This window comes from Zeus faber, assembly GCF_960531495.2.
Source record: "Zeus faber genome assembly, chromosome: 1".
In the NCBI taxonomy this organism is placed as follows: domain Eukaryota; kingdom Metazoa; phylum Chordata; class Actinopteri; order Zeiformes; family Zeidae; genus Zeus; species Zeus faber.
Window position 1 is genome coordinate 55,575,183 of NC_137193.1, and position 66,818 is coordinate 55,642,000.

The 66,818-nt window shown below is 42.9% G+C and overlaps 3 protein-coding genes across 5 annotated transcripts; all 3 read left to right on the forward strand.

Annotated features, from left to right (window-relative positions):
- Positions 1-9,256: 9,256 nt before the first annotated feature.
- LOC307239979 (claudin-18-like) lies at positions 9,257-12,877 on the forward strand (the record flags this gene model as incomplete). The annotated part of the gene is made up of 5 exons (XM_080013555.1): positions 9,257-9,476; positions 11,297-11,461; positions 11,546-11,684; positions 11,772-11,882; positions 12,736-12,877. The coding sequence occupies 5 exons, from the start codon at positions 9,257-9,259 to the stop codon at positions 12,875-12,877; spliced, it is 777 nt and encodes a 258-aa protein (XP_079869681.1).
- Positions 12,878-15,237: 2,360 nt separating this feature from the next.
- On the forward strand, positions 15,238-48,414 carry hs2st1b (heparan sulfate 2-O-sulfotransferase 1b). 3 transcript variants are annotated; one of them, XR_013844360.1, is made up of 8 exons: positions 15,238-15,398; positions 22,362-22,591; positions 25,804-25,889; positions 27,667-27,805; positions 27,915-28,012; positions 28,112-28,269; positions 29,197-30,194; positions 30,431-31,644. XR_013844360.1 is itself a non-coding variant. In XM_080008145.1 (8 exons), the coding sequence occupies exons 1-7, from the start codon at positions 15,278-15,280 to the stop codon at positions 29,421-29,423; spliced, it is 1,059 nt and encodes a 352-aa protein (XP_079864271.1). In that variant the 5' UTR covers positions 15,238-15,277; the 3' UTR covers position 29,424; positions 48,340-48,414. The 3 variants fall into 3 exon arrangements, 2 of the variants coding, with proteins under 2 accessions (XP_079864271.1, XP_079864270.1); XM_080008145.1 differs by lacking the exon at positions 30,431-31,644 and adding an exon at positions 48,340-48,414 and having other exon boundaries at positions 29,197-29,424; XM_080008144.1 differs by having other exon boundaries at positions 29,197-31,644.
- A 1,217-nt stretch (positions 48,415-49,631) lies between these two features.
- Positions 49,632-60,285, forward strand: lmo4b (LIM domain only 4b). Its single transcript, XM_080005255.1, has 5 exons — positions 49,632-49,975; positions 51,508-51,748; positions 56,052-56,148; positions 56,747-56,902; positions 59,372-60,285. Exons 2-5 carry the CDS (start codon positions 51,513-51,515, stop codon positions 59,378-59,380), a joined length of 498 nt encoding a protein of 165 aa, XP_079861381.1. The 5' UTR covers positions 49,632-49,975; positions 51,508-51,512; the 3' UTR covers positions 59,381-60,285.
- The last annotated feature ends 6,533 nt before the right edge of the window (positions 60,286-66,818 follow it).

Consider the following 66,818-nt stretch of genomic DNA (forward strand, 5'->3'; position numbering starts at 1 on the left):
TGAAACTGGGTGGAGAAGTGGTTGCCCGCGGCAACAGTCATTATTAACAGATAGCCGCCATCATTCAGAAATAATTGACCCCTGACTGCAGCTTTTGACCAATCAAAATCAAGTTTTCCACAGAGCCACAAAGTGCTGAATCATATCACTCAAATAGAGGAGGATGGCGGAGGAAACCATATTGTAAAGTTATGTCTGAACGACGAGCGCTGATTGCTGCTAAGGACCAATCAGCATTGAGTAAAGAGCTGCTTAATAATTGTTTATTATCACTACGACCTTATGCACACTCACGTCACTGAATATGCTGCTCGCACTCATTGTAAACATTGAAAATACTGTACAGTATGTGACAGATCGCACCTACCTTAAATGTTGCCTTACTTTTTTCTTCCTTTTCCATTTACTCTACCTGCTTTACTGTCACTGACAACTGGAATGAAGTTCCATGAGTGTGTAAGAATACTTGGCCAGCAAAGCCTGATTCTGATATTAATTAATTTAAAAAAAGATAACTTGTGAGCATTAAATGTGGACCTTTGTTGAGGTAAGGATTATAGCCCCCCCCCCCCCAAGAGGAAAAAGCTGAACCCAAATCGAGGTCATTCCAAGAACTCTCCTTGAAAATTCAGGTAACTCCACTTTGAGTCCATTCTTTTTAAACCGCTTTTAAGTTCTGCTTTCTATCGTGGTACGGAGCGCAGTGCTTCAGAACGCAGCAGGAGATCACACAAACTGTTCATCTCGCCTTCAAATTGTGAGAGGAAGTGGTAGGAATACGCTCCCTCCCTCCTCAACATCCGACATTAAAAACTCAAGTGCGCGGCACTCACCATTCAACGGAACGGGGTTTATGTGAAGCCGGAAAAATTCTTCAACCTGAGAGCGACGGGAAAGTGATGAAGGTGAAGCTGGCCGTTGCTGGAGAAAAGTGCGTAATATAAACTCGAAAATAATAAAAACCACCCTTGACAAATTACAGCAGAAATGTCACTTTACACTTCGGTAGATTTTTTTAGAGCCACAGATGGAGGCTGAATTAAATGAGCGTTCGTCTAGTTCGTCTTAGTCTATCAATACTGTCAAAGGTGAAATTATATTAAAAAAAAATAAAAATATTAGCAGTAAAATCTCTTCAGTTTACATTTTTTGTCAACGTGTTATATTAACCATCTTCTTTTTTTACTATTCAATAGTTAATAAAGTCAATAAAGTCCCTGAATGGAGTTGAGAAACCTCTGGATATAAGATGGAGGTTTATGAACCATCCAGGCGTGGCTCTTTTTGTTCTTTTTAACTGGCGTAGCTTTGCATGATGCCTATTGGTCATTTTGAGCCGGGGAGTGATGACTTAATACACTGGCTTTGCGATGCTCCTATTGTTTCAGCGTTTTTCAAAACTCCCTTTTCCTCAGTGTGTTCACTCGGTTCCTGTTTTGGAGCTAGTCCTTGCCTGTCAAAACTTTTCGCCCTTCGTCGTTGCCGCGGCACCTTCCAAATTCCACCTGTGGTGTGGGGACGGTGTGGTATGAGCAGCCGCACCTCTCCTGGGTCCAGGTAATTGGGGACCAGGATCAGTGTGGCTGTACACCTGTTGCTCTTTGATTGGTCTACCAAACGGCAGGTAAAACCCCCCCATCCCCCCCCCCCCCACACACACACACACACACCCACACACACACACACACACACACACGAACACCACCAATTCACGCCCCCAAAAAGAGAGAATTACGAATTGAATAGAGCATGAGCATCGTCCCCGTCATCGTCCTCGCACTCACGTCCCACCGTCTGAGAAACGTCTTCTTACTGTCCATTGTGACGGCGCTAACCGTAGGCGAGAATAAAAGTAATTGGAAAGTGACGAGAGCCAAAGCTCCAATTAACGCTCCCGCCAAACTCTTCATTCTGTGTAATCGGCAATAATGGCTCGGTGTTTGGGGGGAGCGCTCGGCCACTCTCGTTCAGCGCTCACCTCCTGACACGTGCTGTTAAACCTCGCTTGAAATCCCCGCTCCGCGGTAATCTCCATTCCAGCGGCTTCTCCTCCTCCCGCATCTCCGACGCCGGCTCCAGTGTCTCGGCGTCGCCTTCAGTCAGACCAAGCGCCCGGGCAGATGCGGGGTGTAATTGACTACTGACAACTCTGCGACGGGATTCTTAATTATTACTCGAGGGCATGGCGGCCGGCTGGCCCTGCTCAACATGCTAACTGAATCATTTTCCTCTTTTTCGCAGGTTTTTATATTCGCCGTATTCCGGTGGAAGACCTCAAGACGTTACATTTGGGGGGGAAAGAAAAGAAAAGACTGTGGGCTGTGGCTACCCCCAATTTGATAAGATTTGAGCTCTCGGACCCCAATCTGAGAAGATTTTTATTGTTAGATATGATTTAAGCCAAACCTCCATACATTATTGTACTGTAGTGAGGGGGCTAATGGTGAAACTAGGATCAAAAAGGTCATGAATCATTCTCTGATGGGGCTAATGTCTGGTCAATGAAATAATCGGAAGTTAAGCTATTAACCCTTTTGCTGGGGATCTCCTGGAACCTCCTACAGGAATCCTGGAAGGTCCCCGGACCCCGGTTGAAAACCGCTACACTGATGCAGTGGCAGCGCAACCTGAATTTGACGGTGCCAGGGCGACAATACGCGGCAGTTGTTCTTTCAAGAAGAATAAAGAGGGAAAGAAAAATTCAACCTAATTATTCTGATACAAGCGCCGCGACTTCTTAAAATTCTCTTCATTAATTTGATACCCAAGGAATCAAAATGAAACCCCCACCCCCCGGACATGAGACGACATGGCCCCCTTTGTTTGCCCGGTCCGCGTCGTGTCAACACTTCCTCTGCCTCTGTGGCGATAAGGCGACGGGCCATCTCCTCTGGAGCTCCAGAGGCTCCTAATTCCTCTGGTCGGCGCTCTGCCTCCACCAGGGCCTGCTCGCAGTGATAGAGCACAGTGACGAGGCCGAGCGGCACTTTGTGCCGCCGTCTCCATCTTTTGTGCGGGTGGATACGGAAGAGGGCGTGAGACAATTGGAAAAAATGGCACTAATGTGCTTAAAGAATCTTGTGTCTTTAATCAAAGCACACACACATGCGGCACAAAGGGAGACAGAGCAAAACCAATTCTCCGCCGAGCGAGTTGTTCCTCTTTTCCTGGCGGCGCTCTTCCTCTCTCTATCGCTCTCTCTCTAGTGCGCTCTCTCGCTCTCTCGCTCTCTCGCTCTCTCTCGGCTCTGTGCTGGAAATTAGGATCAGGTTTGCTTTGGTTTGGTTTTCGAAACTGTCCTTCCCACAGAATGCGTTGCCTCATCTACTGAAAGTAAGTAAATAAGTAAAAGTGATTTGGGTCTAAGACGAGAGCAGAAAAAGTGTGACTTTGTGTTTCCTTGCTTAAACCCCTTTGTTTGAGCCACAATGTACCAGTGTACCAACGACAGGAGCAGTTCTTTTACGCTGTACCAAATGTAACATTTTTGTACAAATGGTTCCTTTTTACCTGAAGTTTAATATTATGCTGCAACAAACAGCTGCTGCGTGGCCCCACTGACATTAAACTTGGGTTTGGACGCCCTGTTATTACCACCTAGCAGTTAAAAGATCAAGACAACGATTGGAAAGATTGCTGCTCATCCTACCGGTTATTTGATGATGAAATTGATGTGGATGAACCCGAAATGGGGGCACATATATACATATATAACCAGAATCTTTTCCACTATGTTACATATATATATATATATATATATATATATATACTGTACACAGCATATATACATATACCTAGAAGGAAGGTGGAGGGGGTTGGTGCTTCATGACCGCTCCTCTTGCCCTTAGTGTAACATTCAAGGAAAAGAGTGTCCTTTTGTTATCACCCCCCACCACCCCAACCCATCCCCGTCCCCGTCCCTGGCAATTATCACCAACTCCACTTCCCCTGCCCTCCGGAGCCCGTGGAACTGAGCGGCCGGAGTGGGGAGAATAGCGACATTTATAATTTTTTTTCTTCTCTTTCCATAGATTAATTTTCTAGGAAGGCCCTGTCACCGCCGTACAGGGAAGCGGGACAGAGAGGAATAGAGTGTAAAAAGAGGGTGGGGGGGATGGATGGCGGGGGCGGGGGGGTTGAGGGATGGAGGGGATGGGGGTGGCGAGAGAGATTGGGGCTACGGTGCACAAGCCTTCTCGCTTTCTCTTTTTTCTTTTTTCTTTTCCTTGACAGATCATTTTCCGTGCGGGGGTATCAGGGGGTCTGGCCCATAATTGGCATGCAGATTGCGGCTGATGGCGTCCCGCGACGGAAGAAAAGAGCTGGCTAGTTAGAATAATGAGCCCGGCCCCTGCCTGATGGATGGATGGGGCGCGAGAGGGAGGTCACACCAAATGTTTCACACACAATTCCTAAACCACCACAACCCCCCCAACCCACCCACCACACACACACACACACACGCACACACCACCACCATCACCACCAATACGTTTCATATTTCCCACAAAGCCCTGATGTTTCATTATTTCCTCCCCTCTTTCTTTCTCTGTCTCTCTCTCTCTCTCTCTCTCTCTCCCTCTCTCTCCCTCCGACCGTCTAGATTCCAGACCAATGGAAGAGTGTGTTCTCTATTCTTTTTTCCCCTTTCTTCACCTCCATTCTTTACAGCACCATTCTTCGGTTTATTTTGGGTATTTTGAGGTGAAGAGAGGAGTGATGGTGGCAGGGTTGGGGCGGCTGGGAGCCTCCAGGACGTCACAGCTCATTAGGAGCCCGACGTCCTTCAGAGACGCCGGCGTTTTTTAATCACAGAACAGGAGTTAATTATCGGCCTCTCGGTGGAGATGGCGTTTTACAGCACTCTGCCAGCAAGTGAGAGTCCCAAACTGTATAGCAGAGGAAGTTGATCAAATTGGATAATAATAATAATAACAAGAAGAAGAAGAAGAAGAAGAAGAAGAAGAAGAAATAGAAGAAGAAGAAGAAGAAGAAGAAGAAGAAGAAGAAGAAGAAGAAGAAGAAGAAGAAGAAGAAGAAGAAGAAGAAGAAGAAGAATAGAAATAATAAAAAATCTTTTGATATCTCTAATGTTTTGTTTTTTTTGTTTTTTTTCATTTACTGAAGAGATAGAGACAGAGAACTGGGAACTTTTGTGAGCAGTTCAGTATCGTCTGTGTTTACAGTCAATGGAAACACCATGAACAGCTAAGCACATTAAGAGCACCGTTTCAGCGGCAAAGACCCATAAAGAGTCCAATAAAGTGGAATTATGTGAAACAGAATGGATTACCAGAGGTTGCAGTTTTATTGTAAATTGATTTCTGTTGTTATTTATTCTCCTAATGCAAACTGTTAATACAATTAATTCATATAATATTTTAAATTAGTATTGGGAGACCTATGGTTTTAACACCAATATTACAATACGAGACGAGATGTCGTCGGGGTTCGTAATATCACAATGTAGTCAATTGTCTTCACATTCTCTTGGTCTTGAAGGCCACATCACAGTGAGGTAATGCAGTTTTCTCAACTTTATAAACCGTGATGACCTGATAGGTTATAATATCCACATTACTAATAATGGTTTGTCAAATATTTCTTGTGTTCAAGTATGAAAGGTCATCCCTAAAATATCATCAAGTTATCAAGATTGAGGTATTTGATAAAAGAATATTGTGATATTGGAATTTCGCCCAGCCCTATTTTACAAGCAATATTGTATCTCTCATAGAGTACACATGCATTGGCAGCGTATGTATAAAAAAAAACAATAGGAATGCAATAGTAAGTAGAAAAACATCAATAAATACTTTTATGCAGGCCCAGTTCTCCACTGCTTTGATTGGGGGGGAAGTAAGAGGTAGTGATTGGTTTATTCACATGTTGGCGACGGTAAGAGAGTGACTGAGAAAGTTTCCCTGTGACGCACAGGGCTTCTTTTTTTTTTTTTTGCATCATTCAAATAAAAACATTTACAATAAAATAAACAGTTTTCATTTGTTTTGTTTGGAGAAACGGGGAAGGGGGACGCGCAGCGAAGCAAAGATCGCTTTGATCACACAGCGGAGCGGAGATCGCTTCTCAACTTTCGATTGGGCGGGCAAAACGCACATTTGGCTGAGTGATTGAAATGACTTTGAATGTGAACCTGAGATTTGTGGAACTTTCCACACGGGACGAAGGGGAAAAGCGAGAAAGGAAACGTCAGAGTTTCGTCAAGTTTTTCCCTCACCGCTCTCCCCTTCTCGGCGGTGTCCCCCGCCGGCCTAATGGCACTTGCAACCCCATCAGCGGCAAACAGAAGGGAACAAATTCACAGTTTCATCCTCATTCTTCGCGGCGCGCCGAGCCGCTGTGTACGGTACACAGCAGATCAAAGCCTTAATTGAAAAATAATTATAGGTACTTAATCACAGAAAGCAGCGGGCTAATTGAAGTGAAAACAAGGAGGCGAGCGCAGGGCCCTCGGAATGGCGGCAGAAAGAGGATATTGTAAAAAGCCTCTTCCTCAATCCCCATTGTTTCCAGATTAAACAGGAGAGAGCTATTAGCCGAGTTAATTGGCTCTCTAATTTAGATCTGGCTCCGCTCAAAGCATAACGGATGCCGGCCTGTCCGACTCTGATGTGCGCACTCTGTCACGCCGTCCTGCCGCTCTCTGATTGGTTAATTGCTCGGGGATTTTTGAAGTTTTCCCCCATTCCTCAAACGCCGCTGCTTTGTGAGACAGACATCCCCTCTTCCTCGCTCTCTCCCTCCACCTCTCTCTCGCTCTCTCCCTCTCCTTCTCCCTCTCTGGCTGTCAAGGTGCTAGCACACTCAGATTAATGGTTCGAAGGTTTTCGGAGGTGTGAGAAATAGAATCACTCACTTTTTATGTTCCAACTCTTGCTGTGTGTTACAGTGGCCATTCCTCTTTCCTTCTCAACACACCGGGAATGTATAACCTGCATGTCCGGTCGCTTTCTAAATCTTTTTTTTTTTATACAGATTAAAATCCTAATTGTCCTCTTCCTGACCTGTTTGCGTTTTTGTTTTTTGGGGGTTTTTTTCTCATAAAAAGTTCCCTAGGCCCTGGGAGGAAAAACAGCAGATTCATTGAAGGCCTTGTTTTGTAAAAAAAAAAATCCTTATCACACTCTCACCAAATTTGTGTCCAGCTGTGACGCGAGGCGGCGTTGCGTGCTCTGATTCTGCCCTCTAGTGGAAGGTATTTGCCGTTACGCCCAAACCCTGAACAACCAGGCCGCGTGAGAGGGCGCATGTCACGTCCGATGGAGGAAGGGGGTTAAATGCTCCATTTTCGCACCATTTTCCGAAGAAGAAGCCTTTCATCATTTCCGAGCAGCTCGTATTAGTGATTCGCATCATAGCCGTGAGCAGTAATGGAGCCTTTGGCGGGAGTTTCAAAAATCTCCTCTAAAATCTCTAAAATCATTTAAACTTTATGAAAACAGACCATTATGCTATTTATGCTATGCTAAGCTGTTTTGGATTTTCACACTTTCAACTTTTCCTTTAAAACTATGTTTCTTTCTCGAAATACTACCATCCCTGTTACTACCGGTCGTCAAAAGTGTAAAAACTAAATATTCTAATGTTGTTCTATTTCTTATTGTTATGAAGTTGAACATATGAAAATCAACTGTATAGGTCTAAGTGTAAGGCAATTGTGTGGTATAGTTATTAGTCCTGTATGTTGAGATTGGGTTTTTAACATTGCACTCATAACAACCGCTGCCACTGAGTGATTCTCAGATGTTTTTTTGACTCTTGGCTTGGATACAAGTTGGTTTGTGAAATACAAAGTCATATTCATCAGCGCTGCTGCACTTTGTAATTAAGCAGCCACAGCCCAGTTTCGACTTGATACGGGCGTCTCGCAACGTACTGTATCAGTCTCAGGCAAATTGGTTTCAGCGCATTACAATCCTATCAGTATTTACTTTTCTTGCGCTGGCCGATGGAGGGAGAGATACAGCAGGTCCACTTTGTCAACAGCAGCTCGCTGTACACACAGCACAAGCCAAGGAAACGAAACAAGACTCCATCCAGGAGGGTTGTTTATACTGCTCCATATAATTTGAAAGCTGATGTAATTGTTAACATTTTTTCATAGCATAGTTTTATGTTATCGTCATAAGCTGTGTTTCAAAACTTAAAACAATTGGGCGCATTTACACAGTATGGCACTTTTCTAGACATATGCCCCAAAGCACATGCTTTACGTTCATCTATTGATGGCAGCCTCACTTGTGCAAGGTGCACTACAGCTCAATGACAGCAGTTAGGGGGTTATGTACACCTCCTGAGCTTCAAATGTGAATGCACACCATACGTACAGGGTTAGGCCTAAATTCTTGTAACAGATCCAAATGCATGACCTTTTGGGACCATCTATCCATCCACATCTTCAGTAGTTTCATTATGAAAAAATTGATCTGTACTTTAATCTTTAAGGGTCTCCCTCACTGGCAATATGGTCAAATCCTACCTTGTATGTTAGGATAGGAAAGGATATGACAACAATAATCCTATAAACCTAACCATAACCCTAACCCTTACTAAAAAAAAGATATTAAAAAAAATTGATACATCAAATGTTTCCTTTAATCACAAATTTTGTCTGTTATGATTCTATACACTATAAATAAATACAACTTCTATAGATTCATAGATACATTCATGCCGCATGAAATCCAGGGTTCGATCTACTTCACTAAAAGGTTTTGGAACTATTTGTGAAGAGGTGTGAAGACTTAATATATTGGACTGGTAATGACTTTTTATAAAGCGGATTTTTAGAGCAAGAGAAACGTTTGTACCAAAACAAGGCCTCCAGTTCCGTCCGTGTGTTTTTCTCTATTTATTCCCTAGAAAACCGTGAAATCTGCTTGTTTCCGCATTTGCATGTTTCTTGCAGAAAGGAAAAACATTGGTCATCAATCCAGTAAGGAGATCACGTGCGTTCTATATTAACAGCTTCTGTTTTTTGTTTTTTTTCTTCGCCCGTCCGGTCAAAATGAACACTGCAGTGACATTAAATCGCTCCACCCAGCAACTGATGACTGGACCTTCTGCAAACACAGAAAGTCCTTGGTCGCTGGTGCCGACGTCCTCCCTGACCTCAAATCTCACCGTTTCATCAAACTCAAAGATTCAGCAGCCTGCCAGGTGGGACCAGTGCTGAGGAGACCCAGGGCTTCCATTTTTTTTTCGCACTTTCGTTCATTTCCCACTGAGATCCATCATGGCGGCCACTCTGTGCCAGGTGATGGGCTTCATCCTGGGCATCATAGGGATGGCGGGGATGATCGCGGCCACGGGGATGGACCAGTGGGCCACGCAGGACCTCTTTGACAACCCCGTCACCTCCGTGTACTCGTACTCCGGCCTGTGGAGGTCCTGCGTCCGCCAGAGCTCCGGCTTCACCGAGTGCCGGCCATATTTCACCATCCTGGGCCTGCCAGGTAAAAGCCATTGTATTTTATTTTATTTTATTTATTTCATCGAGGTCCGTCTGAGGGGTGGTAGAGTGGAAAGAACGAGCAGATTTGACTTCTTTAAGGGAGGGCAGATGGAGACAGGTTGAATTTCTTGGAGAAAATAAGCAAAGAGGTTGCATCAAACTCGGAATCTGTTAATTCCTTCCTTCCTTCCTAAAAGCTTAATAGCCTGAAAAAAAGATAATTACCTAACATAAATAATAAAATAGCAAAATTAACAAAAACAGCCAAATATACCAAAAATTGCCAAAAAGATAAATATCCAAATATATAAGATATACGCAATGCACAAGTGTGATTCTATTCCCAGAAAGTATAGATATAAGTATATGAATTATAAACAATTACTATGTAATTACTATATTATTACAGTGAAATTCAATAAACAATGAAACTGTAATTTGTTGTGTTCCATTAAGGTGTAGACAGTATTTCGTGTTTATTTATAATGAACCATGATGATTCCATCATATTATGAGATCATAGTCAATATGAAATAGTTTTTTCTATTTCCCAAGTATGCTGATGAGCAAATTAGTCGAAAGGAGAGGTTGTGACCCCCTTCATGACTAACAAGAGGAAATGTGTATTACAGAAAAATGCCCGCCATTTCCCGAAACTGGGACAAAGACTTGTGCCTGCGAATTGAAGTCAAACATCTGATAAGGGGTGTTCCTTCGATGAGGAGTACATGTTGATAAGCAGCAGGAAACAAACGGCCATTTCACATCTCACTGAGACTGCCTTTGAGCCAGGCATCCAAGATGGCCACCTCGTTGACACAGCTGATAGGGTTCATGGTGTCGGCATTGGGGCAGTTTTTGATTTCCGCCGCCACTGTCATGGACGTGTGGAGTTTAGAAGACCGCTCCACCTCGGTTGTGACCAACATTTACACGTATTCGGGGCTGTGGAGGTCGTGTGTAGGGACTGAGTACGGCACCACTCAGTGCAGGCCGTACTTCACCATCCTGGGACTGCCAGGTAAGACGGAGCCCAGCGTTTCCTAAAAATGGGATATTGTGGTTCACCGGCTCCCTCAGGACTTAAGGAATAAGGAATACACCATTGAAGACAACGCATTTAATATCATATTTTCCTCCCAGTGAATAGTAAAGTTGGCAATACCAATATTAAACGTTGGTGATACCGCCATATAGATAATTTCACAATATTTTTGGGACGACAGTTGGTGCTTTCATAAGCTATTTATTTACACACAAGAAACAATCATTAGTCATGTGTATATTCTGACCAAGCAGGTATATTGCATTGATTAGAAAAGCTACAACAGCTCATTTGCGATAGTTATAACCAAAATCCCAGACGATATCTGGTCTCACATGACAAAATCGAAATTATACACAAGCTCATCTTAACAGGCCTGTCCTACTTAAAAACAGCAAATGCACCACAGCTCGCCTAACATTTTCAAATTTAAGTTACCTAATAGCAAACAAAGGAATTGTTAATTTAGTTTAATTTAATTTAATTTAATTTAATTTAATTTAATTTAATTTAATTTAATTTAATTTAATTTAATTTAATTTAATTTAATTTTATCTCAAGAGAGTACTGCATTTCAAAACCAAATCACCTGCCATCAACAGTGTTGGTAAAAATAAAAACGGATTTCTTCCCTTTCGTTTTAAAAAAACCCAAAAAGAACATAAAGAGCAACCACCTCAAACGCTGAAGATGTCTATGCTTCATTGACGGCGCCTTAATATAATTGGCCCCGCCCATAACCCCCAAAATTGAATGGGATGGACTGTGCCTTCCAGCTCTGCTTCAGGCCGTGCGAGCCCTGATGATCGTGGGCATCGTCCTGGGAGCCATCGGCTGCATGATCGCCATCTTTGCGCTGAAGTGCCTGAAGATGGGAAGCATGGAGGACAGCATCAAAGCCACCATGTCGCTGGTGTCTGGGATCCTTGTCCTCCTGGCCGGTACAGTACATTTCAGAATCTCCAAAAGCAGCTCAATAACTCCACAGCCGGTTTGAAATATAATGTTCTCATTTAACCCTTCAGGTATCTGCGGCACCGCCGGGGTGTCGGCCTTTGCCAACCTGATCGTGCAGAGCTTCCGCTTCAACTCGTTCGCAGAGGGAGGCTTCAGTATGTTTGGAGGAGGGAGTTTAGGCGGATTGTCGGGCTCTCTTCTTCCACAGTAAGCTGAAATAGAAAGAAATGGATGAAAGATTGATGAATCAATTTTCATAACATCGACTGTAACAACAGCGACCTGTGTTTCCAGGTACACCTTCGGCCCCGCACTCTTTGTGGGCTGGATAGGAGCAGCCATCCTGGTGGTGGGGGGAGTTCTGATGTGTCTGGCCTGCAGGGGCATGGTTCCAGAGAGACAAGGGTATGTTTTAAGTTTCAATCATAATAATAATAATAATCATAATAATCATAGTATTTTATGATATGATTTGTTGCTGTTGTTGTTGTTCTTTTTCTTCTTCTTCTTCTTCTTCCTCTTCTTCTTCTTCTTCTTCTTCTTCTTCTTCTTCTTCTTCTTCTTCTTCTTCTTCTTCTTATTATTATTATTATTATATGGATTATTATTATGATTACTATGATAAGAATAATCATAATAATCATAGTATTTTGTGATATGGTATATTATTATGATTGTTATTATTTGTATTATTATTATTATTATTATTATTATTAATAATAATAATAATAATAATAATAATAATAATAATAACAACAACGATAATAATGATAAAATAATAAAATAATAACAATAATAATAATAATAATAATAATTATTATTATTATAATTATAATTATAATTATAATAATAATAATAATTACTGTATCTGTTTCATTATTTATTCAGTTCATTTCTCAAATTTAGTGCATGTAAATGCACATCAACATTTCAGTAAATATGCCAGAATTAATGGAAAAATGATTTCCTATTTCTAAGTCCTCATGAAGCCAACTCGTTATCTTTTCTTTCACACATACTTTTAAGATATTTACCTCTTCACTGAGTAATTTACGATGGAGAAGGAATTTTGTCATGTTTGAAGTGTGAGCCTGATTTGAAGAAGGAGAAGGATGTCATGACCCAAATACAATTTTTTTAGAGGCCAATGGACATATAGCAGTAATTTCAATCTTCCATTCTTTTGATCTTACAATTTCTTTCTTTCTTACTTTCACACATTTCCAGTTCCAAACTAACGTGCATCTGTCTCCCCCAGCTATGATGGGATGTCCTACAAGGCTCCCTCTCACCCCACCATCTACAGGTCTGAGGGCAGGCCGCCACAGGGATACCACAACTCCTACAAGGTCCACAGCGTGGAGGGGAGACAGTCCAACCAGAGATTCGACTATGTGTAGAGAAGCTTGAATTACACTTTTAAAAACAATCCTAAGGTTTTTCTATTAATTAACTATTTTATATTCCAATACTTTGTGATTACATTTGATCGTCCTCTGTTTTTACCATGTTCCTTTTTGGTTGTTTGTTACTCGGGCTGAGCAGTTGTTTAATGACATGTACATTGTGAGCAATATTATCCGTCAGAATAAAGAGCTTTCTGTGTAAACACACCTGTCTCTAGTATCAGTGCATCATTGTTACATACTCGGCTATTTATATTAAAGAAACAGCACCTTTGCCAAGTGCATAAAGACAAATAACTTACTGACCTGACTTATCTGGATTCCTGACCCGCTGCCCCCACAGCAAAACCATTCTTATATTTTGATTCATGTTTTATCTTATTTTACATTTTTGAACCCCCCTTTTTGTTTTTGTTACAACATTTAAAAAACTGAAGATCACTCATTATGGTGGTTGATTTCATAGACTATTGTGGCACATGCCCTTTTGTCAACAGGGTAGTTAATGTATAACCACATGACAGTGTATTACAGGCAGATAAAGTGTGCGATGGGTTGCGGGAGGCCCTCAGCCAAAGCCTGCCTGGCTCACCTTCATTTTAAATTAAATAAACACACCATGCGTCTTTGATTTTGTTTAGATAGGGCGGCCTCGATTATAGTCAATAGCTTTTCAGACTCGATATTATCGAGAAACAGAGAGAAAAGCTCTCTAAACAAAAGGCTGCGCTGTACTGCATGTGTGTCTGGATGTGGTTGCGTGTTTCTGTTGTTGCTTTCATGAGAAAACATGGGAAACCTTGAGAGAGATTAAAAACCCTTCAATTGAATTTGGAATTCAGTGATTACGTGTTCAAATCCTGGGTCTCAATCCAAACGTGAAAAAGCGTTCTGTCTGAATGAAGCCACTTCTCCTTAATACTCTGGCGCCATCTACTGGCGTTGTCCCTTTAATGCGCTTCTGTTGATTATGTTATTAATAACTTACCCTTATCATTCATTTCATATCTTTCCTGTGCTTTCTTAATTTCCTCTTTGACAGGTTTTCTAAAGGGGATTGTTGACTCCCTTGTTCTCTGTCGATTATTCTTTGAGTATGTTTTTTATACCAACACAAACCAGGCAACCTGAGGAATCTTCAGAGGACTTACACACATCCAGCTCTTTCTTTTTAATACTCTGATACTCTGATATAAAATAAATATATACATAGTAATAAATAACTTTGGCTTCAGCTGCAGGATACAAAAAGAAAAGGTAATTTCCGGCCTTGTTAAAATGTCAGGACTATGGGCAGAGCCTGCTAAAAAACACAATTTCTATAATGTGAGACTTTAATTCTGCCTTTAAATTAAGGAACAAATTCAGATTCCAGATGATTCCAACAACTGTGAGTGTATTCAAGCTCATGCTACTGATGATCATTATGGGGACTATAGGTGTAACGCTACTGGGTATTATCCCAAACACTACCTCACTTTAATCACATTCACATGCCACTTTAATGCGCATATCTGTATATACATAAGCATACTCCCTCTATCTATTCCATTTTATTTCATTTTATTTTTATTGTATTTTATTTTACTCTATAAGTATTCAACTTACTGTATCACGTTTTAGGAGTCAGTTAGTCGGTCTATTAGAAAGATTTTTTTTTTTTTATTGTGTGTTATCACCGGGTGCGTTGCATTACATTTCACTGCATATATGTATGAAAGTATGTATATGTATGTGACGAATAAAAAAGCTTGAATCTTGAATGAAGAATGCATTCGTGATACATTATTGCTTTGAATTGCTTGTGTGTTTAGAGGGTCATTTAGACGGTTTCAGGCGGCCGCACAGCTTTAGGCCGACCTCTGCTTAAACAAGAATCCATTTCAGCACATCCTCCCAGGGACCCGAGACCTTGCCTCGTCCAAATGGGCTCAGACGACGGAATCTCCTCGACTCGCCATTCAAAACAACGTGGGTTCAAAACGAATCTCACACCCTACGGCAGCGAGGGAAAACGTCGGCGCACCTTTCAAATGACATCACGGGTTGTACAGCGAGATAATGAAGTAATGAGATCAAGCCGGGTGACGTGTCCCGCTCCCCCCGTTCCGAATAACCCGGTTCCAAACGGTCGACTCGGTTGCGAGCCGCAGGTCACGTCACGGGGCTGCCGACGTCATGGCGCACGCACGTACGCGTTGGAACTCGCTGGGGGATGAATGTAACTGTAACGTAGGGAAAAAAAAAGCAGCGTTTGAAGGGACGACGGTGACTCTACGTGACGCCATGACTCGGTTAAAGTCTGTTTTTTTTGGGGGGGGGGGGGAGTCGTATCCGCTGTGAGTCGTGTGTCTTAGCTGGAGCCTGCGGGATGCCTGCTTCTCTGTCTGTTTGATGAGGCTCCTAAGGACCATGGCGCCCAGGTTCCAGCTCCTGGCCGTGGTGGCGTTCGGAGTGGCCGTGCTGCTGATCGAAGACCAGATCCGAAAACTGGAGGAGTCTAGAGAGAAGCTGGGTGAGATATGGAGATACGGGGAGCTGGATTCAATATGGAGAAACTGGGAACGAAAGGCTGCGGACCTCGCCCCTTTAACTGCGCGAATCCGGTGGTTCCTCAACGTGTCCGGGGACCCCCCCCCCCAGGGCTCCTTCCAGGGGGTCCCCAGCAAAATGATCGATAGTCAGATTTCAATGGTATTTCATTTACAAGACGCTGGCGCCGTTAGATGATGCACAATCGTGACTGTCTGGGTCATAGCGGCACTGTCATCCCCCAAACTATAGTATGGAAGTTTGGACTAAATCCCTGATTCTCAGCCTTTTTAACAGCAAGGCTCCGTCGTGTGACGTGCCACTGAATGCGCACGGGAACGGCCTTTAGCAAAATCTGATTTTTGCAGTGTTATGAGCCAAACGCATTTCATTCAGCTTCAAAGTCGCTCCCTCGTATGAGCCGCTCATTGGAATATTTGGCATTGCGTTCTTTACTAATCAGAATTCAGTGTTATTTCACTGGGCCAATGGACCGCTCATAAAGGTACAAAAAGCATCTCTACATTTCTCCCGCAATCTTTAAAGCCCTAATTGTGGAACATATACTGTACGTGTAAACTACGAGTTCGTGTTTTGATTTGCTGTCGGTTGTCTCCCGGCGGAGGGTTAGGGTCAGGGTTAGCTTTTTCTTGGTTTTCTTGATGAAGAGTGCGCAATCCAAAGAACATTTTGGGACAACAAATTGAAACGATACGTTTTCAGTTCTGGTGATTTAGATCGGTGGAGGATCTATCGGAGCACCCTGATGATTACCCCCTTGCAAGGAAAAGCAGTCATTGAAATAAAAAAAATATACTTACAAGTGAGCCAAATGACCGTGCATGCACTTGGTTGTTCATGTTTGGAGCACACATTTGCATTAATGTTGGATCATTAACAACTGGCAACTACTCAGGAGAGAGAACTGAACAAAAACATCCGTGCCAGGTTTGACTGTTATCACCCTGTCAGGCTCTGTGTTATTGCCTAAGGCAGAGGTTTTCTATGCAGCGGCCTCTTTCAGCAGGAAAATGTGTTGTGCCCCACTGCAAAGATTGTCAGGAATGGTTTGAGGAACATAACAGGGTTCAAGGTGTCGACTTGGCCCAGATTCCCCAGATCTCAATCCGATGGAGCATCTGTGGGATGTGCAGGAACAACAAGCTTGATACATAGAGGCCCCACCTCCCAACTTCCAGGACTTAAAGGTCACCACTCATGAAAAACTCATTTTTCAGTGCTTGGGCACATACTTTTGGGTCTCTGATGAACCCTCCAACAAGATGTTCAGATTTGCCTCCCCCTATGTCACCTGGGGCCTCATTAGAATGATACCAACCCCATCTGGGTATCTCCACCCACGGCTTGCATTATGTCAGGTGTGGAATGTATGTGTGAAATCAATGCCAACTGTCAGTGACGAACCTCCAGACGAGGGAAATGTAACTATTCAAAAAACGATTGTGCTGTGTTTCTTTTGCTGTTTAGCCCAAGCTAACGCTAATAGCTGAGGTCATATATCAGATGTAATTTTTTCAGAAAGTTACTGGCGTTACTTGCTGCAGGATCTACAACAAAGTTTACGCTATTAGTTTGTTAGTTGAACGTCTGTAGGATGAACTCCATCTTACCAACACTCTTAAATAACGGGAGAGTAAAATGAGAGAATGAGTTCTGATGTCCCCAGAGTGTTTCTCGCCTCTGATTTTATAGAGATTCACAAGAAGTTTACCGACTTGCCGTGAATCACGGAGGCCATTTCACCTCCACCCCCCGTCCAGCAGGTAGCTGGTCTGCAGTTAAAGTTACGGTTGTGTTCCGCTCAGGTATCCAGCCATGTGACAGTAGCATGTTGTGCTCAGTTAAAATGTGCTTTACAAACATCTGTAGTTTGGCGAACGCTTTGCGATATGTAGGTATGTATGTTACTGTGTGTGTGTGTGTCATTTGTGTTACCAGCCAAATCGCTTGTTTTCGTGAGGGTAAACGCTCACCGTAACCATGGTATCTAGGAGGCACGGCCAGAAAGCCACAACCAGTTCCGTAGTGAAGCGTGGGGAGCAACACAGGGCTCCAGACTGTGACCATTTAGTCACATTTTAGCGACCGTTTTTGGAAACATTGTTACTAAATATTAGAACGAGGAGCACCAGCACGACTTAAAAAAAAAAAAAAAAAATTTATTGTCCTTGTATATCAGTAGTCACAGAGAAAGTGTCCCCATTACGCACATTGCTTGTTTCGTTCCATAAGGAGACGTAAAATAAAACAACCTACATCTTAAATAAAAATATGTTGTTGTGGAACGCGTATCACGGGCACCCCATCGCTGGCACAGGTATCGTCTGTACAGTCGGAGAGGGAGCGACTCCCTCTCCGCGTCCCCCTGGGGATGGCGCCCTAGGCGGCCGCCTGTCTCACCGATAGGAAGAGCCGGCCCCGCATGCACCTGCTAAGATGGCGGATAAAAAAACGCAAACGGACAAAACTCATTCACTTGCGCTCAAAGAGGATGTACAGTATGTTGCAGAGTTTCCGTTAGAAACAATTGGTGCTGCCCCACGTGTGGTGGGATACTTAAATTTACCGGACAAATGGGAGAGATTCCGGTGAAATATTATCTGTGTTTATTGAGCTTAAAAACAATAGATAATCAGTCTATATAGAGAATGACATCATCAATGCAAGTACATGTATAATATTTTTTATTGAATATTCAAAATAAAATAAATCTCGTCACTTAACGCTATTTTTAAATAAATAAATAAATAAATAAAAATCATGAATATTACTACGTGAAATCAAATAATTTCCATTTGTCAACAATAAGTAACAAGTGGAGCCCCTGTAATTTACATTTCACGAAAATAACATTTTGATCAAATCAAAAACAAAATACGACATGAAGGTCTAAATAAATAATAAAGTTTGTGGTGTTGTCCATCTTCTTGCCCGTCGACATATTTTACACAATATATATTTACCATCTAATTTGGGTTGGAACTTAAATATCCAAAAAAACGTGAAACTATGGATGTTTGTGTCCCAAGGACACCTCATCTTTCTGCTTCTCCTCAGAGTTCTAGACGCTGCGGCTCTGTCTCAGCTCTGTGTGTGTACTGTGTTTACAACCTGTCCACGACCTGTACTTCTATATCGACAAACGTGATTGGTTAGAGGTGAAAGATTACCTTTAGGTCGTCCAAAATTATTGGCTTTCCGTTGCAACTCGCCGAGCGCGGAAATTAACAGATCTGGCGGAATTTTTTAATTTAAATGATTGGGTCTTAGTTATCTTGAGTTTTAGTTCAACATTGAGGAAAAAAACATGGTGATAATTATTGTTATCGTTTTATCAGTCAGCAGTAATTCAAATTCGGCTTGGAGGGAATTATTCTCACTTGACATTATTACCGGAGAGATTTCGAACGTCATTTGTTTTTAAAATTGGAGTAGCATTAGAATATCGTGTGTGTCTGTGTGTGTGCGCGCGATAGAGATAGATGGAGAGCTGAGGCTCTCATCATGGTTGTGGATGGCTGACCACATACCTTACGTTTATTTATTTTTTGGTATGTTTAAAAAAAGCACAATTTAACTTAATGATTTTTTCTGTTCAAGCACTACTTCAAAATTGTGACTTTTTCCTTTCAAATAAAACAGCACATGGTTATTTCTGTAAATTGTATATTTATTACCAAAGCATTTATCAGTAATACAGTTAAGATGGAAAAACACTGAATGTGTTGTGTTGCATGTCGATTTCAGTGGTGCTCCTAAAATTTCAGTAGGGAGCACCAGTGTTACTAGTGGAAAAAGTTTGTTTGGAGCCCTACAACAGCTCATTATCATTTAAAGCTACAAAAACAGAAACAGCCCGCTGAGAAAAGCACTGAAACAGGTATAGAGGCATGTTAGAATGGCTAGAATGCATAATCTCAGTGGTATTTTCAGCAAGAATTTTCAAAGACATGTTTTGGAGACCTCAGAGACCGTATATTAACTTGTTGAAAAGGAGTACAAGTGATGATCTTTTAAGGATCTGCTGCTAACATCTAGGTGCCAGATACCACAGGACACCTTGACAGGTCTTGTGGAGTCCATGCCTCGATGGGTCAGAGCTGTTTTGGCGTCACAAGGGGGAGCTATACAATATGACGTGGTTTCCCAGGTACTGCACACCACGCTCTCGCACCTTGATGGCCGGAAGGGGGCCTATGTGAGATTGCTGTTCATCGATTATAGTTCAGCTTTCAATACTATAGTCCCCACCAGACTGGCTGTCAAGCTGAAGGAGCTCGGACTGAATACTCCGCTGTGTGCCTGGATCCTGGCCTTTCTCTCAGCCCGGCCCCCGGAGGTTAGGGTGGGGAAGCACATGTCCAGCTCCCTCACTCTGAACACAGGATCCCCTCCCAGGGCTGCGTCCTCAGCCCCCTTCTTTACTCCCTGTACACAAATGACTGTGTGGCCAGGTCCAGCTCCAACACCATCATCAAGTTTGCTGACGACACCGTTGTTGTGGGCCTGATCACTGACAGTGATGAGAAGGCCTACCGCGAGGAGGTGACTGACCCGGCACTCTGGTGCCAGGACAACAGCCTCCACCTGAACGTTAGCAAAACTAAGGAGCTGATTGTGGACTTTAGGCGTGGATTACAACCGAGGACGCACGCGCCCTTGGTGATTAATGGGACTTCTGTCGACAGGGTGAGCAGCTTCAAGTACCTGGGAGTCCACATCACAGAGGATTTAACATGGACTTTACAAACAGACACTCTGGTGAGAAAGGCAAGGCAGCGTCTTAACCACCTCAGGCAGCTGAGGAAATTCCGGGTCTCGGTGAGGATCCTCAAGTCCTTCTACTCTGGAGCAGTGGAGAGCATCCTGACAGGCAACATCACTGCCTGGTTTGGGAACTGTACTGCTCAGGACAGGCGGGCCCTGCAGAGGGTGGTGCATTTAGCTGTACGTACCACTGGAACTACCCTCCCCTCCTTGCAGGACTTATACACCGGGAGGTGTAGTAGCAGAGCCCGCAGGATCATGAAGGATCCTCATCACCCCAACAACAAACTGTTCCAGCTGCTGCGGTCAGGCAAGCGCCTCCGCAGTCACACAGCGAGAACAGAGAGACTGAGACGGAGTTTTTTCCTGCAAGCCATTAGAACTGTCAATGCTGACCTCACCAGGGGTCCTCACTGAGCCACACACATAGGCTCCAGTACCTTACTGTACTGTATGTAGCATACTGTACCGCATACTTTATCACTGTTCTGGGTTGTTCGGTGTTACTGATTGCTGCACCGTACTGTTGTATACCGTGCTGTATATCTCACAAACACTACCTCACTTTATTCACATGCCACTTTAATGCACATATCTGTATATACATAAATAGCCTATCCCATATACATAACTTTATACCATATACATAAGCCTACTCCCTTCATCTATTTCATATCCCCAGCCTGCATTACCTTTGAGTTCTTATTTTATTTTATTTGATATATTTTATTTTATTCTATAATATTCAACTTACTGCATTACGTTTTAGGAATCCGTTAGTTAGTCAAGTAGAAATTCATAGGTAGCTATTGTGTTCAGTCTAGAACATATTGTGTGTAATCACCGGGTGCGTTGCATTGACATTTCACTGCATCTATGTATGAAAGTATGTATATGTATGTGACGAATAAACCTCTTGAATCTTGAATATTAGTGGTTGTTAGTGGTGGTTTTAATGTTGTGGCTGATCGGTGTATGTGGGGAGGCAAACCCTGGTAATTAGGCTTGTTCTGCATTATGCAACCATCACAAGGACTAATAGACTGGAAGTGTGTGTTATCTGCTGTTGAAGCGTGTGTTCCTCAGCTAATGAAGTCGTTGCAACAACAAACACCAGCTATTTGAACCACCCCTCTACACCCAATGCTTCCTATTTTTGATTCATTACTGATGTGTCTCTTTTGCTGTTAACTAACTTAAATCTGGCCTTAAAATATTACTCCACAACATGGTTAGGAATTCAGAGTTTTTCGGTCAAACTTAAAAGGCCAGCCCATATACGTAAATCCATTCATGCCGGGCGTCACTCCACCTGAGCCAGCTGCAGGGTCTTCAGGGAAGGGAGCCTGTGTGGTTGTCCAGAGATTTGGGCGAGGCTAAATATAGTTTTTGACCTTTTATTTTGATCGTATTATAACTCTGAATTCGGAAGCTACGGTATATGTGGACAAATATGGTGGTTTGTGGCTACTGTAATACAGGGTAGAATGAATAAATAAATACTAAATAAATAATAGTAAATATTCCCATGTATTTGTCTCCATGAATATGTTCGACACATTGACAATTATAAATTAGGAAAACTTATTAGCCCTATGAGAGTATTTATAATGGTTTGTTTTGATTTATTTGGTTGTTTTTTTATGTGAGTTTATTTTATTCTGTCCTTGTAGGAAAATAGTGTGTTGCATATGTAATATGTAGTACATATTTCAATTTTATGTTCATCATAGGCTACAGTATCTATCAGAAGAGCGGTTATTTGGTCAAACTCGGGGTTAAATTCATAGTTCACCTCTCAACACCTTTATTACTGAACAACTGTAGTTAGATGTGCCCACGTTTCTGATGTTCCTAATCGATAAAAAAAAGAAACCTGGCAATTTTCTAATATCCTAGTATTTGATCTTTCAAAATAAACACAATACACAGTGAATGGTGTGATGAGTTTATCAGCACAATATTCAGAGGATGAACTCATTACTTTTTGTACTGTAATGATATAGATGGTTCCTAAAAGCCTCCTAAAGCTAGACTGTCTCTACACAACAAAGGTCACAAGTCAAAGTTCATGCAAACAGACGGACCGGGACGACCTTCCCGATACAGTCATTTGGAGATGAAAAACCATTAGGTCTTATTCTTTATGTCTCTCCAGAGCGAGCCATCGCCAGGCATGAGTTGGCCGAGGTGGAGCAGCGTTGCAGCGAGGAGGGAGGCCGTGATCTCCCTGAGATGGACGACATGGTCATCATCTACAACAGAGTGCCCAAAACAGCGAGCACCTCCTTCACCAACATTGCCTACGACCTGTGTGGGAAGAACCGCTTCCACGTCCTGCACATCAACACCACCAAAAACAACCCGGTCATGTCCTTACAGGACCAGGTGAGGCCACGCCCCTGAGAATATTACAACAGAATTATCGGATGCGGTTTTCAGCATACACCTTTCTGTTCAAAGTTAGAGATGTCAAGTTTTTAGTTTGATGCTTTAACATTTTAACCTTTTCTCTAGATCAGAGGTTCCGAACCTTTTTTCCACTGAGACTATCCTGTTTAAATATACAATACTTAAAACTAAAAAAACAGTATTTATTAGCTGATAGAGCGTTACAATCTCTCCAACGCATACATACGTGTCTTATCATCATTGCATTGCAGTGTTTCACATTACATTTATTTACTTCACCTTTAGGCCTATAACTGTTCGTATTTAGAAGACATCTCATACACTCTTTATGTTATTATATCTGGATGGGGCAACTATACAAGTGAACAACTATATAATCAGCATTCTATTTCGCATTTCACAATTGCATTTCCAATTGAACTTACTTACTTGTAAGAAAATGTAACAATATTTTATTGTTAGGAAATATATATTTATATATAAGATGGTTTTATATTTAAATATATGCCAAATCATCCAAGGCCTTGAGACCGCCCTGCTTGGCTTGGGCAGATTTACGAATAAATCGTCTATTGGCGATCGACTCCATCAATCGCGATTGATATACACTCACGGGCCACTTTATTAGGTACACCTTGCTAATACCAGGTTGGACCCCCTTTTGCCTTCAGAACTGCCTTAATTCTTTGTGGCATAGATTCAACAAGGTGTTGGAAACATTCCTCTGAGATTTTGGTCCATATTGACATGATGGCATCAGGCAGTTGCTGCAGATTTGTCAGCTGCACATCCATGATGTAAATCTCCCGTTCCACCACTTCCCAAAGGTGATCTATTGGATTGAGATCTGGTGACTGTGGAGGCCATTGGAGTAAAGTTAACTCATTGTCATGTTCAAGAAACCAGTTTGAGATGATTTGAGCTTTGTGACATGGTGTATTATCCTGATGGAAGTAGCCATCAGAAGATGGGTACACTGTGCTCATAAAGGGATGGACATGGTCAGCAACAATACTCAGCGTGGTATTAAAACGATGCTCAATTGGTACAACGGGGCCCAAAATGTGCCAAGAAAATATCCCCCACACCTTTACACCATCACCACCAGCCTGAACCGTTGATACAAGGCAGGATGAAACCATGCTTTCATGTTGTTTACACCAAATTCTGACCCAACCATCTGAATGTTGCAGCTAAAATCAAGACTCATCAGACCAGGCAACATTTTTCCCAATCTTCTATTCTCCATTTTTGGTGAGCCCTTGCCAATTGAAGCTTCAGTTTCCTGTTCTTAGCTGACAGGATTGGCACCCGGTGTGGTCGTCTGCTGCTGTAGTCCATCTGCTTCAAGGTTCGACGTGTTGTTGCTCACAGCAAGAAGGTCCTGGGTTCGATTCCCGCCTGGGGCGCTGTTGGCACTGTGCTCCGGCGGGTTATTACCCAATTTACCGTTTACCGTGTTCTGAAACTGGAGTGGAGAGAGAGAGGTGGGAGAGAGAGGTAGAGAGAGGAAGAAATAGGGAGAGAGGGGGCAGAGGCCCCCTCGCTCAGGGCTGTGGAGTAACCACTGGTGATCGAATCTCCCTCCCCCGCTCTACTGTCCCGTACAGAGACTTTGTGAGGGGCAGGTGCTCAAAAAGAAAAGAAAATGCACATGGACCCCAGCTCTTGTTCCAGGCATTTTAACGCTCTGTGCAAACGAAGCAGCACAGCAGATGCGCCTAGGTGCGAGGTTCATGAATCATAAAGATATGTCGCCCACACAATCCGCTACCTTGATTAAAAAAAAAAAAAAAAAACTGTGGGGTCCAGGGGGCAGGTGCACCCTCTGCACCCCCCGCCCTCATGTACCTGCTGCTCAATATGCAAATCTTGTGATTATAATATAACAATATAAAATATAATCTCATAGAGAAATATTTCGATTTATTTTGTTTCCTTAGTTCCTTACTTGTATGGAAAATGAAAAATGTAAACCTAACTCAGAGATTGGACAGTTTTTATTTATTTTATTTTGTTTCTCCTCCAGAACGTGGTGTGCGTCGGCTCCTCTGCCTGTCTTTTTATTTTACATCTATTTATTTTAGTTTGTTTCCTACATGTATGAAAACATTTTTTTTAAACACAACTAAGTTAAGGGACTGTCCTGCACCATACAGTTCCAAAAAAACGTCTCCCGCGTATTCCCCAGTTGTTTCCGTTGCTATGGGACTTCATTTAGTAAAAACTGGATGTTTTTGTGTAAATACTTTGCTTAAAAAATAATAATAAATCAATAATAAATCCTGCTCTTGTGGAAAGGGGAGACTTCATTTGCCAAATTACATTACCTTCTATGCATGCACGACCCCCCTTCTCTCTGGAAAGAGGATCTTTAAACGTTCCTTTACACAGTGTGAAAAAAAGGGCATGTGTAGGTGAAAACCTTTCTCATCTGTATAACAATGTCTCTAGTTTGACGTCACGAGCTTCCTCTTTCCATTTGGGAGGAAGCTCACTCTGAGATAAGCACTGTTTGCACGGAGGGGGAACAGAGCCCCCGTCTCCGGACACGCCCTGGGGGGGGGGGCAGAGCCTGCCAGCCGGCTCCAATGAACCTTTCCTTGGTTTCGTTGTTCCACCTGACAGCAGCAACAGCAGCGTCCCTCTTTCTCTTCACCATGTTTGGTTATAAGAGATTGTGAATTGACGACTTTTTAAAGTTGTGATTAAAGTTGCATTATATAAGCCCATTTTTAAAATCTGTACTAATTTCTGTACAAACCTCTCAATTTAAAATATTGTGTAAGGCCTTTAAGAGAGTCAATTGACTTTTAAAATATATTTCTAATTAATACATTTTGTATATATATTTTTTTTTAATCCGTGTGGTACTTCACGGGGATAAAACGACTAGAAGAAAAACAACTTCTGCTGCTGAGGTCATATGATTTCCTGTCAACCTGTGGAGGTGCCTCTGGTGAAGGTCCGTCATTTTGTCTGCATCCAGGTCCCTCTCCCTCAGTTTGGGAATCACTGCTGTAGCCATTGTGAGGAAGTTGTCTTATTGGTGTAATTGCTTTTCAGAAAATCAAATTAAAAGGTTGTTGTTTTTTTTTATTTTTTTCTCAGTTGCACCTGTCCTGTGGCTGCAGATCATGTTCTGTGCTGCGGACTGATTGTTTTTTTTCCATTATCTTGGCCTACAGGTGCGGTTTGTGAAGAACGTCACCTCCTGGAGAGACATGAAACCGGGCTTTTACCACGGCCACGTGGCTTATCTGGATTTTTCCAAGTGAGACCCTTTACTTTCTTCTAACGCTGCTAATATCCAGACTAGTTACAACCACTTAGCAACGCAGATAAAGGACGTCTCATATTGATTGCTAATGTGCGCCTTGCTCTTGATTAAAAACATTGTTGTCCGTTTAGCCACTGACATAATCTTTACAACGATCTGGGATAATTATCCTAATGGTGTTTGGGTTATCCTGTAAAAGCTCCACCAGGTGCTCCTGCCTTGTCTATCCCTCTGGAAGAGGCAACGCTGTCCTTCTTAAAGTGGTAATCCACAAGATTGTTTTGCAAGTTTATTTTGTTTAAAAATCCCATATTTAATAGCTGGCACTTTTTAAGAAATAGTCTGTGTGTGTGTGTGTGTGTGTGTGTGTGTGTGTGTGTGTGTGTGTGTGTGTGTGTGTGTGTGTGTGTGTGTGTGTGTGTGTGTGTGTGTGTGTGTGTGTGTGTGTGTGTGTGTGTGTGTGTATATACACCCTCCTGACCATATCCTTCTCATTTACTGTCATAACTATGACAGGAAGAGGCCAAGTGCCCAATTGCTGTTCCAGTTTTGCTGGGTTTAATTAATTCGGTTTTGTCGATACATGTTGTTGTCTGATGTTTCTATGTATATCTTTTAAAGCAGTGTAGCTTGTCGGGTGCAACGGATCACAAAACTCCCAGTTCAGATCCTTTAGAATCATGGATCGGATCATTTTTCGGATCAGCAAATAAAGATAAAAAATGAAAGGGAGACAAATATATTTTTGCTTTCCTTTTATTCTGTAAAACACTTAAGGCAAGGTACTTTTGTCCATGGTCTTAAATTGAAACAACATACAAGATGTTCAATGTTTAAATTATAAAAATAATGAAAATATTCAATACTCGTTGTTGTTAAATTAAAGTGCAACATGAGGCAGGCATGAAACCTTCTTCCTTTAATCATGGTAGTGAAAAATATAATAAGATCCACCCCCAGTAACTGAATTCCATTCCAATAAGAAAGCGGTATCAAGTTTAATTTCTCATGCTTATGACAAATTGAATTTCATGAAAATCAGTTCATAATTAAGCAACTTACAGTCGATTTAGCAGAGAAGTCTGCATCTCTCATACACATTGTATTTGTTTGCTAGCGGCTCTTGACCGCTCTAATATGGCGGACAAGCAGACGCATAGCGGCGACATACAGCAGCTCATTCACCACATGTCGTAAAGTAGCAGTACCACAGCACCACGTACCATGAACCAATCATTGCGCTACAGTAAAAACAGCACGCATCTGTCTTCTCTCTTCGTTTCACTGCAACTCTGCATCAAGATTTATGGAATTATTACTTTGAAAAGTAACAACAGCAGTAAAACTGCATTTCACTATAATGGTTGAATTTTGCAATTGATCCACGGTTCACATACGGTTCACACAGATTAACTACGTTCCGTTGCACTACTAGTAGCTTGTTGTGGTCAGTAAACTAATGATAGGGATGGACATTCACAAAAAACCCTGGAGGGGTCACTGAAATTCTGGGACTTGTTGTGCAATCCACCCAAGACAGATGACTTTATTAATTCCCACTTTAACTGAATTTATAAACCAAGATTTAAGTTGATTTCTATTTTTTTGTATTTATTTTTATGAACAGTTGGATTTATTGACAGTGGATTATTCATTTTGTTCTCTGTGAAAGGTAATGACGCCACGGCAGTTTGCTTGAGTCTTGATGTGGTCTGGTCAGAAGTGGGAAAGTAAAATGACATCTCTGCGTGTTTTCACCATGGTATTTCAGATACGGTGTGCAGGGGAAGCCCATGTACATCAACGTGGTGCGTGATCCCATCGAACGCCTCGTCTCCTACTACTACTTCCTGCGATTCGGAGACGACTACAGGCCCGGCCTCCGACGAAGGAAACAGGGCGATAGGAAGGTCTTTGTGTCTGTTCCTTTAAAATTGTCATCATCAACAGGTCAATTGCATCCAGGTCAATTCGATCATATCATCGTCATATCAGTTATTTTACAACAATGTGTTTTAGACGTTTGATGAGTGTGTGTCTTCGGGAGGCTCAGACTGCGCTCCTGAGAAACTCTGGCTCCAAATCCCCTTCTTCTGCGGCCACCATTCAGAGTGCTGGTGAGGTTCCTGCTGCGCCACAGACCACACGCTGACTCAAGTGGAATGATGTATTCTGTTTGTAAAACACTGACTGGATGAAATGGTATTGTCGTGTAGGAACGTGGGCAGTCGCTGGGCTCTGGAACAGGCCAAATACAACCTGGTGAACGAATACCTGCTGGTGGGCGTCACAGAGGAGCTGGAGGACTTTGTGATGATCCTGGAAGCAGCGCTTCCACGCTTCTTCAAAGGAGCCACAGAGCTCTACCGAACAGGTACCAACGAAACCCCGGCATTTATCAGGCGTTATTGTAACTGTGCTTGTCAGATACTATAATACACCTAAGTATCCTTGAGTACACTGGCGGGCTGTCATTGCCTTCAAGGCCTTCAATGAATCCATAAGATTTCTCAGAATGGAAGAAAAATCTGTATAAATTATTAATATAATTAAATGTTTTTTTCCTTCAGTCTGGTCAATCTCTCATTACGTTCTGAACGCTTACAGATGCTCGGGTAGGGAAAGATTTGTCAGTCTGTCTGAAAAAATTTTATCCAGTCAGCTTTGTTTCTCCACTCCGCCATGTGGAAAATTAATTAAGGCCTTCCGAATCGCCACTGAATCCCTCTGCTATCTGAGTGAATGGGGTCTGATTTTGGATTGACAGACCGATTTAACCAATCAGATTTTGATTTGTAGCTGGTATTCTGTCACATTTTTACAGCGTCACAAGGCCTTCACTGCTGCCAGCAGGGTTGCCAGGTCTGCAGCTTTCCTGCAGAATTGGGCTACTTAATAACTGTTGCAGAGGTTTTTTTTTTTGCTTTTGTTATTTATTTATTTTATTTTTTTTGGTCTGTAGATTGAGGGTTTGTGCAGCAGGATGAGAGATGGGCCTCTGGAGAACTTCCTTCGGGCAAAGGCATGGAATATGCTGCCATCAGTTGGAACTTGTTCAACACAGACATGCATGACAAGGATCTCAAATAGTCGGATGAAGTAGTCAGTGTTAATTAAGGCATAATAAACCATTATGTACTTTTCTATGCGCTCTTTATTTTCTGTCATGTCAGTCGTAGCTTATCAAAATTCTCACTACATCTCAATATGGCATGGTCTCGTTCCTTGCTATCCCCTGTCTGCGTTAGAGCTGCGTTGTCTCGATTGACACTCATTAGGCCTTTCACGTGTCCCCCCCAAGGGAAGAAGTCCCACCTGCGGAAGACGACAGAGAAGAAGCCCCCCACCAAGGAGACCATCAGCAAGCTGCAGCACTCTGAGATCTGGAAGATTGAGAACGAGTTCTATGAGTTTGCCCTGGAACAGTTTCAGTTTGTGCGCGCCCACGCCGTCCGAGAGAAGGACGGTGAACTCTACATCCTGGCTCAGAGCTTCTTCTACGAGAAGATCTACCCCAAAGTCAACTGAGGTATAGAGAAACCCTGTTGGTCAGAGATGTTGAACATCAGGGCCAGAACCCCTGGATCTCAACAGAACTGCTGTTGAAATATGGTGCAGAAATGCCCTAAAGTAGTTCTGGTTATTTGTGGGAGAACAACAGAATGACAATTGCACTGTGGACATAGTACATAGTACACAATAGCTTATTGTACAATAAGTAATTATGAAAGCCATGTAATTTCTTGTTTTTAGTTGGAATGTCTGACCTACACTGATCAGCCACATTAAAATAACCACTAATATTGCGTAGCTCCCCCTCATGCCGCCAAAACAGCTCTCTTTAAGTCCTGTAAGTTGCAAGGTGAGGCCCCCATGGATCGGGATTGTTGCTCCAGCACATCCCACAGATGCTCCATCGGATCGGACCCTAACCCCGACCATCCACATGACGTAGAAGTTAACGTGATTCATCAGACCAGGCCATCTTCTTCCATTGCTCCATGGTCCAGTTCTGACGTTCACGTTTCCATTGTAGGCGCTTTTGGTGGTGGACAGGAGTCAGCATGGGCACACTGACTGGTCTGCAGCTACGCAGCCCCATACGCAGCAAGCTGTGATACACGGTGTGTTCTGACACCTTTTTATCATAGCAGCATTAACTTTTTCACCAATTAGTGCTACAGTAGCTCTTCTGTGGGATCGGACCAGACAGAATAGACTCTTCTCAATGAGCCTTGATCCAGGACACCCATGACCATGTCGCAGGTTCACCGGTTGTGCTTCCTTGGACCACTTTTGGTAGGTACTAACCACTACATACTGGAACACCCTACAAGACCTGCCATTTTGGAGATGCCATCACAATTTTGCCATTGTCAAAGTTGCTCAGATCCTTACGCGTGCCCATTTTTCCTGCTTCTGACACATCAATTTCAAGAACTGACTGTTCACTTGTTGCCTATTGTATCCCATGGTTTTAATGTTGTGGCTGGTCGGTGTGCTGTATGGTCTAATTTCCTGACTTGGTGGTGCAGGTGGTGCTTGGTGACGCTCTGTGGGTAAACTGCTATGACGCTCCAGGTCGGAAGGACTTTCAAAACAGCCCTGGATGAAGAATAAGTCAAAATGGTTTGAAAAATACATGTGGTCTCTCACAGCTCTTGTTCTGTTCCAAGTAAAAATTAAGTAAACCTCAACGAGTGAAATAAGTATTGTACCTACTCCGAGAAGGAACAGGAAAGTGAAGCACAAGACAAATAGACAGGGGCTATAAAACAGGGCTTCCCAACCTTTTTTTACTCACAGGCTCCAAAATTCAAACCTGAATCAATCTGAGACCCCCAATGTAGACGCAATACTTTGTTTCCTTTGTATTCTTGTCTAAATTGGTTCTATCTTCACAGTGGAGAAAGCAAGGATTTCAGGGCGTACAATACATTATGGTCATGGATTTTGTTGCCATTTATTTTTGATATTACACTTTTTGAACCAATATTTGACTGTTAGGAAACATGGGCCCCAAATCCTCCAAGGCTCCCCTACACCCCGTTATTTCTGAAGACCCCTTGTGCACCCCAGGTTGGAAATCATTGATTTGAGAGCTAAGCTAAGTGTTATTTGGATTACACTTTTATCTTCACAAATAATTGTTTGCGAAGTATAGAATGATGATCAATGTTAAAAAAAAACCCAAAAAAAACAAACAAACAAAAAAAAAGAAATCTGTGAATGCTGCATTTTAGAGTCATTAAGACCAAATGTTAGTAAAGAAAATACATTTGCATCCCTTTGGTGCGTGAACACTAAACTGAGTCATTTTATATCCCAATGAGATGTTATCAATTTTTTTTTTTTGGAAACATTTCTTGCTGCATCGGTCATTTTACATCATAATTGAGACATTCAACTCTTTTGTGTATTTGATGTAGTTTACTAATAGTTTTTCTCTGACTTATGAAACAAACTCATTAGCTGCAACATATAGTCATTATAGATCAGAACTTCATTTGAATAACTAAATGGTTTTTGTTCCATTGTCCAACTGAGAGAGTTGTCTGGTCGGCAGATGCAGGGATTTCAAATTCAAAGTGCCTTCATCACACTTTTTTGATATTCCATTTTAAATGACCCCACCACGTTGGTATTGCTGGTTTACTTTTTTATTTTTTAACTCTTGAATTGTTAATTCCTTTTCCTGATAACATTGTCATACTAACCGCACAACCTGTACATAAATACTTAACTACAAGTAATTCAGATCAGTTTCTTCTTGCGTAGCATCCACATGGTAGCATTTCATTTTTTTTTTTATTACAGGCACATTTCTGGCTTTATATAATCAGATGACATAGTGGGCTCCCTGGTTAGTACCATTACAGTCTTTTACCCACAGGGTTCAAAGTAATTGCAACTTGCATGCATTTCCTGCCTAAAGTGAACAGAGAAAAAAGGCAGTTGGTTTACATTTGATGTGAATCTATTACGTACTTGGGTTTGTGAAGCCATTTGTGTTTGTGCAATAATTCCACTAAGCTCAATAACCTGGCGCCCAGGATCCACTCTCCTTTTGACTCTATAATTACAGAATAATTGCCTCGCTGTAGCTCACTCAACAGGGAGTACTTAACCAGTGAAGGCGTGAAATAACAGATTGGTGAATGGGATGATCTGCTGAGGGCAGCACTATTAACGGCTCCTGTCCCCTGTCTTAGGGGTGAGGAGCCGGGGGGAGGGAGTCTATGGCATGCTTCACCGGTCCACAGCCTGTTCCCCCCCCCCCGTCTACATAGAGAGTGCACTGTGGCCGTGGACACAAGGAGAGCCCGCCTGTCTCAGAAAATAGAACTCAATTAACAGTTTTGCTGCGGGCATATTGGAACATTGTTTCATTAACGAGATGAATACAGTCTGATAATTACTTATTCTCAATTAAAAATGCCTGCACTCGTTATTGATTGTGGCTGATGAGCTTGAAGGTTAATTAGGAACAGTAGATTCCAGAAGTGAATGTTGCTTTTCTAGCACACCCTTTCAGAAGCTATTTTAAGAAACATTTGATTTTGTATGGATCTTTTCTTTTGTAAATATTGTCTTTCTGTTAATCGCTGTACAGCGATAAGAAAATCCATTCATTTATTGTACAATTATTTTTGGACTTTAGGCTGTAAATTTGACCCTTTAATATCCTCACATTGAAGGCCCAATTCAATTCACATTGAATTATATATTTTTTTTTTATCTCGTAATTGCTTTTTTGTGTCTGGCCCTTCCAGCATCACCCACTAGAGGGCACCCTGGTCCTGCTCAAAGGCTTCCTAAAGCAGCACGTGGGATTGGAAGAGCTGGATTCCCCCCCCATTAATGCACCTGTACCACCCCAAATGGAGCAAACTAATAGTGCATTAGCATTAAGAATACAGATTACACCATTAGACTTGGTCGGCTCTTGGGCCTGGTGGCATCTATAAATAGCTTCACTTGGTCTTTGGACAATTTGTGCAGTACTTGCATGATGGCACCACTCAAATGAATTCATGGTGTGTAAATGGAGCACCCATTTTGCTGCTTGTTATGATTGGTCCATTACTGTTACTGTACTATAGCAGCATCTCTGCCAGAGAGTGACCGGTAACCCGTAGACGAACGTATGGGGAAACTTCTGGGATCCCAACCCCATCCAGAGTGTGCCGGGCTCGCAGAATAATGACCTTGTTTTGTCAATGAGACTTGGCTGGACCAGCAGAACTGGCCCTCTGGTCTCTTTTTGGAACCTCATGAGAGGACCAACACGTTTTCTTTTTTTTTTTTTCTTCAAAGCTCGCTGACCTCATAGTTATTTCACTATTGCTCCATAAAACAAACAGAGCAGAGCAGAGGCAGCTTGACTCCCCCCTCCGTGGAATTATGGACAGGGCCTTAAAGCGCTTGGCCGAAGGGTGCCATTATGCCTACTACTCGCAGTGCTTTATGTAAATGCATTTCACCGGAGTGAACGGTGAAATGAATTCAGCATGTTGGAGGCACTAGGCCAAGAAAGAGTCAAATGCTCCTGACTTCCTCCTAATATTCAAGTTTGCTAATGATATAAGAGCAAATAATTGGCAAAACAATGATCAAAATATGAAAGCCTTCTCAACAGTGAAGCACACGCATACTGCGAGCATTTCATCAATGCGTCCTAATCCACACACGCCAGCGAGCTGGTCCAGTTGCAATAGGGGGGGGGAGTCATATTAATTTAGCTTTCTCATGACACAACTGAAGTAAAAAAAGGAGACAAAATGTTCAATCAGGTTCATATTCCTCCTTAACATGACAGAACACGACTCCAAGCATAATAGAGATCACAGGCGTGTTGGCACAACAGGAAGGTTGACCCCAAACAGGAAAGTCTGATACTCTTAATTAGAATGCTGCATTGTTTGACCTTGGTGGAAGACACTCTACACTGCCCCCCCCCCGCCTCTCTGTCTCTCTCTCCCTCCCTCTGTTTCCTTTGCGCCTGGTTTGCCTGGCAGCCCATAGTGTGCATAGTGGAGCATGGGCATTTTCTCCTGGAGGGTAGAAGAGAAATGCAATCAGCAATTCAATCGTGGCCATTGTGAAGCAGTGCTGATGAGCTTTGCAGAGTAGATAATGGATTAAATTATTTATCCCCCCCTCCTCAGCACTCATTGTTGCCTCCTCTTTGTGCTGCTACAGCGATACAGAGACGTAGGTTGAAGGCCTAGATCACTCGCTGCCTTTCATAGATCTAATTTTTCTAATTAGCGCTTGAATGCAGAACTGTCTCTCCCCCTTTTTTACCCCCGGCCTCCCCCGTAGTGTTCTTTGTCGGATACATTCCATGAGGTGAGCATGTGAACCTATCTGAGTGAGTCCACTATATCCACAAAGAATATTTTAGTACATGTGCGCCGCCGCCGTCTCCCCCTCGTCCCCGTCCTTTTTTTTTCTGGGCGAAAAGCCTTGTTTAAATGCTTGTGATTAGGAAAAAAAAAAAAAAAAAAAAGTAATTGAGGGTAATTTCTTTAATTGAGTGCTGCTGGAACAAAACAACCGACTGTTGACATTAATATGTGCCGATGAATGGGCTCGGCTGAGCCGCCTCCTAATTCGGTAGACGACCAGCGCGGGCTCATGAATAATGAAACAAAGATATCTTTAATATTACAGGATCTCAATTATTTGCAATGTGCGATGTCTCAATAAGGGCGTAAAAACACCCGTTCTTCCATCGGTGGTGTTGGAGAGTGTTGCATTGGAGTCTTCTAGAATCCAAAAGAAGTAAGTAGTAAGAATTCCCTAAGCATGTCATTTAGGCTGATTACTTCCTTTTGGAAACGACTGTTTAAAAAAAAAGTTGTACGCCTTTTTTGTAAGACCAAGAAATATTGCGGCAGGCCTCAGTAGGGATGCAACAGCGCATCTACGTGGGTCCTGTAAGTTTTCCACCGGAGCTCCTTTGAGGGTATGGAGACCACGTTCTTCTATTGACGGATGATGAAACTCTTATTACTCACAAACGTCGCCAGTGGCGTCTACCGCCCTCTGCTCTTTTTAGCGGTGCCATGGTGGACGGCGGAGGCCTGCGTGCGTGCACTGTACGCTCCGCCGCTGTGTGTCCTCCTTGTGTTGCACACTCTGCGGTCGCCGCCTCCCTGACAACTGGCAACAAAGGAGCCATTGAGGAGAGGCGGCAACGCGGGGCTTTGATGGGTAATCTGCATGTGTTTGTAGAGGGAAACTGGAACCGGGTTAAAGGAAACAGGTGCAACTAATTACAATATATCCAGTCTTTCTCCTCTCCTGGATTTCCTCATTTTCTGTTCCCCCTCTTTCTTTCTTTCTTTCTTTCTTTCTTTCTTTCTTTTTTTTTTTGTTTTTTTTTTTTTATTCCTAGTTCTATTTTCTAAGACCGTATTCTGCGATGTGAAAATCTACTCCACACACACACACACACACACACACACACCCAGGAATTAGGGAGGATGCAGCTTGATTCAGGTCTTCCCAGCACGGCCATCGAGGTCGCAAGTTAAACAGTTGAATTCAGGGGGGGAAGCAGCAGTCCCAGACACTTTTCCCACTGATTTACAGTACGGTTTATAATGTATTCCGACTGTTTTATTTATGGCAGGTTAATGGCTAGAAAGTACAGCTACATTTGGTCTGGGCTTGTGTGCAGCGTAATACTAATCCAGTGATAATGGAGATGTAGTTTTAAAGCTGCTGTGCACTAGCAACCTGCTATGTAAGTGCCATTTTCACAGCTGTGAGTGTTTGGCTCCATTTTATGCCACTTGCACCGCACTTTGATTCTCCAAACGACTCAGTGTGCCATTTGCCTATCAGGGGGAAAACTAGGGGAAGTTCTGCCGTAAGTGTTATAAAATTGACAGCCTTCATAAAGGTATCTTTGTGTAAAAGATTGATCGGGAACTCGAGTCAGATGCCATTATTCTGAGAGCTGTGCAGGGGTTTCTGTCCTCTGGACGGCTCCCCTCGTCGGCACAGTCTGGCCTTCATTTTGTCAAACCAAACAGTTCCTCCACTAGAAGCCGTTCTATCAGGAGGCGCTGGATATAAATCCAAAATACGATTCATGCTCAGACCTTTCATGTCCAAATGCCTCTCCACACACATTTTTTAAAGCCTGATCTGATACGGAAGCAATTGGCCAAATCCATACAGATGAATTATATGAAGTAATCTGCTCACTGCATTATGTCCAGAGGGTGATTTGGCAACCTCTGTTGTATTTCAAAATACAAGCTGAGTTTTCAGGGGATACTTTACAGGCTGATCTTAACATTTGGCAGCATGGCGGAGAGATTTCCATTTTGGTAGCTTATCCTTGAAACATTAGGCTTTAGTAGAAAACACGCACACACGCGCGCACACACACACAAATGAATTGAAACCTTATCTGCAGCCTGCCACAGGGTGCCCTTACCACCATTTTGCGTTGTCCGATTTGATGCCTGACTCGACAATGTGGTGAGTTTGAAGTGAACTGTGATCCAGTTAAACAGGCGTTGGGTGGGACCTCGGGATGCATTTGTGCCATTTATCATGTATTATGTGTTATCACACATATATAATACTGTAGATGTGCTTACACATGTGACATGTGTAAGCACATCTACAGTTCATTACGTGTGCATTTATAATGGGATTGCCGCATGTTTCTTCAGTAAAAGCGTTGTTTATGTTCATTGATGTAGACAGTATAGCTCCTTGATAATGGAGCCAATAATGAAATGATGTTTTGAAACCAGACGATCGGTCCAGTACCATTATGTAGCTGCCTCTTTGACAGCACTTCACACTCTTTTATTTTGATTTCTTTATTTATTTTTTGTAATTTTGATGTTATGGGGTTTGGTAGGTCCACTCATTAGGTACATTAGGTACAACTAAAACAAGATAGTGGATTTCAACGTATTTGTTTTGGGAATCCGGGCGATAAATAAAGTATTGTCTTATCATATTTCACTCATTAACATGAAGATAACCCCTTCGAAGGCAAATTATCATTTTGAAGACAGAGCAGTGGGGTAACATAGGGTTCAAAGCCCCCCAGTGGGTCCTTGAAGAGGTTCCAGGGGGGTCACCATCCCAAATGATTAATAGTTAATCATCACGATTATTTAACGGGCCATTAGCATCATCAAATCATATCATCATAACAATAAAACATTCCTCAGATTGGGGTTCCAGAAACAAAACCATATCAAATGGGGGTTCAGAATCACTGACACAGAATGCATGAATTATATAAGACCTGAATTCAAATTGTAGAGCAGCATGCTGAAATGTTCCAGAGTATCTGGTGCTTCGTGTCTGGCGCAATATTCATTCCCGTGAATTGCGCCTCAACCAAAGATTAGCCTGGGCTACGTGTGTGCGAGAGGGAAGGAAGGAAAACAATCTTACACCAACAAAACCTTTATTAGTTCATTATGAATTACAAAACCACATCTGCAACTAATACGCGGCCAGGTGGGATTTGTAAGGAGAGTACAGTGGAGAGTTTGTTCCACTAATGCATTATAAACACGGCCAGAACAGAACATGTGGCCTTTGAGGTTAGAGTTACACTGAATATTGAGCTTGATGATTCTCACATATAATGTTTCACACATGGCTCAACATTTTTTTGAATTAAACAATGTGGGATGTAACAACCTGAGCCTTGTTATGCGGGCAGCCCGCATTGTTTTCTCAGGTTCAGAGAATTACATTATTATTTTTTTTTTTCATGGCCATTCTTTTTTTTTTTTTTTTTGTTTGGGGGGGGACGCTTATCAGCGTGTGCGTTCTTCCTACACAGAAACGCCGAAGCCAAATCCTTCAGCTGAAAGTAGCTCAATGGGCCGCTGCTCTTGTCTAAACAGGTTTGTGAGATGCATTTCTTGTTTTCGTCCAAATTACATCTTGCTTTTTGTTGCGCCGGCGGGAGGGTGGAGATCGGGGTTGCTTTCCCAGGCTGCTCAAACAGATTTGGGCTTGAAAGAGAGAGACCGCAATGAGAGAAAAGGGACATCCAAATTGGCCTCTTGTCATCGGGGGCCAGGTATGATCCCCATTTGCCTTTCCCCAGGCGATCCGTCAGCAAGGCCTGATCAAAAAGGGATACGTCTTCACGTCTTCCAGCATTCCCCCTCTCTCTCTCTCTCTCTCTCTCTCTCTCTCTCTCTCTCTCTCTCTCTCTCTCTCTCTCTCTCTCTCTCAGGGATGAGTGTCCCTCACTGTCCCGCTGCAACCACTTCCTGCGAGCCCTGCCCAACCCCAACCCCCCCCCCCCAAAAAAAACAACAAAGACGGCCTCTTTCTCCCACCGGAGCGAGTGCAGAAAAAGGAATACAACACATATTTACGAGATTATCTGGCGTCTCGTATTTCGTCACGATGAAAGAGAGAATTGTTTCATCCTCGCTGAGTTGAAACACATGACACCAGGAAACGCTGCCGTGCTGTAAACTCTCTTGTCAGGAAGGAGGTTCCAGCGCTTTTTCGTGCCGAGAGACAAAGGACTGCGCAGCGCGACCAAAATAAAACCACGGCCCCCAGGTCTACCGAGCAAAATGCTGCTATTGTAATGAGCATTTCGCACACGTAAAAACAAACGATATAGATCCCTGTTCTTCATCTCCTACCGTTCAAGAACAGGATCAGCCATCTGCATATTCTGCACAGATGCAACATGTGATTGTGATTCCTTGGCATACTCGACTAGGAGGCTTTGACATGCAATGTGTTGAGCAGTACCATTCATAAAAGAATGGCAGAACTCCATTTGACATGGACTTGCAAAAACACAGCGCTTTCTTTATTCTGCGTTATTTGTTTTGCTTCAGTCTAGAGGCAAAAGAAGACAAATGTGTTGTACGTTTAGTTTCTAACGGGCTGCGTTCCATTGGGATAGCATTGTGAAGTGATCAACTTTTGCTTACCGTGTTGGTATAACTTTGTCAGACGTTTTGCAAGTTTTCTTTTAATATAAACCAACAAATGATTGTCAAAAAAAACAGACAAGTGCCTGCAGCACATTTTCCAGCATTGAGAAGCAAAAGCTTCTCAATGGTGAAACCTTGAGACGCGTCCGTACAAATTCATCCCTTCGTTGGAGTCTGGATTCTTTCATCAAAACAAATGAACTATTGCCACCTGTTATTATGATCTTGTCATACAGTATGTGAAAGCGTTGCATTATGTTGAGGAAATACCAACTCAGAAGTCAACATGCGTGTTTCTTCACTTTTTAACTTCTGGCGTGCGGAGAGAAAAGAAACCACCCCCTGATCTCAGAGAGTGTGGCCTAAAGACCTGCACCCACACGTGAAGTCATGCTGGTGTCTGGAAAATAATATCCAGTAATAATCGTCCGTGGTGATCGTGCCGTTGGCGCACGGTGATGTTGCTGTTGGCATCGCCGGACAACTGGAACAAGGCGCTCGGGGGGGGGGGGGGCTCCGTGTCGTCGCTGCCCCCAGCTCACTGTGGCTGATGCATTCTTAAACATGAAATCATCCATAAATACACACTCCAGGAAGTCATGTTTGCTTTCAAGTGCATTTGCCAAGTGGCCCCTCGGTAAACAGGGAAGCACTTTTTCCATCTCAATCAAGGCTCCCTGGAGTTCTTTTGCCATCCGTCGATGCCAAGTAACTAAATCGCGAGAGCAAACTAAGTTTCTACAGCTGGCTATGCCAACACAGGCAACAGTGGCAAGTATTGTGGACACAATGAAATTGAAATTCACAGTTTTCTTTAAGAGGGGGAAAAAAAAGAAAAAAAAAGAAATCATGCTTTCAAACATTGGTGCATACCTTAGAAATCAATGTCTACTTTTTTGTCGGCGTATAAGTGGTGTGTGGTGCTAAAACATTTTTTTTTTTACTTCCTCAACAAGTATTTCAATAATTTGCAATCCTCTTTGCTGTTCGGCGGTCTGTGAATCTTAAAGGTCTACTGAATTTCTAATATTACAGAGAGGAGAAGATGGAAAGCTGAACCTCCGGAGCATCAGCTCTTAATCACAAGCATCCTGAATGTGGACGGGCCAGCGGAGCTTCGCCCTGGTTGATAGGGGGTGTGATGGAGAGATTGGGCCACCCCGACGGCAGCGTGAGGCCTTCGTCCGGGTGCCAGCAAAAACCACCGTGCTTATCCAATGTCCTGCACCGCCCGCTGCCCACCCCTGCACAGCCCAAATAGCCTGGGACGGGACCCGTGTCCAGGGAGATTGCTTTTGGAATGCTCCGACCGGTCCTGGGAGAGGGAACACTTATCTCTGGGCAATTACCCTCCGTGCACAATGAATAAAATCAAAGATAGCTGTGCGAGCGCCGTAATCTACACTCTGGCAAACTCTGAGATTAGAGGCGCTCACATGTTACTCGCTGAGATAGGCTAATATGAAGAGCTGATAAACAAAATAGGTTTTCTTTGACTTGATTTGGAGTGGAAGATTGATCTGAGAGATTTGACCTGGAATGTATATCTGCTTAGCTCAGTGTGCGCGTCCATATCCAGAAAACAACTGGGGTGTGTTTGTTTGCGTAGAAACATGATGTTCATCAACTTTCTTCAAAGTCACGTTATGCTGGACCCCCGGATTGAGTAAAAGTTGGAATACATTCTTGTTTTCAGTTGATGAGAGTAGAAAATTATTTTGCAAAGTCACCCAATACTTACCCTATAGACATTTTGAATCCTCTGCAGGCCAGTGTCTTTGTGGCGAGTATATGACTTTCCCACTCCATTGTTGAGCTTTGTAATTGGCTGTGTGTTGGTGACAAAGGAGGCTCATGGAAGGACCCTGATGAGAACGCGCCTCAATCCAGCGCCGGCGTCTCTCAATGGGCTTCATTAGAATTGCAGCAAAGATCCCGAGGGGCAGAACCAGGGGCCTATTCACTTTTGTCATTACCACATCATTTGCCTAATTTGTTAGGAGCCAATCAAAAGCTGCTCTAAAAATTGGGCGAATTACTTAAAGGGCGGATTCTCCGATTCCTCAATCGTCTATTATGGATTTAGGGGTGACGGAATGTAAGTTTATGCTTAAATGACCCTCATTTTAAGGGTTTCAGGTACAGACGAGTAAAAAAAGACGTATATATCCAATTTGTGTTTTAGGGACATTTTTTAATACATTGAGCAAAAAAAGCCTCCGAGGCGAAAGCAAATCCGTCGTCACAATTCCATTTGACTCACTCACTGACGTTATAAAAGCGAGAAGAGGTCACAAGGTCGTCACTTTAAACACTATGATTTATTCAGCCAGCGAGGCCGGCGGTCATGAACCGTTAATCACTTGACCAAGGTGGTGTTAAGAGTAACAATTCCCCCCCGTCAGAGTCGCGGCAGAAGCTAATGGCGTTCATCAGTGCGTGCGGCGCCGCTGAAGGCTTGGCATCGTGGATGTCGCGCCGTATGAGGGTGATGGAGGTAATCAAGCAGGAGAGGGGGCTTCTCCATGGGAAGTTCCTGCAAACAGAGTGCACCCACTTTTTAAACCCCATTTGTCTTGTTAATGCTCCCTCCTGATTACCTGATTGCACTGGATGACTGTGGAGAAATCTGATTGCGTAAAATTATATAGAGCACAAAAAAAACAAAAAACTTTTGATTGGGGAGTGGATCTGGCAAAGCGATCGACGCCTGCCGCCATTGACAAAGCTCGGGGGAAAATATGGCCTCACTGATTCCAAATCAGCAGTGTCACGTCCCGTAATTGTAATCAGAAGTTAATTTTTAGCTTGGTTCTCTCTACCCAACTTTTTTCTTTTTTCCTTTCTCGGGCAAAACTTTGACGTTTGAGCAACACACACGAAGAAATGTGTTGAAATGTGTGAATGGGTTCAATGGTGTGTAAATGCGGCATCCCCTTGACTGACAGTGACATCGATGACGCCAGCACGGAGGAACAACTGCTCACCAAACATTTAGGACAATCAAGCAGTTCATTAAACACAATGCGTGGTTATGATTATGACAAAAAAATACTGTATAGAAAGCGCTCAAACGGTGATGGGTAATATTTTCATATTAGTATTAGTATTAGTACATTATGGAATAAATATATAAAAAATTGACCAAAAATACTAAACATTTTACTTTACATTTTACTAACATTTTAGACTAAATATATTGCTGCCAAGCACTGGAGGCCTGTCAGAAGGAAGTCCATGAAAATGGGAAAAAAAAAACAGGAGTAAACAAACATCCCATGTCATTTTATTGAAGCCATACTAATTCTGCAATATTTAAAATAATTCATGTCATAATTATCATTTATTTATTAAAAATATTTTATGTCATTATTTCATATATTATTTCATCCATCCCTCCATGCATCACCATTCATTACCCACCAAGGCCAACATGTTCTGTATGAACTTGGTTCACAGCAGCACACTATTTCCCCTCAGAAATGATCTCTTGTCACATGAAGTGCTAGTGACATTGCAATGATCGGAACCCGGTTATAGGCGTTCAGAGATCTATACTGGCCATCATTGCATACTCTTCATTAATTAACTTTGTATTGATCACTGACCCTGGCTATTCAACCAATTTCCCTTCCACGCATAGTGGGAGCTTTCTATTCAGCTAATATGCGATGCAGGCACAGTGCTTGGTATATCCTAAGGCAAAATAGTTCCTGATAGCTTTTGGGGCGCTGGAAGTTCTATTTCCCTAAGAAGCTAGGCTAGTTGATGCCATCTGCATGCCATCAGCTATGCATTGAGCTAACACAGTTAGCGTGCAGCCCGCCGCTACCTCAGTACTGGAGACACTGGAATTGCCGTCGACCTTCTCATCTGAATCTAGGTTAAAAAAAAAAGAAAACGAGTAAAAGAGAAGCCCTGTAGTCCATCCAGACCCCACAACCCTCTAGTTGTGGCAGCAGTTTGGAAGCCATGTTACCTTTTGGATTTGCATGGGATCTTGTAAGAATAAAGACAGATTGTGGGCTCAGAGCACCCCTGGGGCTCTTTAATTGGAAAAAAAAACCCCACAATGGCAAATAAAAGAAAAATGAAAACATTTGGCCACTTGCAGGAGTCTATCTTTTTATTAAGATGGATGTGGTTAAAGGAGTGGTGCAATATGGTTTTGGGTCAAAACAGCGCTGCACGAAGTGAAACGTGTTGATCAAGTAGATGATGTACTAATTGAAGGAACAGCCTTGTTTAAAAGAGGATTTAATCAAATGTATTAGTTATATTATAAATCCTGTCTCAGTGTGATTAATTGACACCCGTACTGTACAAAGGGAACAAACTTTGGGAAAGTCCTGTTTTTTTGGACCGTCTCCACTCCGCATTCCTCTTTCCTCCGGAGCCCGGAGCCACCTGCACCACTGCTAATAAAACTGTCACAAATGAAAGTGTGTGTGCGTGTGCGTGTGTGTGTGCTGGAGGGGCGGGGGTTTAACACAGATGTCCAAATAAAGTGTGAATGATTCATTTGGCCCAGATTAGTGGCATTCTCCAGCACCAGCTTTCCCAGGGCTGCTTTCATTCCCGTCCTGCAGATTGTCATCATAAATTGATTTTCTCTGTGAAAGGCAAATTTAATTGCATATGAAATACAACAAAAAGAACAAGAATGTGTCTGTTTCCCCATTTTCTTTCTTTCACACTCCCATTCCATTCCCTCCCTGCATTTCTCAGCCCCCCTCTTTTTTTTTTGTCAATTTCCCATGTCTCTCACATCTAAGTGATCCAGAGTGTTCAAACTTAAATTAAGATCTCTGGCAAGATAAACAGTTAAAACCAGTTCCCATAGTTACCGCTCACACAGTGTGGTGATTGCGTTATAATCCGACAGCAATCAACTCTAAATGAAACAGGGATGATAAGGGTGCTATTTTGTGTGTGTGTGTGTGTGTGTGTGTGTGTGTGTGTGTGTGTGTGTGTGTGTGTGTGTGTGTGTGTGTGTGTGTGTGTGTGTGTGTGAGTGAGAGTGTTTGACTGTAGCCTATTTCTTTCCTTTTGTTAAACAGGATTTTTTTTTTTTATTACCACCCAATCAGGTCAGCTCCAACCCTCCTTCCCTGACTTTATGGTTTTTTTTATCGGGTGGGGGGTTCATGATAATTAAAGCAAAATTGTTTCAAAGTGGAAATTTTAAGAAATGAATTGTTAAGTCCATTTAGCATTATGTCCCAAGCTCTGTCCCAAAGTGACAAAAAAAAGATGGCAAAAAATCTCATAAAATTCAACACAAATTATTTCTGAATCAAGTGCTATGAGCCAAAGAAAATTAATCCGATAGTTTGGTTTTTACTTTGGTATTCACATTTCTTCCTTTGATTGAATATCCATATTTAATATATATGACATACAATACAGGATTTAAATAGGATTTAGACGTATCCCAGCTTTCCCGCTCATTCTTCCGTGTCTCAGACCCTGTCTCTGAATTTCAAATTCCTTGCGAGACAACGTCTGCAGGATGACAGAGCCCACGATAGGGCGAGGCCTGAGGGCCTGAGGGCCCCCCCCCCCCCAAAAAAAAAAGAGAGACAAACAAGAGAGGCGTCTGTGAGCCGGAGCCATCATCAGTCATCCTCAAGAAATGATCCCCTGTAGCCATGTGCTGCTGATCAACAAGGACAACAATCCATCCTTTCAGTAATGTTGGGGGATGACTGATCTGAGCAGAAGAAGAAGAAGAACAAACCGCTGTTCATATTTCTTTCCCTGGTCATTTCGTTCTTTTATTTTTATTTTTTTATTTTAATTGAATTATTAAAAACGTTTTCTTTTTTCAAATTATTTATTCTGCTTGGCCATTTATTTATAATGGCGACGTCTCAGGAAAGTGTTTCACCTGTAGAATGAACTACACTTTGAACAGAGGGTTTGACATTTTGACGTGTGTCTGTCTGTCTGTCTGTCTGTCTGTGTTTGTGTGTGTGTGTGTGTGCGTGCGTGCGTGCGTGCGTGTGCGCTTGCGCGCGCCTCTACACATCACTTCAGATGAAAAAGGAAAAGAGCAGTTGTTCACTAAAGTGGGGCCGGAGCCAAATGAAAAATGCTCCCAATTACAGCGATGGGTGTAAGGGGCTAATAAAGCGAGCGTCCCTACAAGGCGGCGTGCAGCCCTTAATGGATCCCCACTCATTTGCTTTGACGGATGAATTTCACACTCCAGTCTTGCGGAGGTTGAATAATTATGGAATTTATCACGAGACATTCAGAGCCATTAAGGATTCACAACATTTCATTAAAGCAATGTTTCTCCAGGCGGCGGCACGGCGCTCTATTTGTGTCTGTATGTGTTTGCACGCAGAGAGCCTGATATCTTAAAAGTAATTATCCCATGATTAGCGACTAGCGCGGTTCAAGGAAGAACTGTTTGGTGTAATTCAGTTATCGCAAAGCTTTTTCCCCTTCGCCGCGATCCGTACCGGCTCTGTTTAGCTCATTTGTTTCCTCCGTAGGGATCCCGATTGTCTAATAATACGTCTGATAATATCCATATCATTCTTGGGGAGCCCGTAGACTCCGTGGTGAACCGCGAGGCTTTTCTTTTTTCTTTTACTCCAAATCCCTCAACATATGGAAAAGAGGAACGCCCTTCACTTCGCCGAGACGTTATCAGCTGGTGAGAATGAGGAGTGAGCGCCCTGTCGGTGTTTCACAGTGTTCTGACGTCCATTTTTTTTCTATTTGACGGAAATCTTGAGGCGGACCTAAAGTCGTTGCCTCATGTTTCAAACGAAGGAAAGGAAATGTTGAAAGCAAAGAGAGGTAGTAACCTCTGACAGAGTGTCCGGGCGGCCTGTCCTGGAAAGCACACCGTGGACAAGTGTACAACCGACACGTCCAAGTCAACTTAACATTTGTTTGGATTTTTTTACTTTTTTGTCTCTTGACCATTAAGGGGGAAAGACAAATTGTTCCGACACTAGATCCTCCGTGAGGTGGGAGGTTCCTCCACTTACCTGCCACCGCCAATCCATCTAAACGCACCTTTATAGAAGATAAGAGCAAATGAGGACCTGGGAGAGAAGTTTGGTCATTCCTACGCGATTCCAAATGCTTGGCAGGGAATCCGATTCTGCATAAAATCTGATTAACGTCACTGCTATACGTTCCGGTGAGAGACCTCCGCTCCGTCTCACTTCTGCTCGGCAGAATAAACGCACATCGGAGATACGCCGATAATACACTTTCACCAACTTTGTGAAATTGAAAACGCAGACTTTATTCAGGAAGATGACAGGACACTTTTCCAGGTCCAGAGCCTTTTGGGTTGGATTTACAGGCCCCGAAACAACGTCCTCCAAATTTGAGATTAATCAAATGCCCCCCCCCCCCCCCCCCCCCATCAAAGATTGTTTTTAATCAACAGTATTAGTAGAAGCTTCATGTTCCATTTTGATTGGAATCAATCAAGATGTTTTTTGAGGGTAATTGCCCCACTCTGCGATGTATATTCAGAGCTATTGATGGAGTCTCTCCTTGCCTCTCCTGAAGCCTGGTGGATTCATATGAACTCAACCTTATTTATTTATTTATTTTTCCTTCTATAATTAGTTTCTTCAATTACAAAAACGAATGAAATGAACTTGATCGATTGCTCAAAGAACATGGAGGTCGATCCATTTGAATATGGAGTGAAACCGAACAGCCAAACTGGAAGGCCCCGGCAGCACAAGGGGACAAAGCGGAAAGACCACAAACTGCGATTTGAGGGTTTTTGGAAAAACATTCTGAATCATTCTCAACGCGTTTCGCTCTACATCCCATTTAGCCGCGGAGCACACTAGAGTACCTGAACATATGTGAGTTGGCTTGTATTGATTGGTTGTGTATTGACTACATCCTTACGCTGGGTTCATCAGACAAGTGCACGGGGGGGATCAATGAGTCGACGGGTTTGAGTTTAAGCTGCAGATAGAGAGAGGGGAAACTTTGTGTAATGTATTAAAACAAATCAAACGTCGGAGAGTAATTGTAAGTGCTCTAGGTGAGCGGCCGGTTGGAGGTTTGGCAGATCTCATTTGGAGATTCTTCTCAGCGGCCCGGAGTGGAGTGGCTTCCTCCCTATCTGCAGATCATCTGGAGCCCAATCTGCCCTCATCAGTTGGCTCGGCTAACCCAATATCATTCTTTTAGAAAGACACACGCGCAGACACACACACACTCACACACACACACACACACACACACACACACACACACAGATAGACATATACACATTACACACAGATAAAGGCATACACACATAACAAGCAGACACACACACACACACACAGATAACGCATACACACACAAACGGCTACGTACATACACAACACCCACAACCTAAGTGTGTGGTCACACATGCGCGCACACAAACACACACACACACACACACACAAAACCCAAGTGTTATGGATACACATCCACAACCCAAATGTGTGGATAATAACACACACACACACACACACACACACACACACACACACACACACACACACACACACACACACAAACATGAACACAAACATTACTTTGTTGCCCTTAAGCAATCCAAAGTACCAAACAGAAACCATTCTGGTCCAGAATGGTTTCTCCTTTTCCTTTCTTTCTTTCTTTCTTTTGTTCTCTTTCTTTCTTTCTTTTAAATCAGAAAGGTTGTCGTCAGTGTGTGAGGCGTCTAGATAGAGGGGAGTCTTGTCAAAGCGGCAAAACAAATTTCATTAATACATTTTAATAGGATGTAACCGTCGCGGAGTGTGCCTCTCTCTCTCTTTAGAAACTCCTCTTGCTTGGGTTTCCCCCACAGGATGAAGAATAAGCAACTTCATTATGGAGTTCTGGACCACCCCACCCCCCTGTGGGGAATATCAACACTATAAACCACGTCCTGCGACTCCCTCCAGTCCCTGTTTAAACATTGGAGCAGCGTAACTCCATATTGTCATGCCTGTTTTCATCTGGTCCGTCTTTACAACGCGGCTGCTTGGAAACTGCCACAGGACGGAAGGATCTCAATGGAGAGAGGGGAAGATCAATTTCTGAGGGACCCCCCCCTCCACCATCTCACCCATTCTCTCCTCCTTCTCCTCCTCCGCCTCCACCACCACCCCCACCACCACCAGCCCTGCAGCTCGTTGAGCTCTCCCACACCACCTCCTCCTCCTCCTCCTCATCCCTTCAACTCGCCATAATTATTTTGCAAAAGACCTCCAGAAAAAGAACAGGCAGAGTAATTTTTCTTGCCCAGTTATGAAAAGCTCATTAAAATAGGCCTGGAACAAACAAAGCTTTTCCTGTGAGGCCCCCTTTCAAATTCATTTCATAATTTCCCTCTGTTTTAATCATTTATATCAATTAGTCATTCCTTGGTGGAAAAGACATTCTTTGCCATCCTCTCTCTCTCTCTCTCTCTCGCTCTTTATTTATTTATTTATTTATTTTTTTTGTTCTAGCGCGCAAGACGCTTGATGAGAATGTCAAGAGAATGCATCTCCAGCCATGTTGAAGTGGTATCGGCTTGGCCAAAGGGAAATCAACTTGATGCAGAGCAATCTCTTCGGAGCCTGCAGAATAATTAAACAATTAAAGTCAAGAATAAGATATTCTTTATACACCTGATGTCTTTCTAATTAAGCTGGGGGCAGCTCATAATAAAGTTGTTTTGTCATGTAAAACCAATCTTCCGGGTGAATCTCAAACAACTTTGCCGCGAGGCAACTTTTCCTTCACAGTAACCCTGACTTTCAATAAGGTTGAAAGGGTCACTCATTGGATTAAGCTGCATTAATGGAGCTACGGCAATAAATAAAGTATATGTGGAAAATAAATGTTAAAGGATGAAAAAAAAAATCCTGTAATAATATGACATCCATGGCTTATAAATTCCAATCAAAATTGTAAGCAACAACAGGAGGTATTGTTAATAAAGAATCGAATCAAGTTTGGAGGCATGTTGACTGTTTTGTGTTTGTCATAATTGTAATACTTTGCACAGCAGAGAGGGGGGGCGGGGGCATAATCGGAGGATTAAATAAATCATGGGATTTCGGCCTAATCAGTCTTGTAGATTAAGCCTCTGTAAGTGGTGAAACCAATGATCTAAAGCTTAATTTAATGGGTTTGTAATGGAGTGCAGATTGCTTGTAAGCGCCGTCGACGCCAGACGATGGCGCCACTACGCAGCTGTTGGACATCTTCCCGAAGCCGCCGTGAGCCGCGGTGTGACGGTCCACCCTGACAGCATGGAGGACACGTCCGGCCCCGTGGACGAGCTGTGCTTTCAGAGACCGTGCACGGCGGGTTGTTTGGTCGGTGTCCCGGCGGGGACAGACTGTCCCTCTGGGGTTTTAGGTTTTAGTTTTGTACGTGGCATTGGTGGATATTTTCCGGATGTTTTTACAGAGTGCGTGTTGAAATACTGTACATATTTATATTATTAAAACGAATCTTTATAACACAGTTATTAATCCTGTTTACAGTACATGCTTTTTAAAATCGATCTATCTATAGCATTTTTTTTTCTCCCCCCCCCTTCCTTCCTCTCGGTGTTGTCGAAGTCAATCTCTTTGCTCCGATTGGCCAGATTTGTTATTCCGCTCAAACGAGCTGAGCGCCGATTGGTTGCGGGGCTCCTGACGTCGCTGGGCTAAAAGGAGTTTTTTTTTTTTTTTCATGTTAAAGCGGAGGTTCCTTCCTGTCAGCGACACATGTAGAGCGGGGCTGGAGCCGGAGCGGACCCGCGGCGGAACCGGAGGAGCCAGAGCGAGCAGAGCGCGTCGCAGCCGCAGCCGCAGCCTTCTCCTTCATCTCGAGGACGTAACACGATGTACACCATCCGCGATGGGAAACAGAGCTCCTGAGCCACAGTGAAGCGGGACCGACCCTCTGGGAATACTGCCCGTTAACTCCGTTTTCCGTTAGTGTTTCGAAGTCCCTCCCGCTGCCGTGCGGCCCGTGTCGGCTGCTCCACTTTTTATTTGGGTTTATATCTTTTTTTTTTTTTTTTTTTACAGCTGTTCGTTTCCTCTTTAAGTAAAAAAATAAATCCCCGCTAAGCTTCAACCATTACTCTAAAAAAGGACAAACGAGGTGGGTGTTGTGTTCTGTATTGTCATACATGATTTATTATTATTATTATTATTATTATTTATTTTTTTCTATTATTTATTATTATTATCATTTTTTTTTTTTTTATTATTTATAAACAATAATAATTAATAGTAAAACGGTTTGCGTGCGGGTTTATTGTAAACAAGCCAGAACATTATATTCTGTTCCTGCGAGAGCCATTCAAATCTTACGTTAGTGGGTTTTTTTTCCCCCTCTTTTCTAATAATCTACTGATATTTGATAGCTTGCAATTTTTGCCACATAAGCCTCTTGTCATACTCCAACACTGTGTCAATGCTTTTATTTTGAAAGACTATATATATATATATACATACATTTTTGAAAATTTTTGGTGAGGGATCTGCTTGACTTGATGTGTTTTTCTATTTTTCAAGACCCCTTTAATGACTTGAGTTCTCTCATTTAACTTGAAAGCTCCCTCCATCCACCCTCCCTTTCTGTCCTCTATCGTCTTGAAACTTGACGATGGCCCCCTCTCTTATTTATCTAGATGGGTTGGGGGGGGGGGTCACTTTCAGCTCGGCTTCTTCTGATTCATCTGCTTTTAGATTTAATCAGCACTAAGGTAACTTGCCCCTAAGAGCCTCCACTAATGGGGTTAGTGAATGCTCTTCTCAGTACCCACCACCACCACCACCACCCCCACAGCTCTCTAATTAACCTACCTGCCTTTCAACAAAGGTTTGGCTTGGCCAGCCATGGAGACTGGCTGGGGGAAATTGCAGAGGAGGGGAGGGTTAGAATAGATATAGCTCACAATCATTTTATTGTTGGAACCAAAATGCCTGCGATTAAAGGATGGGATTGTTCCACCTAGTGAGTCGTTCCATGGAGGAAACACAACATGCCCAACGAAAATAATATCCATTTGCTCCCCAAGCCATTTAATGACAGGCTTTTCCTTGTGTCTTCCCATCTATTTAGAGGGTCATTGTGTGTGGTGAGGAGGGGTTATAGTGTGATTAAGTGGTTGACTGTTCAGAAATGTTTGAGGGCGACCTAACAAAAGGGCCAGCGCTGGATAATTGTTCCTGCGGCCGCCGGTGTTATCAGTTCACATCCATCCATGATGAGAGGACCAGTGCAGCAGCAGGGTGGTGGTGGTGGTGGTGGTGGTGAGACGTAGATCAAGGGCCGATTAGTTCACTTAATGACTGGTGGCCTGTTTTGTAAGTGCACGACTCGCAACCCTTTGCCTAATTAGATCAGCCAGTTTTGTTCAATCTGTAGCTGCTCTAACGAATGGTTTGCAAGGGAAAAGTTGTCGTGTTTCCACTTTGATAAGAGAGAGGTTTAGTTGAGTGTAAATGAATTATAAGGTCACTCCTGTGATGTAGGTGCCCAGTGGTTTACCTTCAAGGTCCCTTGGTCGCCGCTGTCTGTTTTGAGTTATACCAAACCGTATTACCTTAAAGCCTTTTAGGGTGACTCAGTGTAAACATGTAGGCTATGAAAATAATGTGATCCTTTTTCCCCCCCTTCGTTTTTAGGGACAATGGTAAACCCTGGAGGCAGCAGCCAGCCACCTCCGGTAGGCACAGGCTCTCTGTCCTGGAAGCGGTGCGCCGGCTGCGGGGGCAAAATTGCCGACCGCTTCCTCCTCTACACCATGGACAGCTACTGGCACAGCCGGTGCCTCAAGTGCTCGTGCTGCCAGGCCCAGCTGGGCGAAATTGGCACATCGTGCTACACAAAAAGCGGCATGATCCTCTGCAGAAACGACTACATCAGGTGAGGGGGAAGCAATAGCAACTCTGTTTGTTTGGAAGGTGGCTCTGGAAATATGAGATTCATTTGTTGATTTAATTCTCTCAGATGAAGCCAACAATGCAAACAAAATATCTTAAAACCAACACCGAGCCAGAACAATAGAAGATTTGGTCTCAGGAATTTTCTTAAAATGTTGTTATTGGAGTGTGTTCGGGGTCAAACACGCTGGTATGTTGACAATAATACAAGACCAACAAGTTATTATTATTATTTTTTTCCTCTTCTGTATCTTCGTGTTTGTTGTGTGAGAGACGAAGCGCTTGTTGTGAGGTTTCTCTTTGCTCTGTGGATCGATCAAACCAGGGTGCCGACACCGTTTGTCCTTGAAACCCTTCTTTTTTTCCTTTTTTTTTTTTGGTGCGTTTCCAATATTGGTGTTTGGGGACCATTCAATTAGTGAGAAGAGCCTCCCTAAATATTCTAGTAGGTGTTTTAGAAACTTAACCAGAGGTTGGCGCTGACACTCTCATTCTTGTAATGCAGTGTTCTCTTACGTGGCGGCTGTGTCAGGTGCAAATAAAGTTCAAGTTTTTTTAAATATCTCCGTTCCTTTCAGTCAAATTGTTTGGTGCATTTGTTAACCTGAGGATTAAATAAATAAATAAGAGCATAGAGTGGAAGCTTATAAGTGTGCCGGGATGAGTTGAAATTGTAAGTGTGCCTCCGTGCTCTCCACCCGCCTGGTAAAAAGGGAGGAGGAAGTCAATGGGGTACTTCATTCATAATGGGACTATAACCTAATTATAATTGGAAGTGGGTGGGGGTGGATACACCTTTCCACTTGTAATGAGAGCGAGTTTAGAGGAAGGAAAGAGCCTAAAACACATCTTACAGAGCCTCCAGATCTCTGCACAGATAAGGGGCATGGGGGGGGGGGGGCATCTAACAGTGAGTCTACACAATTAAATGCTTTAATTATAGCCCCCCCCTCCTTCCATCCCTCCATCCCTCTCCCTCTTTCCATTTCCTTTAGTCCTGATGGGTTTTATCTATGAGATCTGGTCCCTGGCTTGTATCCGCTCCCAATGACGTGTCCGAAATGAATGAGGGCCACATTGCAAACAAAACATTTAATTAACCAAATTGGCTTTTGAGAGAGCAGGAGAGAACGACTGATAGAGAAGGGGGGCATTATTGAGGCTAGTTGCCTCCCCACCCCCTTCAGTCTTAAAGGGGCCGTCTCGCTTATTTTTTTTTGTTTTATGACGTATTGCCAAGCTGCCCTGACCCTGTAAACAAGGTGTTTTATCAGTGAACTTATTAATACGGCTGTTATGAGAATACTAATCTCATTGATCAGGAACACGTCTCATTACATCCTAATGGGACTGAGGCCTGGCCTGTCCTGATACCAATCCTTCCATCCATCAACTTTTAGGTTATGCACGTTCATCACACCGCACAGAGCCAAACTCCGACTTTGTTGTTTGGGATCATATTGCCTTTTGAGCTGCAGGTTGGTTATTTGTGCGAGTGGAGGGAGAATTAATTTGCATGTGCCGGCTGGAACCAGGGGAAACGCTGTCCCCTTTAATTGAATAAGCCTAGGTAATTAAATGGCACTTTTCCAATAGAACGTGTGAGGTAAATCTAATAGTTGGTTATTTAATATCACTTTGAAGTCGGCCCACTCGAGCACTATGACAGCAACAGAGAATGTGAACTATTAGGCCAGGAAAAGGAAGCCGGGATCTCAGAAATTAATTAAATCGCATGCAATTTGGGGGAAACGTTTATCTTGATTTGTCATAACAGAATTAATTCAAGGCCCTCAATTCACTTGGGGCCAGATCTGTTACTCCAAATTAACCAAGTGTAATTTGGTTGATCCCACAACCCCCCACCAAAACACACACACACACACACACACACACACACACACACACACACACACACACACACACACACACACACACACACACACACACACACACACACACACACACACACACGTACACTCACAACCCCCCCACCCCCCCCAGCTTTTCCAGCCTGCCTCTAATGCAGCTCTTGCCATTATGCAAAGCCCCGCTTCAGTATCAATATGGCCTAGTGCTTTTAAGGTGCTTTGGCTGCTGATGTAGAGAGGCATTTTTAATGGACTGTGTTGCAGAAATCATTGTTGTGGGGTAATTTTACCCTGCTCAAAGGCCTTGGCTAGCGCGGACTGCATTTACCAGACGGCCTAAAAGCAAGCCATGCTGTATTTCACCTCGCAGTCCATGAGCACATGAAATTCAATCGTCATTGCCTATAGACTGCAAAAATCTCTGACATTTATGTTTGTTTGTTTGTTTTTTATCTAACAAATTACACTGGTTACGAAATATAGAAATCCTGTAGCACAATGCGGCGGCCCCATTGCAGCCTTTTACCATGTTACTTGACAAAGCTGTCCTCCAGTTTAAGGGCTAATGATCTTACCAGCAAAGGCTAGGGAACACAGTCACTGAACGTACGAACCGTGGATTCAGAGGGTTGGGAGGAAGGAGAAGAGGGGGGAAAAAAAAAAAAAAAGGCTGAAACCAGATGTGTCATCGCAATTAAAGAGTCCCTTGGCTTTAATTATATCGACCTGAGGTTTCTGCTTCACCCCAGTACAGGAGTTCAATGGAGGAGGAGGCCATTAGAGCCCGAGTGCAAACTGATAGCAACTTAATTGAGCACCTAAAGGCTCCGCTCCTTTAAATCAAACGGCATCAGCAGCGATCCCCCACTAGAAGAAGGAACCTGGCACCAGGAAGAAGACCCTCCGTACTCTCTCGCTGTCTTTGTTTTAGCTGCTCTCAAACACACCCTCACTGGGGAAATTAATGCGGGCATAAATTACATCGCAAACATGTTTTGAATTTGGACAAACTTTGGATTTGGGAAGTCCACGGCGGGTGGGGGTGGATATGCTCAGATGATTCTGACGCGGCTGTGCATCTGTTCACGTCGCCGCCAACAAACAGCAATAACACAATAGTCCCTAAAACAAAGGCTACGTCTTCATTTCCTCCGTCGTGTTTGGCCCCGGCGACGGCGCAAAATTGGAAATGTTGTGACAACAGTCTCCAGTTAATTAGTTTCTGAAATTGAGTTTTGATGGAGCCCTTCCAATCGATGCCAAGGCAAAATTTGATTCTTCTTCTTCACTCTTTCCCATTGAAAAGGCCCTTTGCAAAAGACAAACTCGCTCGCTGCGTTGTCAATGTGTCTTAACACTGGCAACACGTAAACCCCCGCAGTCTCTCTCCGCTTATTTTCATCATTCTATTTTCCCAAATATGAATGAGTTTGAGCAGTCTCCACTGTCGTTATTCCAACACAGAAACAAAAAGAAAAAATATCCTTTTTTTTTTTTTTTTTTTCTTTTTGCTTTCTTCTCTTAATTTTCCTTCACAGACAACGCTGTTAACCACTCCTCTTATCCCTTTTCTCTTTCCATCCTCCCCCTTCCCTCGCTCCCTCTACACCTCCCCCCCCCCTCCCTCCCGAGCATGTCAGATGCCGTGGTCTTATTTGATTGCTTAGGAAAAGTGCAGTGATAGAGCAAACACCCGGTGAGATATGATGACAAATGGCTCCAGATCCCAGTAAATTACTTTCTGCTCAAATCGAAATTTCATTCAGTTTGCTGCTCACCGAGATGAAGTAATCTAAATTGTGGACTCAGAAGGAAGATAGAAGGGAAGCTGGAGCAAGCATTTCATTATCAAGAGGCAGAGGGAGAGCGAGAGAGAGACAGAGAGAGAGAGAGAGAGAGAGAGAGAAGGTTAGCGACGAAAGAGATGAGCAGAAGCAAATCTAAAGTGTTGACACCATGATTGAAAAGGTTAACCCATGCACATTATATATCAAGTCGAGTAGCTGCGGCTTCCTAATGGAAAGGCAGCCCTGACGGAGCGCTCGCTCCGCTCATAAAGGCAGGAGCACCGCGTCTCCGCCTCCATGTACAATCACATCCTCTTAGGCCCTGATTGCTTATGTTCCACCTTATTATTACCCTGCAAAAGAAATGTGCACCCAAAAGTAATATGCAGTTTTCCGGTGTTGGGGAGCTTGTGCAGAGTTTCATTTCATTTCCTGTACGAGTTTGCATTTCCTTACGTTCACCATTCTGTATTATTTTTCGACTCGGTTTTGTGGAATTAGGAACAAAGGCGTGGAGTGACCGCCTCACTATATCACTTTTCATCGTGAAACCAGAGGAAAAGGAGACGTTGTGTATGGCCGATCCTGGGCAGTGTTTTTATAACATTTTCAACTTTTTATTTTTCAGATTATTCGGGAACAGCGGAGCTTGCAGCGCGTGTGGTCAATCCATCCCGGCCAGCGAACTGGTGATGAGGGCACAGGGCAACGTGTACCACCTCAAGGTAATACTCTAAAAAGCTTTTTCTGCCGGTCGTAGCGTGTAGAGACTGTGTTGTACACGATTATGTTGAACTATTCAAAAGTAAAACAAGGAATTCACCCATCGTAAATAAAATTACAAAAAAAAACAGTTATGAATTCTTGCCTTTTTTATTATTTATAATAATAATAATAATAATAATAATAATAATAATAATACAGTTAATTTGTATAGCGCAAGATATTCAACACTTTAACTGTACTCTTTACTTTTATGTTATCACATAAACAAACCAAAAAAAAACACATAGTAAAAAACAGTAATGCATAAAAACAAGATTAGAGAAATGGTAGAAAAATAGCTAATGAATATAAGTTAAAGGGAAAGGGAGGTGAATTTCAGACATCAAAAGCAATTTACGTTCCATTTTTGTTTTAAACAGCTGGAAATACTCTGTCCCTGTGACTCTGCCTCCCAGCACACACAAAAACACCCACAACACACATGATCCCTTTCTATGTTTATTTACTTGAATGTGTTTTCTGAGATATTATTGGATAATAGGAACGAACTGAGTGTGATCTTTCGATCCCCTCCACACCCCACTAACACACCCACAGTGTTTCACATGTTCCACCTGCCGGAACCGGCTGGTCCCTGGAGACCGCTTCCACTACATCAATGGCACCCTGTTCTGCGAACACGACCGACCCACGGCGCTCATCAACGGCCACCTGAGCTCACTGCAGACCAACCCGCTGCTGCCCGACCAGAAGGTACAACACACCCACTTACCCTCCTCATCAAAGAAATAAGAGCAGAGATCCTTCTCCTCCGCCACGCCATTGTCAAAGAAAAATGCATCCGGTCCGTTCCCACCGTCACATATTCAAAAGGAGTCTTGAAAAACGGCGATCACAACACAGCTCGACAGACGTGGGGATGCTGCGTCGCCAATTTTTCATTTTCCGTTTGTATCTAAGTCGTCGTTTCAACTCCACTGTGATTGAATCAATACTGGTATTGAATCGCGTCGTGAGATCCAGCCCTACGACGTACTATTATTTCTGTAATGTGTTTGGCTGCTAAGTGGCTCCGTCTTACCGCAGCGACGGCCAAACTGCGCACGCACATGCACGGGCCCTGAGGTTTTTCCGCCGAGCTGCAGCCGGTAAATCAGGTGGCGTGTCATCGTGGCTTTACCCGGATTTGTGAAAGCAAAACAGCAGCACTGATCGTATACCAGGGATCATTTCATCTTTCAGAATGGCTTTATATTCTCCTAGAAGGGGGATATAATGATTTGTTTTACATTTTTTGGGGGGCCTATAATAAAGAACTTTATTGATACCATGTCGACGTACAGACACGACCTATAGATGTAGATGAAGACCAAGTGTGTTTTTTCGCTGTGCCAGAGGAATGAAAAGGAATTATATTGTTGGTCGCATGCTTTTCACCTTGAGTGGTTTTATGAGTAGAAGAGGTAAAACTCCAGTAAGCCCCCCCGCCCCTGTGTCACGGGCCTTTTTAAGGCCTTGTCACTTTTACAAATCAGCTCTAAGAGCTCTGAGAGCGCCTCCCATTCAAATTGAAAGCCGTTGCATTATCAAGCTTAATTTTAAATGTCTGTTTAAGTCCTTACTCCCACCCCGGTGTCTCCTGCACCCGCGGCTGGTGCAGTAAATATGAGGCCTCATTGTTTATTTATGCACTAACATCAATTGTAGTGAAAACTACTGAATTATTGATGCTAAAATGCAATCTGAATATCGGCCCCGGTTGCTTTAATTATAACCGAGGTGGTGGTGGGGGGGTGTTATTAAATAAACAGAGACACTTCGCTTAGTGGAAACAGTCTCCCAGAGCTTTTGAAATAAGTTGAATTATCCTGCTAGTTGAAGCACTTATTAATTTTGAAGATATTTCATTTTCTCGTCTCTCTCCCTGGCGCTCGGAAGGCTAAGTAACTCAGATTTACAGTAGGATTACCGCTCGCCGTGAGATGTTCCCCAAATCAATGCAACTTATATATCCTCAGAGCACAACATAAAATAAGTGTACATGCGGCGCTGGGTGGAATATTTCACGGAGCAGGGCCTAGTGGGGTGAAATAAGCAGCCGCTGTGGTATCGGACACTGTGGGTTGGCTGGCGATTGGCCATTATTTTGATTATGTGTGCTTTCGGAGAGACATAATTGGTGTTGTCTCTGTTGGCGGCGCGGGACGTTTGATGCTCATTTATTAAGCTTTCTTCCCTCCGCTTCCCTCTCTAATCTCTTTGTTCGGGACGGACAAATTACCTTTGGCATACGGGGCTTCTCCAACCCTGGAGAGCCAGACCCTCCCAGCGTCACTCACTTTAATTAGCCCCCAAGTTGGACTGTGCAATTACTAATAGAGCCGAGCCCTCCCCATGATGCCAAGGAGGAAGGCAAAGTAAATTGCTCCCTTGGAGGGGGGGGGGGGGAAGAGAAAGAAAAGAAGAAGAAGGCGTTAAAATAAGTTTGGTTGAATGTCTGTGAAAGTTAAGACAGATAATTTTCTTCCCAAGAAAATAGCTTCTCGGTGGACATGCGTTTTAAATACCACGTAAAGTAAATGGAGCAGCAGATGGCTCCCAAAGCCTCGCCGATCAATAAATTAGAGGAAGAGCTGTTCTGGCACTGGCGAAAAGACTGATGAAATCTATATTAAACACCAGAATCACAGTAAAGCAGTTCATATGATTCTGCAAACTAATCCCAATGAAGTGGAATGGTCTTTCATCCATGCCGGTGTCTTGTCATGTCTAGAAATGGAACCTTATGACTTTTACCTACACCTCTCTCTCTCTCTCTCTCTCTCTCTCTCTCTCTCTCTCTCTCTCTCTCTCTCTCTCTCTCTCTCTCTCTCTCTCTCTCCTCTCTCTCTCTCTCTCTCTCTCTCTCTCTCTCTCTCTCTCTCTCTCTCTCTCTCTCTCTCTCTCTCTCTCTCTCTCTCTCTCTCTCTCTCTCTCTCTCTCTCTCTCTCTGTGTGTGTGTCCATTACATCGTATTACTACCACTAATTAGCAGTAATACTAGTTAGTGTTACTCCCTGCTCACTCTGTGGATGGATGTGTCAATATGTTGTTTTTATTTATCTTACTTCTTATCCCTTTCTCGACTTGCGCTGTTTTTTTTGGGTTTTTTTTGCCGCTGTGACACCTGACTTTCCCCAGCGGATTAATAAAGTGTCATCTTATCTTATCTTAACTCTGCAGGTGTGTTAGACGGGAGCCGTGCAGGAAGCAGGAAGCGTGCCTTCATTTAAAGCCGTCGCCCATCGTTCCTCAAGACGACGTGGATCAGCGCCCCGGCCTTCCCGCCGTGCTCCCAGGTTCCTCCTCCTCCTCCATCACCCTCCCTCCATCTTTTTACCCGCTTCTTGGTGCCAGTTCCACCACTCGGCCTGGCTTCCACCAAAATACGGGTGAACACTCGCGCATTTTTTTTTATTGCGCCAAAATTGGGATACCGAGGACTCCTCCAACGACCCCTGGAATTTACAAGGAGACGGCTCAGAATCCAAAGGGACTCTTCCGAGGCAAGACAGAAGAGGATGCTCGCGGCAGAAGAGGAGGAAAAGACAAAATGGGGTTGAATGGACGCAGGCTTTTCAAACCTGTGTTCGTACATTTGTTCATACAAGACATTTTTTTGGGGCTGAAACCGGGACCTTCTAATTTTTCCTTCTGTTCCTTTTTCTATCCTTAATTCCCGACAACATGGTGTTTTCACTTTCTATATTTTAAGTGTTGTAAAGGGGAATGTGCTTCTTTATTTCAGTGGTTTATATATATATCTATATATCCATATAGATATATATGTGTTTATAGACATACACACACATGGATTTTTTTGGAAAGAATCTAAATCTGTGGCTTTTTGTGGGGAAACAAATCATGAACACTTTTTGGTGTATTTGTAAAGCTATAATGTATGTACAGTATGCATGTAAATGTCGTTGTCCAGGCGTGGCTACAGTACATTCTAGCATCTCCACAGACCCCCACCCCCACGGCAAACTAAAGAAAGAAAGATGCTCATAGTCCGTAATGTAGAAACATATAAATGCCGAATGAAAGAGAAATTTATTTGTGATATTTTTCCGAGACATTTGCTCCAGTATGATGTATTTAATAAATAAATAAAACAAAAATATTGAAGATCTTTAAAGCTTCCTTACTTCCCCCGTGGTCAACTATCATTGTTTTGGTACTGGGAAAAACAAGTATGCAACCGTTTTTATAACATGTGCATACCTACCTACATATTGTAATACAAAGATGCCCAGGTTAGTGCCATTGTTTCCTAGAAATAATTATTTTTACTGCCCTAAGTGCAAAACTTTAGTCAAATGGCTGCTATTCACTCTAGCTTCCTTCATGTTGGTGAGAATCAGCTTTCAGTGTTTACAGTTTGTTGCCATGGTGATTCAATCCCGAACCACACCCCCATTTTCCGTCCTCTGAATTAATATTCAAAATGCTGCGGTGTGTGTTTCGTAATTGTCAATGCTGGTGATGGGCGTCTAACTGGATATGGATAAACATATATCTTCTCTTTCTGTTCAAATGAGCACTTGCTGTTCATCACCCTAATGTCTGACAGAAACAGGAAAATGTCCCTTTGAAGATTAAATTACTGACGAAGGCGCCGAGGTGTCTCTCTTTGGCGTGCTCAAATTGAATAGGCTATTTGCCGAACAAATTGCTGTTTGAAGTCATTGCAGGACCTAATAGGTCTGAAGGAGGAACCCAGCAATGGCTGATGCACTCCTGCTTGGTGGCGGAGCTTCCAGGCAAAACAACGCTGCTACGTAGGTGGGCCGCGGCCCGAGTGCAAATCAACCTTAATAGTAAATAGAGTCAAATAGAGTCAAAACAACAAATCAATGGAAATTGAAATTCTTTGATTCAGGGGAAAAAAGGCATGCCAGGCTCAAAAAGACAAAAGAAATTGAAGCGTGATATAGAGGGCAGAGTTGTCTCCTGGTTGGGGGACCAAGGTCTGAGGACAAGCAACAAGGGAATCCGTTCCACAACTCATCTAGTGTGATAAAAATACACAGATCATGTTCATCATAGGCACTGGTGTCGACAACTGTAGCAAAGACACCTGACCTCCCATATTAAAAACTATTTAATTGGCTCATAGTGTATTTATACCAGTGGCTGTGGATTATAAAGCGTTACATCAATGCAATTCACGTGCAACTGCTGATAAAAGGCTACTGATGTAACCGTCAAAAAAACTTCGGTTGGATGCTTGTTGCATCCATCAAATATGGAATTATGTGGAAAGTTTGGTTTTGGTTAACTTGCAATGAATGTAATCATAGAGAAGAGACATTTTCAAACTCTTTCCATAAACGGACTTTATGAAACAAAGATGCACAATGTGCAATTTAACATATCCAAATGACTGGCTAATACTTATATTAAATATTTATAAATAATTAAAGAGGAATGAATCACCAATAGAAACCATTGGGAACCATCATTTTAATTCAACGTAATGGTTTTTGTAATTGAAATTCATTTCAAATCAATTTTGACCGTGACTTTTATTTTATCGAAGCTTCGGTGGTGCTTTGGTGGCCTCCCATCTCAGTTCCAGGGCAGTTTAGTGGAAATATTAGGTGATTAGCGAGGAATTAGACCATGCGCTCCATTATCACCTGCTTCTCAGCGTCCTCTCATCCCAACGCCACATTAAGGGACTTTAGGCCTGATTTTTGGGGTTTGATTTGCTTTTAGAGTGCACTCGCTAATCCACATCCTAGTGACACCAGTACGCTGGACTCTCTTAACAAATCGGCTTTCTGATATTAAGCTGTTTACTCACACCAGCATATTTTACAAACACACACACACACACACACACACACACGCACACTCGTGTGTGCGCGTGCACACAAACTCCCAAATTTCTACTGAGCTCTTGGTATTTCCAAATTGCTATTTTAGGCTTGTTTTTTTGTCCTTTCCATTTACACATGATCTCAAGTCTTTGCTTTGATGTGCGTAGCATGTGAGGGCTAATGGATGTGACCACCAACAATGGGCTGACTCTGCATCAGCTCCCCTTCCCTCTCTGTTCTCTCTTGCTGGTCTTCCACTCTTTTCCTTCCACACAGTGGATTTCTGCGCATGTTTGGTGAAACATTTGTTTTGCCATTATTTATTTGAGTTGAATACGTACACATCATTAACGTGGATTCATCCTCTTGAAGCCATGGACTTGCTTCGAAATGAGAGCGAAATAAGAAAGGATATGGAGGCCAAACTTTTAAGCCATTATAATAATAATAATAAAAACAATAATAAAACACAAACTAACCTGCTTTATTACAGAATACAGATCTATTTTCCGTGCTCATGCGAGCAGGACGATCCCCCTTCCCCCTGTGACTCTGCCCCTGAATTCAACATGAATTTACCATTACCATAAGTACAGAGCAACTTCACTACGCTGTGTCATTAATAAGCCTGAAAGCCTCTCAGCTTTAAGATCCCCAGGACCAAAAGACATTGGCGGAAAGTATTACACACTGCGTTTCTGCCACTCTGTGTTTATTATGATTGACAAACATTGGAGGAGCCGACAGTTGACGATTGCCATTATTATCCAATCATGTTAGTTGCTGCGTCGGAGTGGAACTCGTTGTTTTATGTTATCGGAATCATTTTATTCTGCCGATGACATTTTCTTATACTGTACGTGGAGTTTGTCATGGTGAGGACTGGTGCATAAAAAAAAGCTGAGCACGGTCTGAAAAAGTACATGTAACAGAAAAATAAATAAATAAATAAATAAATGGACGAATGAATAAATAAATAAACAAACAAACAAATAAACAAATAAATACATTTTAATGTATTAATTCATTAAAAAAATAACCAAATATTCAGAAATAGCCAAATATATATATATAAAAAAAATACATAATGTCCAAAGTGGGATTCTATGCACAGGATACATTCTTGGTTATTATTAACAACCACACAACCATCTACTAACTAACTGACTTCATGACTCCTTTTTTATTAACTCCCCCCACCCCCCCCCACACACACAAATACACACACGGTGATGGAGGTCACGGCGTGTGTGATCAGTGCACGTGTCACGTGTCGCGTGCACTAATGTGTGTCGGCTCGTCTTCCAGTGAAATGGAGACGCCCTTTAAGACGGCGGCCATTACGGTGTGAAATCTGGTTTGGTGATGTCCCGTCTGCAAACAAGCACTCCGAAAGTAGTTGTGTTGTCTGTGAGGGGGGTGGGGGCGGAGGGGGCGTGGGTGGGTTGGATGACACGAGAGAGCGATGTGCAAATATTGGTGAGGAGGCAATTAAGGGCTCAGTCCTGTTTGCCCCAAAGTAGGCAGGTAACACTATCCCTTCCATTATATCTGCCAAGGCATCGCTGCTCTTTTTACTGTTAAAAGGGTTACCTCGCGACGACAACAGGGCTCATTTTACCTCTCAGACACCCCCACCCTCACCCCCACCCCCACCAAGACCATGCTGTCCTTTTCCTGAGATGACTGGGGAAAAAAAGATTAAAAATAAGATAATGGATAGAAATAAAAACTCGAAGGTCAAAGTTGAAAAAAAGTTGGAAAAAAAAAAAATGGAATACATGATACTTTTCTCTATTAAAATATATTAATAGAAACTCTCACGTAGGCAAAAAAATATGTTGGGGGGGAAAAAAGTCTTCACATGCAAAAACTGTGTCCAGAAATATACTTAAAAGAGAGAAAAGAGAATTGGATATGTCATGTCATAAATTACGATGAATACTTTCACTTTTAAGATAAGATAAGACTTCATTCCTGGAGGGCAATTTCGACAATTTTATTAGGAAAAGCAAGTTCCTTATTTATTTTACTTGAAACAAAAACTAAACTAAAAACATCTAGTTTTTAAATGCCAACCTGCATGATATATTTAGTTTTTCTCTGAAAAGAATTCCTTGTTCCACCTCCTTCCCTCCAGTTGGAGCAGAAGAATGCAGTAACAATAATAATGCATTAAGCAGCCGCAGCACTCTAAACACTGTGAGTGCACAAGCAGTTTGCCTGCTGCTGAAAGCATCTCAGCACACACACACATGCACACACACACACACACACACATGCACACACACGCACACACGCACACATGCACGCACGCACACACAATGAGATTTAAACACACCACCTTTTTACTTTTAGGAGACGATGAAAACACTCCTTTGTTAGAGCCGCGGTTCTGTCCACTGAATGTGAAGGAGCCCTCCATGTGATATCATGACTGTCTCCATAATGTGGAGCCTGGAGACGTTCCCATCTGACTATGGCCGCCATCCCTGCTCCCCTTGTCTGTCGGTTTGGAGCAAACTAAACCAGCGTGGGCTAAATCCCCCGCTAAGAACAGCAAAAGGTCACCAAATGCTGTTGTTTATCAAATGCTCAAAATGAAATGTTGAACCGCGGATATCCTACGGATTGATTCGAGGAACCCGGCGGAATGGCGGGTAAGGCGGCAGCTGATCTAGTTCTGAGATGTTTGAGAGGGGGGAAAAAACAAGGGAGGAAAGAAATGCTCCTTAAATGCAATTACAAATAAAAACTCTGGGTTTACATTTAACCGGATATGAGAATCCAGCACAGTTAAAAAGCATTTAGCCACTAAATCAATTTGCCAGTTTGTCCACGAAAGGTCTCTGGCTGGTTGTTGTTGTTGTTGTCTCTGCGTTCACATCACGTTCTGTCCTATTCTTCTCCCTGGACGTACAGTGCATAGTCCAGAGACACAGAAGACTCTTTTAAAGAACGATGCTGTAACAAAGCCCACTTTCCTCTTGTGAAGGACTTTTAATTCGTTATATCAGAATCGTCAACGGTCATCACATTGACCCCGGGATCTGTAAAAGCTGCGTTTCCCTTAATTCACTTCATTTTCAATCCCAATGACCCATACGTACATGTAATCACGGGACCAGCTCAAGCGGCCTCAAATGAACCCTGGAGACGTCACACCATGACACCGCCCCCGCGATCTTTTTCCCACTTTTTTGGAGCATCGCAGCCCAGCGTTTCTTCATGTCACCGAGATTCAGAATCCGTGACCTGATGCGGCGAAGGAGAGCGACTCGACTTCACAGGCTGTTTCCTCGGGGGACTAATGTGTTTTTGGATCGGCGACCGTCTTTTTTCCCCCTGTTTAATGAGCTCGGTCATAAATAAATGCATGGCCTTAATTAGCCTGCGTGGGGCGGAGGGCGGCCGAGTGAGCCGCCGAGCCGGGGCAGGAGGCTCTGTGCCCGGGCTCTTCTGGAGAGGGTGACGCGGGCGTGGGGAGCTTGGCCTTTGAGCAGATGCCGTCCTGGCTCTCTCAGCCGGTGGAGGCCTTCATCTCTGCCTCCGTCACCTAATCTATTAAGCCGCTTCTCGCTGAGCGCCTCCTCTCCACCTCGCGCCGGCTGGAGACTTAGACGGGAACACGGAGATGAGAACTAAGGCGGAGAAAAACTTTCAACCTTCATCATTTCTTAAGTGTTCCTCTTCACGGTGCCTGTCCCAATTCAATGGTTTCCAACTCAAGGCCCTCTTGAGAAACTCAAAAGATATTTGCGGTTAAAAAGTTATTTTACCTTGTATTTTTACAATCAAAGCAGCAGCACCTAGCTTTCATAAGTTCTCATCTATTGGTTTTTCACGTTGGTGATGCATTTTCAAATAGTTTTGAAGAAGAATACAATGAAATTAGTTTTAAAACATCTTGAAAAATACATTAAATCACTTTTTGATATATATATATATAATGATATAAAAATATAATGATAAAAAAATAAAAATATTATAGATAGATAGATAGGTGGGTAGGTGGATGGATGGATGGATGGATAGATAGATTGATAGATGGACGGACGGACAGACAGACAGACAGACAGACAGACAGACAGACAGACAGACAGATAGATAGATAGATAGATAGATAGATAGATAGATAGACGGACAGACAGACAGACAGACAGACAGACAGACAGACAGATAGATAGATAGATAGAAAGATAGATAGATAGATAGATAGATAGATAGATAGATAGATAGATAGATAGATAGATAGATAGATAGATAGAAAGATAGATAGATAGATAAATAGATAGATAGATAGATAGATAGATAGATAGATAGATAGATAGATAGATAGATAGATAGATAGATAGATAGATAGATAGATAGATGATCATAATAATAATAATAATAATAATAATAACTTTATTTGTGCAGCACCTTTCAAACGAGACACAACATAACTCAAAGTGCTTTACATAAAAAAATGTAAAAGAGTCTTTGTTTTGCCAATGATTTGGTGACCCACTTGCAGTACACACATGGACCACTCGGGGGTCCACGGCTGCACCGGGTGAATATCAATGTTTTACGCTTTCAGTGTGAATTTCTATGCATCTGTGTAATCCCACAGGCTCATTAACCGTCTTATAACCAGGATCTGGTGAAACACATTCTAAGGCACCTGGGCAGTATGGATGTTGAACGAGGTGTTCACTGAAACAACATCATACCAGCTGACTTGGTGCAGGAGAGGATGACTAATGGCCTTCTCATATTGGGCTCTACGCTGGGGAAGTTCCCCCCGGGCACTAAGACCTAAG

Bases quoted from the DNA above. Each gene is read 5' to 3' on its own strand.
- lmo4b (XM_080005255.1), top strand. From the start codon at position 51,513: ATGGTAAACCCTGGAGGCAGCAGCCAGCCACCTCCGGTAGGCACAGGC. The intron at 51,749-56,051 runs GTGAGGGGGAAG...TTTATTTTTCAG, and splicing joins TGCAGAAACGACTACATCAG to ATTATTCGGGAACAGCGGAG. The intron at 56,149-56,746 runs GTAATACTCTAA...ACACACCCACAG, and splicing joins GCAACGTGTACCACCTCAAG to TGTTTCACATGTTCCACCTG.
- hs2st1b (XM_080008145.1), top strand. From the start codon at position 15,278: ATGAGGCTCCTAAGGACCATGGCGCCCAGGTTCCAGCTCCTGGCCGTG. The intron at 25,890-27,666 runs GTGAGACCCTTT...ATGGTATTTCAG, and splicing joins GCTTATCTGGATTTTTCCAA to ATACGGTGTGCAGGGGAAGC. The intron at 27,806-27,914 runs GTCTTTGTGTCT...AATGTGTTTTAG, and splicing joins GGAAACAGGGCGATAGGAAG to ACGTTTGATGAGTGTGTGTC.